Genomic DNA, 56,897 nt, shown 5'->3' on the forward strand with positions numbered 1-56,897 from the left:
TTGAGACAAATATCATTGACACCATTTTACATGTAAGGACATTAATTCATGGGGGAGACATACAACCCAACAAGATAGAGTAAGTGAGTGGCATGGATGAGTGGGAAAGCAAGTATCTGTCAGCTTGGCCTTTCTATCCTATGTCATTTCCCTCAAAACCTATTTTCAGATCCTTAATTCCCACCAAGGTCATGGAGTAGCAGCTAATAGACATTTCAAACTTGTTTATCTTTACACTGACATTGTCAAGTAAATTGTTCTCTTGGTTCTAGATCATTCTATTTTTCATTTTATAAAGGCTCTTAAAATGTTGCATTTGTACATTCTTCTCCTGGTTGTACTTACTTCACTCTGCATCTGTTCATACAAGTCTTTCCATGTCTCTTGGAAATCATCTATTTCCTCATTTCTTGCAGCACAATAATACTCTGACATTCATACACCACAATTCGTTCAGCCATTTCTCAAATGATGGGCATCCTTTTAACTTGTAGGCTTTTTGCCACTACAAAAAGAGCTATTATAAATATTTTTGTACATAAAGGACCCTTTCTTCTTTCTCTGATACCATTGTTACCTTATATTCAGTGTTCTGCCAACTGTTTGACAGATACCTAAAATAATTGCTTTTTTATAATAAAATCAAAGTTTTCGAATGTAAGGTCATCCTCTGCAGGATTCCTGAGAGCATCTTTGGTGTAGCTCTGGTAGCAGACAGGATAGCAGGGATGAGATATATATCAACTCCTCCTGTTTCCCAAGCACTTAGCACACTGCCCGCCATATATCAGGAACTTAATAAATGTTTACTGACTGACCGAATCTCATTTTAAAATAAAAAATATTTCCCCAGATAACTTTCTCTTCTAACACTAATCTCATTGATTTTGTTTGAACAAAAACTCCAATTTTACATAACTAAAATTGTCTGTTGTATCTCTGATAATAGCTTTTATTTGATCAAGAATGTTTTCCTTTTCTATAACTGTGAAAGATATTGTCTTCTCTGCTTCTAATTTGTTGATCATGTATTCTTTTGGAGGTCATTATTATATATAGCATTATAACCTATTCCTACAATTTACAGGAAACTAAGGCCCAGACATGTTACCTGACCTACCCAAGGTCACATAGCTAGTAAATGCCAGAGCCAGGTTTCAAACCCAGGTTTTCTGACTCTAACTTGCTTGTTTTCCTCATTATACCACACTATATGTTATGATCTGTTATTCTTATCCCTCAACCCTCATATCTAATTTTCCCCAGGTGCTCAGGATCCTGCTGCTACCCTCACCCATCCCACTGATCATGGAGAAAAGTGTGATCATCAAAATTACTTGGTACTGGTTAAGAAATAGAGGGGTAGATCAGTGGAATAGGTAAGGTACACAATACACAACAGTCAATGACTGTAGTAATCTACTGTTTGATAAGTCCAAAGACCCCCATTTCTGGGATAAGAACTCACAATTTGACAAAAAACTGTTAGGAAAACTGGAAAATAGTATGGGAGAAACTGGGCATAAATCAACACCATATACCAGAATAAAGTCCAAATGGGTACATGATTTAAATATAAAGGCTGACACCATAAGCAAATTAGGGAAGCAAGGCATAGTGTATCTGTCAGCTTTATGGAGAACAGAGGAATTTATAATCAAACAAGAGACAGAGAACATTATGAAATGCAGAATGGATATTTTGATTACATTAAATTAAAAAGATTTTGCACAAACAAAGCCAATGCAACCAAGATTGGGGGGAAGCAGGAAACTGGGAAAGAATATTTACAACCAATGTCTCTGATAAAGGCCTCATTTCTGAAATATATAGAGTCAAACTTATAAGAATACAAGTCATTCCCCAATTGATAAATGGTCAAAAGATATGAATAGACAATTTTCAGAGGAAGAAATTAAAGCTATCTATAGTCATATGAAAAAATTTTCTAAATCACTATTGATTAGAGAAAACAACTCTGAGGTTATACATCACACCTATCAGATTGGCTAACATGATAAAACAGGAAAACGATAAATTTTGGAGAAAATGTTGAAAAATTGGTACACTAATTCTTTCCTGGTGGAGTTATGAACTGATTCAACCATTCTGGACAGCAATTTGGAACTATGCCCAAAGGGCTATAAAAATGTGCATGCCCTTTGACCCAGCAATACCACTTCCAGGGATGTATCCCAAAGAGATCATAAATATGGGGAAAGGACCCACATGTACAAAAATATTGATAGCAGCTTTCTTGTGGTGTCCAAAACCTGGAAAGTGAGGGGATGCGCATCAGCTGGGGAATGGCTGAACAAGCTGTGGCATATGAATGTAATGGAATGTTGTTGTGTCAATTGACTCAGTCAAAGATCCTTTTATGGAGAGGGTTGACTCAGCTGATGTCCCATAACTGGAAAAACCTGACCCACTCAAAGATCCTTGTCTAGAGAGCCTTGATCCAGCCAATGGTCCATGGCGACCTAGATAATGTCCCTTCTATGGAGGAGCCTGACCCAGCTAATGTACCTTGGCTAGAGGCGCCTGACCTTTTTTGTGGGAGAGTCTGATCCAGCTAAGGTACCTTGTGTGGATGGCTGTGTCACAGAAAATTTCCTTTGTCTGGAAGAGCCTGAGCCAGAGAATGTCCTTTGTACGGAAGGGCCTGACCGAACTAGCATACCTTGCCTGGAGGGACCTGACCTAGTTAATGTCCCCTGTGTGGAAGGGCCCAACCAAGTTAATGTTCCTGGTATGGGGGAACCTGATTTAGCTAATGTGCTTTGGTTAGAGGTACCTGAGTTAGGTAATGTCGCCTTTGTGGAAGGGCCTAAACTAGTCAATGTCCCTGCTATGGAGGAGTCTGACTTAGCTGATGTCCCTTGCATGGAGAGTCCTGACTCAGTCAAAGTCTCCTGTCCATAGAGGCCTGATCTAGCTGATGTCTCTTGGCCAGAGGCTCCTGACTCAGAGTGTGTCTCTTGGGTGGAATGGCCTGACCCAGCCAAAGTCTCTTGTCCAGAGAGGCCTGATCCAGCTGATGTCTCTTGGCTAGAGGATCCTGGCCCATCTAATGTCCCTTGCATGGAGGGGCCTGACCCAGACAAAGTCCTTTGGCTAGAGGGACCTGACCTAGGTAATGTACCTTGGCTGGAGGGACCTGACCTAGGTACTGTCCCTTGTTTGGACAGCCCTGACCCAGCTATTTTCCCTTGGCTAGAGGGGCCTGATCTAGGTAATGTCCCTTGTGTGGAAGGACTTGACCCAGTTAATGTTCCTAGTATGGGGGAACCTGTCCTAGCTAATGTACCTTGGCTGGAGGGGCTTGACTTAGGTAATGTCCCTTGTGTGGATGGCCCTGACCCAGCTATTTTCCCTTGGCTAGAGGGGCCTGATCTAGCTAATGACTTTTCTATGTAGGGGTCTGGCCCAGTTGATGTCCTTTGTATAGAAGGGCCTGACCCAATTAGTGTCCCTTGCTTATAAGGAACTGACTCAGCCAATGCCATTTTTCTGGAGTGACCTGACTCAGCCCAAGACCTCTGTCCAATGAGGCCTGACCTAACTAATACCCTTTGCATATAAGAGGCTGATGCTGCCAAAGCCTCTTGCCTTCATGGACTGGGTGGTACTGGTCATCTTCCAAGGTCAGGCTGTGTTTATAGCAGTTTTTCCATGCTGGGTCATATTAGACATCTTTATGCTGGTATGATGGTGAGTAAATTCATCTGTTTCAGAGTCATCCAGAACAATAAGCTCAAAATTTTCATTGTTGAGATAAGGATTGTGTTGCCAGGTTATCTTGGGATTGCTTCAAGCTTGTTTACTGGCCCACTGACCATCATGACTTAAAAGTCCCTTGCCCAGCAAACCCCTACTCCCTATAAGACTTCTATCATTGAAAAGCCTTGTGCCAAGCAAGCCACCACTCCCAAGCAGTTTGCCTTTCTCTTTGCCTGGTGGGAAAGAAATACAGCAAAAGTTTCAGAGACACCAAATTCACAGAACCTCAGAAAACTCCCAGTGGCAGACCCTGGTCACAGCACAGAGATTTAAGCTGACCTCAAGAGCCTCAAGAACGAGGCTCTGAAAACTGTCGAGAATCCAAACCGGATTTATAAGACCACTGATTTCCACTGGTTCCACCCACAGTAACCAAGATACTTGCAATTCCCACCTGCCTCCCATTTCCTATATGCATTTTCTCCTCCTGTTCCCCTGACAATTTGGTCCAGGTCTGTAATTTCATCACCTTGGAGAGTTCCTTTTGCAGAAATTACCTTCACTAGTGCAGATAGACAACTCATCTATAATAACTTAGAGAGTTGGCTTGGACACTGAGAGGTTAGGGGATTTACCCGTGTGTCCACAACTAATATAATGTCAGGGGCCTCAAACCTTGGTCTTTGGGATTCCAAGTCTAGGGACTCTCTATACACTGTGCCAGATTCCCTATCAGACTGTCAGAGTGATAGCAGCTTAACCTTTCTGTGCCTCAGTACATCATCTGTAGAGTAAAGATAATGATTTTACCTACCTCATAGGGCTGTAGTGAGGATCAAAGGAACTAGCACATGGAAAGCACTTTCTAAACCATAAAGACCCATATAAATGCTGGCTAGTAAGAGTAGAAGGAGCAGGAGTAGGAGAAGTAGAAGTAGGAGGAGTAGGAGAAGTAGAAGTAGGAGGAGTAGGAGAAATAGAAGTAGGAGGAGTAGAAGCAAGAGGAGGAGGAGGAGGAAGAGGAGCAGGAAGAGGAGGAGGAGGAGGAGAGTACAAGTAGTAGGAAGAGAAGGAGGAAATGTTCACTGAAAATAGAATGTGAGAGCTAGAAGGGACCTTAGAACATAAAGTGTCTGGACTAGATGGGAATTTGGGATGTCAGAGGTAAAGCAAAGGTCCTAGAATATAGAACCCAAGGACTCAGCACAATTTAACTTTGGTGAAGGTAATCTGGGTCTTCTCAAAAGTCAGGTTGGAAATGGAACCCCTTTACCCAGAAAGGAAAGGGCTGAAAGAATTAGCAGCAATTGGAGACAGACACAGTGAAGTCACATGCTTCCAAAGTAGCAATAAGAGCTAACTGTTATGTAGTACTTTAAGGTTTGCAAAGTACTTTGCATCTGTTCTATCACTGGGGAGTAAAAAGAAGCTCAGAATGAGAGGAATAGAGAAGGAAAGGCAAAAACCACAGGAGGAAAGCAAGGTGTTACCCATCTGCTGGTACTTCTGGGAGAGGAGAAAGAATCAGGCAAGGAAAGGCTGAAATGCTGAGATATTGCTGCTAACAAAGACAATTTGGTTTCCTTTATAGCTCGTAGTCAAGAGTTGACTAAGGTTTTTCCAGTCTAAGATTTTTCTACTAAACAATGAGGAAGAAGCTGAGAGTCTGAAAGTGATGACTGTCACAAATCAGCAAGTCAACCTTGCCAAATGGCGGGATTGCCCTCTTCTGGAGTCTATGATGCTGAGCTCTCAGGAGGCACAGAGTCACTTACTTGATCCTGAACGGGAACTCGCCAAAAGAGTGTGACACATACTGAGCAGAGGGCAGGAAACAATGAAGGACCACAATATCTCGACCATCTTCATTCTGCCTTGAGAGAGCATCCATCCTATCAGTGGATGACCCGCTACGATATCGATCCACCTACACCCAGCACTGAAGGGTCAGAAAGAGTTTTACCAGCCATTATTTCACTTGATCCTATGGATTCAAAGAACCTCCGTCGAAATTGCTCTGACGTTTACCACCATAGTGACCTCAGGGGAGCCACTTAACTTCTCTGGGCCTCAATTTCTTTGTCTGTAAAAGGAAGAAGATTAAACAGCTATTGAGGTCTTTTCCAGCTCCAACTCTGGACCTATGATCCCATGCTCTCCCATTATCCTCCTGTGAGGGAAAGAACTATTATTCCCATTTCACAGGTGATAAAATTGAGTACCAAGTAGAGTTTCTCTATAGCTCCTAAAAACCCTAGAACTAAATACGATATAATGTGCATCTAGCTTTGCCAAGGGCAATGTTAAAGCATTTATAGCTTTCCCTACCCTTTGATTCTCATCTATGAAGTGGCGTTAATAATATCATTGATTACTTGCAAACCATTTCAGAAAATTAGGGGAGGTTGGATAGGGTTTAAGATGTGGGGGAGCAGGGGGAATGGGAAGAGAAATCTGATCATTCCTCGATGCTACCCATTTCTGTCCCCTGTGTGGGCTGCTCAGCTGTAGACAGCAGGAGAATAAAGCACACTGAGAACCATAGTGAAAACAAAAAATAATAAAAAATAATAAAAATCATAACAATAATATCATTGACCTCAATCCATCTATCAAAAGCATTTCTTCACTGCTTACTCTGTGCCAGACACTGAATCAAGCACTGAGAATCAAATGTCCCTGCCTTCAAGGACATTCTATCAGGGAGACCACTAGGGCACTGAACTCTATAGAGGCAGGAAACCAGGAGAGGCTTCATGAACAGTAAAGATGATGGTCCCAAACAGAGGGGCAGTGTGAGGTACAATATGTAAGGTCCTTGGTGAAGGCCCTTAAACATAATCCATTCCAACCCCCTTATTTTAGAGACAAGCAGGCTGAGGCTCAAATAAGGGGAGAGGACGCAAAGAAGGTCCCGACCTTCCCAACCCATATTTCATGTGACCCCTTTTTTCCCTTCAAACGGCCCCCATTCTAATCCAGCTCTTTCTCACTTCTCTGGACCATTTCAATGGCCCCCTCATTGGTCTTTCTGCCTCAAGTCTCTCTCCTCTCCATTCCCTCCTCCATGAAACTACCAAAGTGATTTTTCTAAGCCATAGTTCTGGTCACATTACTTCCCTACTCAACAAAGTCTATTGGCTCCCCATGACCTCTAGAATCAAAAATAAACTCTTCTGTTTGTCATTGAAAGCCCTCCACAACCTGGTCCCAACCCAGCTTTCTGCCCTAATTATATATTTCTGTCCTATATGGCCTCTATGTCAAAATGGCCTCCTTACTGTTCTTTAGACAAGACATTCAATCTCCTCCTTCCGTGCCTTTGAACAGATTGATCCCCATGCCTGGAGCGTGCCGCTTCCTCTCCTAAATCTCTTAGAATTCCTGATTTTCTTCAAAATTTGACTCACACACCACCTTCTATGTGAAGTTTTCCTCATCTCGCAGTTGCTAGTATTCTCCTTCCCCCACCCCACACAAATTATGTTTAATTTATTTAGAGGCAGCTGGGGGCACAGAGAATGGAGCACTGTGCCTGGAGTCAGGAACGAAGGAAGGAAGGAAAGAAAGAAAGAAAGAAAGAAAGAAAGAAAGAAAGAAAGAAAGAAAGAAAGAAAGAAAGAAAGAAAGAGGAAGGAAGGAAGGAAGGAAGGAAGGAAGGAAGGAATGAAGAAAGAAGAAAAAAGAAAGAAAGGAAGGAAGGAAGAAAGAAAGGAGGGAAGGAAGGAGGGAAGGAAGGAAGGGAGAAAGGGAGGGAAGGGAGGAAGGAAGGAAGGGAAGAAGGAAGGAAGGAAGCAAGGAAGGAAGGAAGGGGAGAAGAAGGAAGGAAGGGAAGAAGGGAGAGGGCTGGAGAGGGAGACACAGAGAGAGAGGGAGACACAGAGAGAGAGAGAGAAATCCCTGTTACAAACATGAAAAATCAAACAAAACACATTCTGGCACTGGCCATATCCAAAGTACTTACATGCATATACATGCATGCATACATACATACTTGTACATACATTCCTACAAGCATGCACACACACACAGTGTTATGAAAGTTTTAGTGCAGTTTTAACCTAGTTTGAAATCACAAAGACTTTTGGACATGCTCTTGGAATGTCCTAATCTTCGCTCTGATCCCATCAGTTCTCTGTCTAGAAGGGGAACATGTTTCATCATGAGTTATATGAAGTCAAAGCCAATCTGACCCAATAACAAGTCTGGCTCAGAGAAGCTGGGAGCACTCCTCGATCTAAGAATGCCTGGTTTACAAGCATCCCAGACAGACGGTCCATATATAACCCACCAGGAACATTCCATTCTATTGTCAATTCTCCATCACTAGAGAGAGTCCAGTAGAGATTGGATGACCACTCCCCAGAGATGAGGCTGAGGGGCTTCCTGATCAGGTATGGGTTGAAACAGATGACCCCTTCCAGAGATGAGAACCTATATACCTCCATGATTCAAGACTCTGAGGTCGCAAAGCCACTTCTTATTCAAAGTGGATAATCACCCCTATGGTTGTGGTTGGAGGAGAGAAGAGGAAGACGGAGAGGGCTGGAGAGGGTCCCAGGGACCAGCCTAAGAGGGATGGGAGACATGAGGGGATAAATGGAAATCTGCACCATCCATCACACCCTAGTCTGCACTAGTGTACTTGGCCCTGAGCTCAGCTCCTTCACACCTTCCCCTCTACTGCAAATGCACACAAAAAGATAACCAGCTCAGGGCCCTTCGATTGCCATCCCCTGTCCCTTTGCTGCCTTAACCCTCAGTTTCCTCAGTTCATTCAGTCTTTTCGTCTGTCTCAGCATTGTGGAATGGTGGGGAAAGCATTAGCACTGGAGTCGGAAGACCCAGATTCAAATCCCACCTCTGAGACTTACTACCTCCATGACCTTGGACAGGTCACTTACCCTCCCTGGGCCTCAGTTTCCTCATCTATAAAATGAGAAGATCGGATTAGATGATCTCTCAAGTCCCTTCCACCTCTAGATCTATAATCCCATGATCACTTTCATTGGCCCCCTCAGTCTCTGTCCTTTTCAGTCTGCTTCCCTCCCACCTGTTGGGGTAATGTAGAGTAGAAAGACTGTAAATTGAGGTGATTGAAGTAGGTGGCCTCTAAGGTGCCTTCTGCTCTTGATCTAAAACCCCATGAGAAAGCTACAAAGAGCAATAGAGTAGGTTGGAGTCATAATAGACTTGAGTTCAAATTCAGCCTCAGATACATCTTTGCTATGTGACCCTAGGCAAGTCATTTAACTTCTGTTTACTTCAGTTTTCTAAACTATAAAATGGAGATAGTAACAACGTCTGCCTTGCAGGATTGTTGTCAGGATTAAATGAGATCGTATTTGTAAAGCACTCAGCACAGTGCCTGGCACGTAGTAAGGGCTATATAAATGTTCCTTCCCTTTCCTTCCCCTATGATCTCTTTGCTCCCAAATACCTTAATTGCCTTTACTCCCTTAGTCCCTTCAGTCTTCTGAGCCTCTCAGTCTATCATTTCTCCTTCTTCAGTTCTAAAACCCCCTAAGTCTTTTATCTCCCTTGAAGACAATCATTCTCTGTATCTTCTCAGCCCAACCAGTCCTTTCATCCCCAAGAATTCCTCTGCCCCAGATACTGCCCCAATTCTCTTGGTGACTGAGACAATGACTGGGGGTGGGGAGAGAATGAAGAGGGGCCATGCCAAGCACCATAGGAAAAAAAGTTTCCATGGAAATAATGTCAGCCATGGTAGTTAAATTTCCAGACAAAAGGTAGTTGAACCCAGGATATTGTCACCACACTTGATGTTTCAATAGGATCACCTTCTATTAGTGTCCTTGACAAACACACAGCACTTCAGGTAAAATGTGGAGTTGGTGAGTTGGCCAGGAAGCCCAAGGACTTTCATATTTGAGGGATCTCCTCTTTCTTAATCCTGTAGCTTGATTTGGGGCAGAATTCCCCTTTCTCAGGAGGCAGATACCACCTGCCTTCCAAGTCAACAAGAAGTTTGCATTATTACAAATAACTTAGAGCTGGAAGGAACCCTAAAGGCCATCTAATTCAACAGCTTCATTTTGTAGAAGAGGAAACAATCCCAGGGAGCCTAAGTTACTTATCCAAGGCCACCCAGTAGTGGTGGATCAAGGATTCAAATTCAGGTCATAAGATTATAAGAAAATAGATTTAGAGAATCTAGAGAGTGGACGATATCTTAAAGATCACCAATTCAACTCCCCGCTTTTACAGATGAGGAAACTGAAGCCCAAAGAAGTAAAGTGACTTACCCAAGGTTATTCGAGTAGAAAATGATTGGGACTTGAACCCAGACTTTCCATCTTCAAATTCAGTGCTTTTCTGGTTATAACATGCTGAAAGCTGATCCAGAACAAACTATGATTCTATGACTTTTTTCTTCACCCACTGTCTTCTAAAGCAACTTGTAAAAAATTGGAGCCTTGTGGGATAAAGGCCACCTTGGGCAACTCACCTGGGATAGGACTCAAGGTTGACCAGCACACACAGTTTGCATATAATTATGGGGTTGGCAGCCAGGAAGGGGCCCTTATATAAGTCTGTACTCAGTGAACTGGAGGAATGAGGAACATTGTTTGATCGGAGGGAAGTTGTCATTGACCCTTTAGGCTGATAAATCCAGGTGAGGCACTTCCTGGTGAATGTGGTAGGGCATGAGGGACAGAGCAAAGAAAAGAGCTTGGTCTCTCTTTGTCTTTGGAGCACAGGGGAGTCACAAGACTTAGTGACATTACATAACATATATATATGTATATACATATATATATATATTATATATATATACATATATATATATATATAAACATTCCTATTGAAATTCTCACAATTTCAGAGAGTTTGTGAATATTCCTATAGGACATGTCCTGACAATCCATGTGATGGGAGGTAAACACGGAGCCACCTTGAACTTCTGAACTGAGGCATTGTCCATGGAGTTGAGTCTTCATTCTAGCACTTTCCAAAAGTGACCTAAGCATGGAAGCCACCAAAAAGGGACAGGCTCAACAACATGGGAAATGCTCCAGTCCAGCAGATAATGGGGGATTCCCCTGATTACTCCTCCTCATTACATCTGAATATTCCTGAAAAAAAGTTACAACATTCATGAAGAAATTCTCATTCAATTGAATTTAACACTTAAGTCATGGCTACACACCAAGCACTTTGCTAATGGAAATATAAATACATATACTGGGGACATAAATGCAAAAATGGATTAGTTTCTGCCTTCAGGGAGCTTAAATTCTTGTTGGGGAATACTTATGTACACAAATGAATATATACAAAGTAATAGGAAGTAATTTCAAGAGATTCAAGAAGAGGTCAGGGAGGACTTGTGTAAGAGTTGGAAGCTGAGCTGTGTTTAGAAAGAAGATGGGGATTCTAGGAGACAGACGTGAAATAAGATTGCATTCCAGACCCAGAGACAACTGCTTAACTATAAAAAGGCATGCGCAGGAGGTGAAATGTTGTGTATGAGGAAAAGAATTATTAGTTCCAGGTAATTCTCAATATTCATGATGGGACTCTAAATGCAATGGGGAAGTTTTTTTTTAATTTTTTAACGGTGGTATTCAATATTCCTGAAAGGGAATCTCAATATTCTCAATAGTGAGGGGCTAAGGAGTCAGACATCATGGGCAGGGCAGGGATATTCAGAGGAGGGGCTGTGGAGAGAGCCAGGAGGAGTTGAGGGTGTGTATAGGAGTGTGGAGGGAAAAAAGGGCCTTGGAGATTTTCTGTGGGGATAGAAACATTGACTCTGAGAGGCAAGGACGAAGGTGGGGAAAAGAGTCCAGGCCAAGTCTGGCCTGGAAATAGCAACAACTCATATCTCTCTAGCTCTTTAAAGTTTACAGAACCTTTTCTTCATAACAACCACCTTGTAAGGTAAATATAAGTGTTTTTATCCCCACTTTACAAATGAGGAAACTGAAGACCTGAGAAGTTAAATGACTTACCCATAATCACAAAGCTAACAAGTATCTGGGGCAGTATTTGAACCCAGGATCTCCAGACTGCAAGTTCAGAGCACTATCCATTATGCCACCTTGTCTGAGGAAGGCTTGTAAACCTACTCATCACTGTCTCTTCTGTCTCTGAAATTCTGTAATTCTAGGATGCTTCAATAGTTGACAAAGAACCAAAAAAGTCCTTAGGACATCAGTCAGATCTATAAGGGACCTTAGAACATATTACCTACAATGTCAAAGCCAGGAAAGACCTTAGATGTTAGAGTTGGAAGGGACCTTAGCACATGGAATATTAAAACTTAGAAGGACTTTACAACATAGAATGTCAGGGCTGGGAGGTACCTTGGAATGTAGAATGTTAGAAGTGGAAGGAGTGTAAGAATACAGATTATCAGAACTGAGTGGGACCTTGGAACATAGAAAGTGAGAGTGGAAGGGACCTTACAACCCAGCATGCCAGAGCTAGGAAGGACCACTGAATATGGAATTATAGCTAGAAGGGACCATTGGGATGATAATTCTATTCAAACCCTCTCATTGTACAGAGAAGAAAACTGAGCATCAGGGGGAGTAACAGTCCAAGTCACTTCATCCCCTTGGGACTCTGTTTTCCTATTAGGTAAATATTAATCACATGCCTACAAAGATGTGAAAACTCAGGAACAAAATAAAAAACTGTAGGGAAGGAAAACAAATTTCCCAAGGAATTGGGGAAATTTCGGGGTTTTGTTCCCCAAAGAATAAAAAAACACAAACACATACACACATATGTCAACAACTCTGCTCCCTTTTCCTCTGACTGTGCCTAGCTCTAGCCATATCAAACAGGATTGATTCAGGAGCAGCCCCAGTTAGACATTACACCTTTATGTCTTAGCTGACAGAGATATTTTATATCTAGTACAGGTGCTAAAAAGAAATGTGAGTGTTACAGACATTTCTGTTTTTCCTAAATCAAACTCGATTTCTGAAAGGCTTTAAAATGTCCAGCGGATTTCCCTCCCTGCTCTCTTACCTCTCAGAGACATGGGATTAATGAGTCATTCCCCTTTCGGTGCTTTGTCCCTGGCCAATTACATCATCTTGAGCAAGTCACCTCCCTTCAGGGAACTTCCATTTAATCTCTTCAATAACCATCTGATTAGGCTACAGTGAGGAAAGCCTTAAATGCCACAGAAAGGTGAGTTATCGTTTTTTAGCTCGGGGGGGGGGGGGACAGATTTCATAGGAGTCACTTCATCTTCTGCCTCAGGGGCTATTTTTGGCTGCCTTCCCAAGAATAATTGTTTAGGTGAGTTTGGAGTCCCAGAGAGAGAGGCTGAGCCTTTTTCACAGTTCGGTCAATAGGAGGAGGAAAACAAATAACCCTCTGGACTAAGCCGGGCTTCATATCCATGAGACCACATGTCCTGAAGTGATCAGAACCTGGCATGGAAGAAGGAGGAAATAGAAGAAGCAGATTCAGGTCCTTCTCCATTCCCATAAAGAAAGCTGGACGTGGGTCTGTAAACTGTGGATCTTCAGGGTACCATTTTCCGGGAATATTTTCAGAGACCCCCTACAAGATGAGTCAACCTCCATCCCAGAGTAGGTTGGAAAATCCCCAAGAGGCTACTCTCTTTTGGCTGAAATTCTAAGCCCCAACAATTTAGCTCATCTCTACCCTTCTCCTTCCCAAACATAGCTACCCTCATCTCACCCCCACCCCCTGCCCTATATATTACAACCTTTTCCTTTATTTACAGAATGAAGCTTCCATGCTGGCACAACTGGTGTCCTGATGGTCCCACACACCTTCTACCATTTTCAGTCACTGGCCTGGTCATTATGAGACCTCGGTTCTCACTTACTATGTGACATTTAGCACATAGACTTATGAATTATCTATGTAGAGCTGGAAGGAGTGAAGCTGAGATATCATTGAGTCTAATCTCCTCATTTTATAGAAGAGCAAACTAGGGCCCAGAGACAGAGACTCTTCCAAAGCCGCTCAGAAAGAAGTGGCAGAACCAGGCCAGGACTTGAACCCAGGTCCTTTCACTCTCTCTGTAATATCCTACAGACTCCTCTTTGGGCTTCAGTTTCCACATCTATAAAATGAGGGGTTATATGATGTTTAAAGACCTTTCAGCTTTGAAGTTCTGTGTTTTGTATTTTACGTACCTCTCCTTGAGTTGGCATAATACACTTCCTCTTCCCCAGGCCAGACCTTCCCCAGTGTAAATACTGACCAAGTAGCCCCTTTAGAGATTCAAGAGATTATAAGAAGTAGGAAATCCTTTACATCAGAATCTGATTGGTGTAATAAAAACAGTTCTAGCCCAGAAGTCTAAGACTTGGCCTCTGGTTATGACTAAGCCATAAATCCTGGAACAAGCTATTTTTAGGCCTCTAAAATGAAGGCATTCAACTCAATGCTCTTTAAGAGTAGGTTCTATTGGCCTACAAGAAGGTGTTAGTTGAAATAGATTTGATATTAACATTATAGAGGCTGACCAACCTCCCTACAATGAATAAACTTTCTTTCAAACTTCTGACACCTAAACATTTTGTCTTTATGGCAGGTTGGTTAGGGCACCCCCATGTGTTACTCATAGAGTGAAGGAAGCAAGTGTGCCATAGTAGAAAGCACTGAATAGGGTGTCAAAAGCCTTGGGTCTGAGTCCCAACTGTACTAGTTACTAACTATGTGACCTTGGGGAAGTCATTTTAATTTTCATTGTCTCAGTTTCCCAATCTCTAAATGAGAGGGTGGGGTCAGGTGGCTTCTAAGGTCCATTCTCCTCCTGATATTCAGTGATTCTGAGAGTTCTAAAGAACCACATGCAGCCCCAATGCATGACTTGGCCACACCTGTTTGGGACTATCAAGATGGTGACTGTGACATTGAAACATCCAGAAAGAAGTCAAAACATGTAATTAATCATCCAGATGTTTTCAAATCCCATTGGGTATCTGATAGAGTGAAAGCAATTGTCTGCTGCTTGTATTTTCTGTTCCTGTTTGAAGCAACATGTCATTGATGAAGAAAAGAAAACAAATCTTCAAAACTTTTATGCAAGGGTAGGTATGCAAGGCTGGTTGTTTTCAGTCATGTATGACTCTTCATGACCCCATCTGGGGGTTTCTTGGCAAAGGTACTGGAATGGTTTGCCATTTTCTTCTCCAGCTCATTTTACAGATGAGGAACTGAGGTAAACATGGTTAAGTGACTTGCCCAGAGTCACACAGCTAGTAAGTGTCTGAGTCCAGATTCGAGCTCATAAAGATGAGTCTTCCTGACTTCAGGCCCTGTGCTCTATCCTCTGTACCACCTACCTGCCCAAGGAGTGGGCAGAGCTACACAATTCACCACTTAGCATAGTAGAAAGTGTTCTGGACTCAGAATCAGGAGAACTAGGTTCAAATCCTGGCTTTGATACAAGTTATTTCACCTTGTGGCCCCCAGCTTCCTCATCCATAAAATCAGGATAATAATCCTCTGCCTCAAAGAATTGCAGAGAGGAAAGGTGCTTTGTAAACCTTAAAGCAGTATATAAATTTAATTTTATTTATTTTTCTTTTTAAAAATTTTTATTTTATTCTGAACTTAAAAAATAAAACAAATATTTCCATAACATAACAGAATAGGAAAAAAGGACGATTGCACATGAAACTGCAGATCTATTATGTACAATTTGCTATTCCTTTTAAAAACACAATGAAGTTATCATGTGACTTTTTTCCATTTTTTTCCCTCCCACCCCCCACCCTAGAGATAGCTGCCACTAGACATAAATATGTATGTATGTAAAACCACTCAATACATACTTTCTATTTATCAGTTCCTTCTCTGGATACAGATAGCATCTTTCTTCATATGTTCTTTATAGTTAATTTGGGTATTTTTAATAGTAAAAATAACTTATTCGCTCAAAGTTGGCCTGGAAACAATATTGCTGTTACTGTATACAGTGTTCTCTTGGTTCTGCTGATTTTGTTCTTCATTATTTATGCAAGTCTATGCATGTTTTTCTAAGATCATCAAGTTCATCCTTTCTTATAACACAGTAGTGTTCTATCACAATCATATACCACAATTTGTTCAAGCCATTTCCCCAATTGATAGGCATCCTTGCAATTTCTACTTCTTTGCCACTACAAAGAGAGCTGCTATAAATATTTTAGAACATCTAAGTTCTTTTCTATTTTCCCTAATTATCTTGAGAAACAGACCTAGTAGTGGTATTGCTAGGTCAAAGGGTACAGGCAGTTAAATAACATTTTGGGCATAATTCCAGATTGCTCTCCAAAATGACTGGATTGGTTCACAGTTCCACCATCAACAGTGAATCAGTGTCCCAATTTTTCCTCATCTCCTCCAACATTTGTCGCTTTCCCCTTCAATCATTTTAGCCAATCTGATATGTGTAAAATAATATCTCAAAGTCATTTTAATTTGTATTTCTCTAATCAATAATGATTTGGAGAATTTTATATGATTATAAATTATTTTGATTTCTTCATTGGAAAACTGCCTGTTTATATCCTTTGACCATATGTCAATTGGAGAATGACTTGTAATGACTTCTATAAGAATATAGATTTGACAAAGTTCTTTATATATTTCAGATTAGACTTTTATCTGAGATTCTGTCTATAAAATTTTTCCCCAGTTTTCTGCTTTTCTTATGATCTTGGCTACATTTGTTTTGTTTGCATAAAAATTTTTTAATGTAATCAAAATTATCCATTTTGTGCCTCACACTGCTCTCTTGTTTATTCATAAATTGTTTACCTGTTCATAAGTCTGATAAGTAATATGTTCCATGTTCTTCAAATTTTCTTGTAATATCTCTCTTTATATCTAGGTCATGTATCTATTTTGAACTTATCCTGGTAAATGGTTTAGATATTGGTCTATGCCTAGTTCCTGCCAGACTGCTTTCTAGTTTTCCCACAATTTTTACCAAATAATGAATTCTTATCCCCCAAACTTAAATCTTTACCCTTGCCAAATACAAGGTTACTATATTTATTTGCTGTTGTAAATGGTATCTCTAGTCTGTTCCACTGATCTACCTCTCTATTTCTTAGCCAATGTCGATAATTTTGATAATTACATCCTTATAATATAGTTTAAAATTGGGTACTGCTAAACTGCCTTCCTTTACCTTTTTTTCCTTTGATACTCTTTTTGTTCTTCCAAATGAATTTTGTTATTGTTTTATTCTAATTCAGTAAAATTATATTTTGGTAGCTTAATTGGGATGTCATTGAATGTATAAATTAGTTTAGGTAAAATTGTCATTTTAATATATTGGCCCTGACTACTTATTAACAATTAATATTTCTCCAATTATGTAAATCTGATTTTATATGTGTAAAAAGCCTTTTTTTATAATTTTGTTCATATATTTCCTGTGAAGGTTTTGGTAGGTCACTTCCAGATATTTTATGCTGTCTAGAGTTATTTTAAATGGAGTATCCCTTAAGTATCATTTCTTGCAGGGTTTCGTTTGTGATACGTAGAAATGCTGATGGTTTATGTGGATTTACTTTTTATCTTGCTACATTGCTAAAAATTATTAATTGTTTCAAATAACTTTTTAGTTGAGTCTTTGGGATTTTCCAAGTATATCATCATATCTCCTGCAAAAAGAGATAGTTTTATTACCTCATTCCTTATTCTGATTCCTTCTATTTCTTTTTCTTTTCTTATTGCTATTGCTAGGATTTCGAATACAATATTGAATAATATTGGTGACAGTGGGCACCCTTGTTTCCCGCCTGATCTTATTGAGAAAGCTTCTAGCTTATCCCTATTACAAATAATGTTTGCTGATGGTTTTAAGTAAACATTTTTATCAATTTAAGGAAAAATCCATTTATGCCCATACTTTTAAGTGTTTTTAATAGAAATGAGTGTCGTATTTTATCAAAAGCTTTTTCTATATCTACTGATATAATCACATAATTTTTTTCTTTTATTATTGAAATAATCAATTATGTTAATAGTTTTCCTTATGTTTAACCATCCGTGCATTCCGGGTATAAATCCTGCTTGGTCACAATGTATAAGCTTTGTAATATATTGTTGTAATCTTTTGCTTAGCATTTTATTTAGGATTTTCGCATCCGTATTCATTAACAGAATTGGTCTATAATTTTGTTTCTCTGGTTTGACTCTTCCTGGTTTAGATGTCAGTGTCATATTTGTTTCATAAAAAGAATTTGGTAGGATCCCTTCTTTGTCTATTATTCCAAATAATTTATTATATATTGAAATTAATCAATCTTTAAATGTTTGATAAAATTCTCTTGTAAATCTGTCTGGTCCTAGTGCTTTTTTTAGGAAGCTCGTTTATGTCTTGTTTAATTTCTTTTTCTAAAATAAGTCTATTTAGATATTCTATTTCCTCCTCTGCTAAACTAAGCTATTTATATTTTTGTAAATATTCTTCCATTTCACTTAAATTGTTAAATTGGCATGTAATTGAGCAAAATAACTCCTTATAATTGTTTTAATTTCCTCTTTGTTAGTGGCATATTCAACCTTTACAATTTTAATACTATTGATTTTGTTTTCTTCTCTCCTTGTTTAATTAAATTAACCAATGATTTTTTCATAAAACCAACTCCTAGTTTTATTTATTGATTTAATTTTTTACAATCAATGTTATTAATCTCACCTTTAAATTTTTAGAATTTCCAATTTAGTGTTTAATTGGGAATTTTTAGTTCATTCTTTTTCTAGTTTTTTTTTAATTGCATACCTAATTCATTAGTCTGCTCTTTCCCTATTTTAACTGATGTAAGCATTTAGAGACATACATTTTCCTCTGATTATTGCTTTTGCTATATCCCATGGGTTTTGATATATTGTTTCATTATTGTCATTTTCTTTAATGAAATTACTAATTGTTTCTATGATTTGTTCTTTAACCCATTCATTAAGATTACCTTGTTTAATCTCCAACTAGTTTGCAATCTGTTTCTGTGGTCCCTTATTAAATATAATTTTATTGCATTATGAGCTGGAAATGATACTTTTAATATTTCTGCTTTTAACTCCAAAATTTTTATGTCCTAATATATGGTCAATTTTTATATGTTTTATATTATTATTACTGGTGATTCAAGGGGTAGCCCCCACATCCTGACCAGGGGCCAAAGTACAGGTTAACACTAATGGCCAGAGAACAAACACCCAATTGCTGATTGTAGAGATGGGCCCCATGGACACAACAGGTGACCCTTCCCCCTCCAAAAAAAATGGGCAGAAATGGTTAATGAGGCACAGTGTGTTGGAGTGCCAAGCCAGAGTAAAGAACAAAAAGCTCTCAGATTTCAGTTGTACCAACTGCCCAGGGGCCTTGCTCAACCTCACACTGTGGCTTTTGTGTTAACCTAATCCCTGAGGTACTGTGTGTGTGTGTGTGCGCGCGCATGCGCATGCACGTGTATGTGGTATGTGAGGACACCAGTGACGACTAACAGTGAGCTACAAGCAGCCTTACAATAGAACCAGGGTATACAACTGGGTAATATCAGATACTAGTGGACTCCAAGAGACCAGTTAGTTTTTCACAGAGAAAAAACAAGATGGCAGTCAGAACCAGGAAGGACCCAGAGAGATCAATCTAGTCAAATTCTCTCATTTTACTAAAGCCCAGAGAGGGAAGGGACTGTCCCAAAATTGCACAGCAAGTATTTATCAAAACAGGGACTCAAATCTAAGTTTCCTGACTCCTCAATTTATTATCATCATTATTATTATTATTAGCTATAACTGGCATCACATTCTAGGCTTTGAATTCAGGGCTTGGGGTATTTTATAGGCTTATAAGGCATAGAGTTGGAAGGCAACTTGGAACTCTAGGATCATAAATGTAGAGCTGGAATGAACCCCAGAGGGCATCTTGTCTTTCCTGTTGGAGGGGCTCACCAAAGGTCACACAAGTAGTAAGAAGCATGGGTTCCAATGTGGAGGGAATACTCACAACAGTAAGGTCAAAGATCCACTGGAATTGTAATATTGGAGGACTTACATCTAGAAGGGATTTCAAAGATCATCAACCTCTTTCTTTTACAAAGGGGGAAACTGAGTCCAGACAGGTGAAATCACATGGTAAGTATTAGAGCTGGGATTTGAACCCCAGGTCTTCTATTGTCTAATCCAGTGCTGTTTCTACTACATCACACTGCCTCTTGTTCTAAGAGACCCAGGAAATTTTGGAATAGAAGCAACTTGAACTTCTATATTGTCAATGTTCGCAGCACAGGGGTCTTGCAGCTACTACAGGCTGGTTCTGAGACCACACTCTCCCAACTTCATATCCAGGATGACTGGAAACTGGGAATTCTAGCTCTCCAGGAAACTGGTATCATGCCATGAGACAGCATGGGGTTGTAGAAAGAGCACTGGTAGCGCCATTATGGAAACTCATCCCCATCTGAAGTGCAGAGAAAGGGGAATCTTTTATTGAAAGAGTGACACGAACAACAAGCAATGTTCCAAACATCCTCCTCTCCGCAGCCCTTGGTCACATCCCTCTGGCTTGTCTTGGTCTCAGTTCAGCAAACTGGGAAATTCCATTGCTTTGGAGCAAACCATGGGTGCAGAGCCCCCTAAGTCTATTTCAGCCAAGTCAGCTTTTGGTGACAGGTGTCTTGGGGAGAAGGATGGACTCAGGCACCATCTTCATGAGATAATAGTGAAGGAGAATATGGTCCTGCCTTCTTCAGAGCTGTGATGGTGGTACTATGGAGTACCCACTTGTAGATGGAGAGAGAGGACTTAGAGCTCCATGCCTTTGCCTTCTTGAACTCATGCACTCAACACAAGGAGGTCCTAAGGGAACAAAGTGCAGATGTTCGGGCCACAGCTGTCCCTTGAGAAAGAGAACTTTGCAGCTAGTGAGAACTTGATAGGGAAAATGAAAAAAGGAGGGATTCTACAAGGTGTCCCCTACATCTATCCCCAAGGTGTGTGCCATTGGCCAACCTTGGAAGGAAGATTGCCTTAAAATGAAGCCCTACTGGAGTAACCAAAGGCAGAGGCTTCAGTACTCACAACCTTTGGATAGGATCCAAGGTAGACAAGACTCATATCAAGTTCCTCAAGCAGACCAGTGCTCCATGACCAGAACACATTATCTTCTCATCCCCACTTATTGAAGGCTCAGGTGAGCTTCTGTCTTCTCTGAGTTTTCCCTGATAGCTCTGTTCCCCACATCTGAAAGTATTCTCCATCTCTCCAGATTTTCCTAAAACACTTTGAATCTCCCCTCCAACCCCATTACACTCTATTTTTATTAAGCCTATTGATATGTGTGCTGTATCCACCTTAAATCCTTTGAGGGCAGGAGCTGGGTTGTTTTTCATCTTTGTATTCCCAGCACTGAACAGAGTGCTAAATAAGTGCTGAATTGATTTGAAATGGAATTCTATTCCGGAAGAACCAGTGCCGCAGAACAAATTTCTGGTGTAGGTTTCAAAAGTCAGCAAGTCTACACTGATTCCATCTAGTTCTCTGTCCCAGTCATGTTTCCTAAAACCCCCTTTTGACTCATTCCCAGACCCTGCTCCAGTGCCCCAAGTCTCTTGACTACAAATATACTTTCATCTTCCAGCAACGGACATGTGGAAAGGCTTGCTGGACCGGATTGGCAGTGGAGGCAGAGAATCAGCTCAGGCATAGTAGAAATCTCATTCGACTTAGAAAATGATGTGACCCTGGATAAATCACTTATCCTCTCTGTGCTTCAATTTCCTCATCTGTAAGATGAAGATAATGAGCCATACCTTGCCTCATTCACAGGGCTATGGTGATGATCAGATGAAATGTGGGCAATAGTACTTTGTAACCAGGAAAGGCTATGGAAATGAGCTATTATGATGACAGAAATCAAACCACAAAGGACTCCTATGGCCTGATTGCTTTGGGCACTGGATCTTATCTCTTGGTAAATGGGCTGGGTAGAAAAGGGCATAGATGAATGGATGGGAGGGAAAACCAACAGGAAAATAAAGACACTGCCAGACTAGAGAAAGTAGACCCATCATGCCAAATACCCTCACCTCCAAGACATCAATATCGGCATTGCTGAAGTCGATGTTCAATATTTTGGGGAGCGGAACTCCAGAGCCTAGCACAGCTGTGAAGAGAAGCAGGCAGGTATGATCAGTGTAGCACAAGGGAGGGCAGCTACCTCATGTGGAAGCCTTCTATCCACTCCATATGAAGGCAAGCCAGGTTTCAAACATGAAGCATTTTGTACAAGACTTTCCTTACTGGTGAAACACTGATGACTCAGTGCTTCATGCTTCCATGAGGGCAAGATACAAGAGATTTGGAGAGGAGAGACCCATTTGATTTATTCAAGAGAGACACACTTTGTTCTAGACTTTCTTTACGGAAAGACCAACACAGAAAGAAAAAAGATGTTGGGAAGCAGCAGACATGTAAAGGAGCCTCAACATGTCCCTGATTTCTGGCTTGCCTTCCTAGAGACATGAGGGAATTTTTCCTTGGGTGAAATCAGGGCCCATCTCAGTAAAATGAGATTTCAGCTCACTTTCATCTAAAGAATTCATTTACTCATTTGTATTTTCTGATATTTTCTAAGATGGAGGAATTTTCTGATTTTTATTTTCTATTTGCTGGGATAAATGGCTTACTCAGTCTTCACTATTTGTGGTTGTCTTCTGTACATTTAGCTTTTGGTGAGAAGGAGTCAATCCTGCAGATGTACACTCTCCATTTAAAGGAAAGCCTACCACCTAGAAAAACAGTGCCCCTAGATCAGTGGTGTTTAGTGGGGCAGGGAGATGTTATCCTAGTCTCAGAGAACAGAGTGGCCAGCCTTATGGCCCCTTCTCCTACTCCAATCCAGGGAAGCATCAAAGTCTCTTTTTGAGAGGGATGGGCAAGATTCTAGAGATATTCATCCATACCTCTCCACAATCTGTACTTAGACAACCCATGTGGAAATACACAACTTAAACGGGCAACGCAAACCCTACATGTAGGGGTTCCATACAATCTTGAAGGTATTTAGTTGTTCACATATTTTCTTCTTCACTAGAATCTAAATTCCTTGGAAGCAAAGATTCTTTCTGTCTTTGTTGTGTCCCTAGTACATGTGCCTAGCACATTGTATGTACCTGATGAACACCTGTCAACCAGCTGACTTATTGCAGACAGAACTGGCCCATATTGTAGCAGGTACAATGAAAATTCCTATCTTTGCATTGTCTGAGAGACTGACTGTGACAGAGAGTAGTGAGGTTCATTCTGAGGTGCCCAGAGGGAGTACAGAACTTTCCATAGAAGGTGAAGAGAGACAAAAATTGACACTAGAAGGGAGGGGTCTTGGATTTTAGCCCCACCTCTGCTACCAGTTTCCTGTGTGACCTTAGCCAACTCACTTCCCCCACTCTAAGACTCAGTTTCTTCCTCTGAAAAATAATGTGGTTGGGCTAGAGAGGCTCTAAGGTCCTTCCCAACTCTAATATTCTGGGGTCTAAGTTACCTTCTAGCTCTCATGTTCTATATTCAATGTTTTCAAATTCTTTGATTTTTTAAAAAATATCAGAGCCACCCCAGAGGCAGACAACTCAATAAGTCCTGGGGGTATAATAGTCCATTTGAGCAATACTCAAAATAATGACCCCGAGTCTTTAAAGGTTTCCATTTTGTTTTGTGGACTCTCCTTAAAAAGGAAGAAGTATGCCATACATTTTAAGAAAATTTGCATCTAAAATTGTTAAAGTAAAGAAAATACCTCTTAAAAGGCAAAAGGTGATCTTCAGTTATTTGGAAAATCCAATTACATGGATCAGAGGACCTCGATAATGCCAGAAAAAATGAGGTATTATGCTATTACAGGAATGACATTATAGTATATTCAATAACTACCTCAATTTGAACTCAATTGATTTGAAATTAGCTCCTGTGCTCATAAGTGTGAAATTAGAGTGCATGAAACACATGACAATCTCTCTACAAGGAATTGGTAGCTGTCATTACCATTCATCGCCGGCATGAAAGCAAGGTCAAAAATCTTGCCAACCAGCACTTCCATCAAGCCAACCTATCAGGGAGAAGAAAGTGATTTTAAAAAGCTTAAAAATGAGAGCAATCTCTTAGCTGTAACCCAGGGACCTTCCCCAACTCCCCTTAAAAAATATGTTCTTTAAGGCCTGGATCTTAAATTGATTATGAGAAGCAGTCAATCAATAAGCATTAGTATGCACCTACTATATGTCAGGCACAAAATGACATGCGAGGCAGTATAGCATAATGATTAGAGGGTTGCCCTTGGAACCCGGAGGACCTGAGTTCAAAACCCATCTCTGATAAATGCTGCCTTCAAGACCCTAGATGATTTAACTTCTTAGTGTCCAGGCAACTCTCTAAAGCTCAAAGTTGCTCATCTGCATTTTTAGAGGGAGTTTCCTCACAGGGGGTCAGCCCCCTTTACCAATTAAATCACAGGTCTGCTCTAAAGAAAAAAAAAGGAAAAATATGCCAGGTCCTCTGCTGGGTGTTAGGGATATAGATACAGAAGCAACATAGTGCCCTACCCTCAAGGAGTTTATGGACCTCTAGATAGACCATTCAGCCCAACATTCTCATTTTACAGGTGGAGGAAATAGAGGCCCAGAGAGGAAAACTCACTTGTCCAAGGTTTTATGTCATAAATAGGCAACAGAAACCAAATCTCAAACCCAATGAATCCACTGCCAGTAGTCTTTCAGCTCCATCAGATAGAACTACCCTATAAGCAATCTCAGTAACACTATTTGGGGGTCCAAGAGACCTTCTCAGAAGTCACTATGTATAAGGGCTACAGTAGCCCATTTTTTAATTCAAGAGGTGACATTCTCAGTGTTATAATTAGTGAGATCTTCAAGTACATCAAGCACTGTAGGCAAATAATTGATTTTCAGGCAGTGCCCAATCGTTGAACATCAGTCCTGAAGGTTGTTAAAGACTAATTATTTTATGGGTTCTAATCTGCAGGGGAAAATGCCAAAGGTGATGGAGGCTGAGGGCTGTACCCAGTAAGAGACGAGAGTTCTTGTTGGCCCCCTCCTTGGTGAAAGGCAGGGTGATGAAGTGAAAGAAGCCTTGGGCTAGGGGTCAAGACCTGGGTTTGAGCTTTAGCTTTGTCCCTTTGGCCTTAGGCAAGTCATTTCCCTTCTCTGGGCCTCAGTTTCCCTACCTGTTAAACAAGGTGCCAGGATTAGATGATCTCTAAGATCCCTCCATGCTCTGACCCTTTATGTTCTAAATCCTTTCCAGCTTTGACATCCTGTGATGTCGTTGCAAAAGCTTCCCTTTTCCTTCTCCCAGCACTTGTCACTTACATCAAAATTGCCCACATTTGAAGTTTTCAAGGTGAGTGCTGTCCTAAGAAAAAAAAAGCATCCAATTAAGGTAATAAATGTTTATCAGCAGTGGTGAGTTGGTTATAAAATATGATCAGAAGAGTTATTCTCTGAACCAGCACCTCTCCTCCCAGCTGTGAGCCTTACCCATAATGGGGCCAGGAAAGCAGACAGACTCAATGAGTTGCTTACCTGTCCAGCTTGGCATCGATCATAAGCTTATCACCTTCCACAGAAAAGAAAGCCAGGAGATCAGTATCCTGAAAACAGAAAGTGTTTGAAAGGTATGTGACGGACAGAAGCAGCCCACAACCTCATGTCAACAGAAATTTAGCTTCTTAAAAAATGCCTTGACATAATCGGAAAAGGGTGTAGCTGGGAGCCCTGGGGATAACACTTGGTTCTATTACTAATTAACTGTGTGACGTTGGCAAATCATTTCATTTCTCTAGATCTCCATTTTATCTCATATCAATGTTGAAAGTAATACCTGGACTGGAGTATTCACAAAGACTGCTGTGAGGATCCATTGAGATAGGTCTGTAACACCTTTGTATATGGTAAAGCTTTATAGAAATGTCAAGGGCTATCGTTGTTGTAATTGTAATTATGAGTTATCTCAATGCTAATAAGAACAAGGTCATGGACACTATCTCTCCATGAAAGACTTATTTCCTGACAAGACGGTCACTCCTTGTGTCTCTCTGAGGAGTGGTTTGTCACTTCCTATAACAGGCATCTAGCTATAGGTAGAGGGACCTCCATCAATTCCGGGGTTATTTTCATTCACTTCTAATAAGAGGTTGTCATCCCCATCTTGTTCCCAACTCCAGCCACCCACTAGTCACAAAGAGGACAGAAAGGAGCTTGGATGAGTCACAGCAAACCTATATCCACTACTGGAGAAAGAGATTAACATTTGATTGATAGAGAATGAATCACATCAGTTCAGAGTTGGAAAAGACCTCAGACATTTCTTCATGAAGTGGGAATCCCATCTACAACATGACAGAGAAGTGGTCACCCAATCTCTGCTTGAAAACCTTCAATGACAGTAAGCTCACTACTACTGGAGTCAGTTCATTCCATTATTGGACCACTGTTAGAAATATCTTCCTCATATTGAATCAAAATCTGCCTCCTCCTGACTTCCAACTATTGTTCCTAATTCTCTCCTCTGAGGCCAAGCAGAAAGGTAAATACTCTTTGCCATGACAACCCTTGGGATTTTTGAAAATAGGTTAAAAGGATCATTAATCAGAGAAGGATGGACTAAATGACCCCAAAGATACCTTCCAATGCTGAGGTTCAACGATTCTGTGAACATATGTGTCCCTAAGTGTTTCCTTCTCCAGACTAAACATCCCTCATTTCCTTTGAATAATTTTGTCTGTGAATCACTGGCTTACGTTTTGGGAAACGATGTTTCCTACCCATAATCAGAAGGACAAGAAATAATGCTTTATCATTGTCACTGATTGAAAGCCTATAATGGGGACATTAGAAATAACTGTTCTTCTCCACCATCAAAGATGGAAGCCGCTCATCCTTAGTACACATAGAGAGGGGTCCTAATCCCCCAGAGAAACTTTAAAGATATTCTATCCAATCATTAAGTTTTTAGGAGTCAGGCCACAGTGACATTCTTTTTCTAAGAACTTACCACATCAAGAAGACAGATAGTAGTTTCCACATCATTTGGTTGGGACACCATGATTTCTGCAGTGGCAAAGACCTTCACTAAAGCTTCATCTTTTTGTAAAGAGACATCAGGAGGATTGGGGACCTGGATTCTTATGGTCAATGGTCGTGACTCAGGATACTGCTGGAAAACCTGGAGAACCACAGACAATGAAAAAGCGAGACCATTTGACTCTGGAGCCTTCATCAGGAAATCATGCAGGAAAATGAAGGACAATCAACTTTCCTGGAATTAGCAAGGGTTTCCTACAGCCTTCTATGGGAGTCTGATGCTCAGACACAGAATTCTTCGGCAAATTTATAAAATGAGGGGGTTGGACTGGATCATCTTTCAAATCTCCTCTAGATCTTTGGCCCAAGGTCCCTTCCAACATTCTGAAGTCCCTTCTGGTTCTGATGTTCTATGCCCTTTGTTCTAAGAACCCTTCCAACTCTGAGACTGATAAAATGAGTCTGACTTCTGAGGTCTCTTCTATCTCCGAAAGTCTATGGGATGGTGATCCCATACCTACTACATAAAGTGAGATAAACCTGCAGCTTACCTAGCTCAGGTCCCACTGCCTTTGACAGAATCTCTAATTATTATATTTCCTTTGAGAAGAAAGACTCCTAATTATTTTGCTAAATCCCATTTTGATCCTCTGCTGTCAGAGTCAGAAGTCCTGTGATGAAGTCTCACCCTCACCATTCACTAGTCATGCTATCTTAGGTAGCTAATTTCTTATTGCCCCAGTGTCCTCCCCTTTAAAATGGAGTAATAGTACTTAGGCTGCCTCCTTCATGAAGTTGTTATGAGCACCAAATAAGGTCATGTATATAAAGGACTATGTAGCTTAAAACCCTTTATTACTATGAGCTATTGTCTGTGCTGTTATTATCATGTCTTGGAACTCAATCACTGTCTCACTCTTGCCTCTCTCCCTTAGGACTTGGTCTCAGAGACTCTACCTAATACCCCATGAAAAGCCTCACCACCACCACAATGCACCTGAGGAAGGAAAGGAGAACACTCCAGATTGCTGGGCATCTATTCTTCCAATCCAAACCTTTACTAGCTATGTTACCTTGAACAAGTCACTAAAGTCTTTTAGCTTTTTAAATTGAAAATAGTAACTCTTGATCTGCCTTCCTCCTAGAGAAGTTGTGAAGTTGACCTTCTTAAAATCGATGAGGATCCCACAGGGATTCAGAACAGAGCAGAACCCTAGGGACCAACCCCCAGATCACACCAGCCTCACTCACCTTAGGGATCAGGGCCCCCAGAGTGGACGTGGTTAGAGGAGGGAGCTCAGGAAACTGTAAAGGGAAATTAAGAAGATTTCAGTGAATCTCCCTACAACAGAAGTTGCAAATGAATCCCTAGGGATTCAGATATTCTCTATCAAGGCAAAAAAAATTCAGTCTCAGGAAAAAAGTTAAACTGCTTTTCACATAGATTACCATTCAAGAGGTCTGGATTTACAAAGCCAGCCCTAGAAAGGCTAGTTTCAGGCTTTTGCTACACTATACTTACAATTCCATTTACTTTCACCAGATGGTGCCTATTTTATACATACTGGGTGCAGCAGATAAAGTGCCAATCCTGGAATCAGGAAGCTCTGAGTTCAAATCTAGCCTCAGACACTTACCAGCTTTGTGACTCTGGGCAAGTCGCTTAACCCTGCTTGCTTCAGTTTCTCTATTTGCAAAATGAGCTAGAGAAGAAAATGGCAAACCACTCCAGTATCTCTACCAAGAAAAACCCAAATGGGGTCATGAAGAGTCAGACAACACTGAAACAACTGAACAATTTCATCCCAAGAATGGATAACAGGAGCAGCACACAGAGAAAATAACCATGGTGCTTTTCCCATCATGTATGCAGATATGTGTACATATAATAGGTATGTATTATTTGTTATGTATACACATGCATGTATACATTGTGTGCATGCATACACATGTACCTCTGTGTAGTGCGAGCATATATTATGTATACCGTGTACGCATATATGCATGTATTGAATACATATACATACATGTATATTTCAATAGTTCAAAACAGCTATTATTTCATCTATGTCCAGACTTCCTCCACCAAAGAAGATCATAGTCTATTAGTAGTCATCATAAATTGTGGCATTAATAATAATAATCCCTTTGTGGTCAACTTTATGAAGACGCACTAAGTTGGTTCTCAAATGGCAGGTGCACAGCCAGTCTCAAGGCCCACACTCAGGCCCAACCATCTTGGCCTGACAGAGCTTTCCATCCATTGGCACAGTCATAAAGAACACAGGATCACCCCCTTACTACAACGAGGTATCAGCAGAACTTTAGTAAGGGTTAAAAATAATACTCTGTTAAAAAACAGCACTGACATTGACTAATTAAGTGACATTTGCCTAATACTTCCAAGCTACAGGGGCCAAACAGTCCAAACAAATGGTAGGTTGGCCAAGTTTTTCACACATCAAATGATGTAACAATATAATAAACAACTTGCGTGTAGAAGAAAGGAATGTACACAGTGGGAAGAGCATTGGAGTTTGAATTAAGAAACCTGAAATTGAATCCTGGCTCTGACTCTTGCTAACTGGACAGCCCAGTGTAATTTACTTTCTCTCCCTGGACCTATGTCCATAAAATAAGAACCATATATGCCTAACTATAAAATAAAGGGCTTGGATTAGATCAGGGCTTCATAACCTTCTCTGTGTCCTGGAACTCTTGGGCATTCTGGTGAAGCCTATATAGTCCTCTCAAAATTATTATTTTAGGGGCAGCTAGGTGGTGCAATGAGTAGCGCACCGGCCCTGGAGTCAGGAGGACCTGAGTTCAAATCTGGCCTCAGACACTTGACACACTTACTATCTGTGTGACTTTGGGCAAGTCACTTAACCCCAATTGCCCTGCCTTCTCTCCTCTAAAAAAATTTAAAATAATTATTTTAAATGCTTTAAACAAAGTATATAGAATTATAAAGGAAAACAAATACATTGAAATACAGTTATCACAATATTTTTAAACATCTACAGACCCCATTAAGAACTCCTTGTAGAGGATCCCTGTGGTACCATGCCCTTCCAAATTCTATAATCTATATAGATATTTGCCTCTGTGCCTGGCCTGTCCCAAGCTCAACTAGGAGATGTTCCTGACTAAATGGGTCCATGTGGGACTACTTACCATGCCATCAGTGATGTCTATATCCAGTGCCCCTTGCTTCTGCAGGAGAGCCAACACCGAGCCCAGGAAGTTGGCAGAAATTGCAAGTTGGGAATTGGTTGAGTCACCCATGGGTGGCAAGTCTGGCATCTGGGGCCTTGGCCTGGTGGCTGGTCGGCCCAATGGATAGTCAATAAGACCTCCTCCAGCCTCTCCAACAAGACTCTGTCAGGAATAGGGGAGAAAGCTTTGATGATGAAGGAGAGACTATAGAAGCTACATAACTTTCTCAATGGATCTCATCAGTTAACAAGTATTTACTAGGCACTTACTAAATACCAGTGATGCAGTGTTGACATTCACTCCCCTTCCCTAAGAGATCTTGGAAAGCTGATAACTACTAAGCATAGCCGCTGCAGAAGCCACACACACACAGACACAAAAAGACACACCAAGGAAAGAGCTTACAAAGCACAGCAGAATGAAGAAGGCACAAATGGACTGTTGTGATGGGAAGAGAAGCAATGGTAGTCACACAGCTGAAAAGAGTTTTCTTCATCGGGTTATTTTCCCCTCCTAGATAAGTCAGTGGAGGCAGCTAATTGTGCAGTGGATAGAGCACTAGACCTGGAGTCAAGAAGATCTGAATTCAAATCCAGGCTCAGCCACTTGCTAGCTCTACAAACACCTAACTTGTTTACCTCTGTTTTCTCATTTATAAAAGAGGGATAATAATAGCACCTACTTCCCCGAGCTGTCGTAAGGATCAAATTGCATATTTTGTAAAGTGCTTTGCAAACATTAAAGTGTTACATAAATGCTAGCTATTAGTATTAGCTTATAAAACTCCCATCATATTATTAGCTGTTCATTCTTCATTTTGAAGAGGGTGATGTCTTGACTTGTGAGTGAGTTGGATTTAAATGAGGCAGAGTTTCACAAGGTGGTCAGCCTCACTCTCACAGAATCATGGAAGTCAGGTGGCAGGACAAAAATCAAGATGACTGGCGATGGCCCTGAGGAAGCAGTGGATGGCCTTGGAGTAATAGTGATATCAACCTATAGGCTCCTTATCCTCTAATCATCGTTGACCTGTACAGCCTAATGCTGGTGATTATTGCTAGCCGTTTGTCTCTGGACACTTGAAGCAAGTTATTGTTGAGAAGGGGTGGTGGGTTCCACAAATGGAGTCCTTTCAGAACACATACAAACAAGAGAATATACAGGGCACACACAGTGCTGGAGGAGGGGTCTCTCCCTGTCAGGTAAGTTAGTGTGATAGAAAATACTGGATTTGGAATCCAAGAGTCCTAGACATTTAGAACTAGAAGAAATCTTGCTCACAGTCACACAGGACCTGTGTTCAAATCCCATTCTGACACTTACTAGCTATAGGACAATGAACAAGTCACTCTCCCTCTCCAGGTCTCAGTTTCCTCCTCTGAAAAATGAGGGAGTGTAAGGGCAAGCAAAGTGGGATTTTTTGCTGTTTTTTTCTTTTGGAGTGCTTCTCAGCACTAAGGCAATCAAGTGCGTTTTATTGGGTCTTGTCTTTGTCTGTAGGAAGGCCCACACCCTTTTGCTAATTATACCAAGAGAGGTGTGAAGCCCTGGAGAGATGTGAAGCTCACGGGCCCTGAAAAAGGGTATATATACTCTGAGGGTAGCTGTTAAGCTAGAACTCTCAGAACTGCAGGAGGAGAGGTTTTTCTTGGGGGCTCATTCATTCCTGTGACTTGACCAGACAAGACTCTGGGTAGCCATTAAGAAGCCCGCCCCCCGGCTTTGAACCCAGATGTTGGTGCTTCTCTCTCTGATAATTATGTATGTATTGCTGGACAGACAGTCAGAAGCCCTGTCTGCTGATTTGCGTTATTTGCTCTGTTCACACAATTTCTGATTATAATTTCTGTTTATGTTTTTTGAAGTTCAGGGTGCTGACTTTTTCCCCTGAACTAAGTGAATGATATATGTATGTTTAATTAAAGTGAGATTGTAAATGCCTTAAAGTTGCTTTCCTTAGAAAAGCAGATCGAAGAACCTGTGCTTGCGACCTGTGTGCTGGTGTTGTTGGCCTTACACCTCCACAGTAGCTGCAAGTAACATTGTTGTTACAAGGAGCTGTACTTTTAAATCTTTCAAATCCCTCCCAACTTTCAATACTATAAGCTTATGAGCCTGCTATTTGGATCTTGGATTCCAGACTGGTATCTCATTTCTGTATTTCTCAAGAGAAAAGGGATCCTGCCTATGTCTATCTGTAGAGTCAGCAGGAGGGAACTGTGGTGCTAAATTCAGATTAGGAAGAGGACCAGGAATTATTGATATCACCTGATTTCAGGTTAAACTGATCCATCTCTGAATCTGAGTGAAAAGAGTGGATTTGGGTCAAGAGAACAGGGTTCTATTAGATACCCAATAGGAGCACTTATTGGTTGTTTATTCTTGGACAAGCCACTTATTTAGCCTCTCAGAGGCCCAGTTTCCCAATCTGTAAATTAGGATGATAAAATCTGCACCACCTAGCTGACAGAGTTTTGAAGAAAATGCTTTGAAAATCTTAAAATGCTACATAAATGCGAATTGTTGCCTGGGAGTATAGCTCCAAAGCATCCTCCTGCATTAGGAAAGTGAGAATCCATCTCCATGCCCAAAGATACTGTCTTTATGACAGGCCATTCTAAAGGAACCTATTGATGGCTCCTCTGGAAAAGATTCCTGAGCCCAGGAAGGGACCTCAGTGACTCCAGCTTAAAGGAAAAGGTTCTTACCACCTTCCAACTCAACTTCAATGAAATGGCTAGACTTACATTTAGGTCCAGCTCCAGGAATTCACCAGTCACCAATGGAAGACTTGAAAAGGTATATTGAACACTTCCCAATATGCCAAGTGGTATCAAAGCTGCAGGGAAACAGGTCAGAGATCAGAAAAAAGGTAGATATGCTTCTACCCACATCAGTTTATCCATTCATTCATTCAACAAATATTTATTAAGATTATATGGGGAGAGGAAGGGTAGAAAATTTGGAACTCAAAAGCTTGTGGAACTGAATGTTGTAAAATAGAAATAAATAAATTTAAAAGGAAAAAAAGAAAATACAGGGGTGGGGATTAAATATAAATAAATAATTTTAAAAGAACCTACTGTGTACAGAGCATTGTGTTAAGTACTAGGAGAGATACAAATGAGGTCATGTGGAAAAAGGACTTTGAGGTAAGATACCATTCCTGCCCTCATGTAACACACAGTCTAGTATGGAAATAAGACATCACCATAGTTTACTGTGATACATAATATTAAGCAAATATAAGAGAGCTACAAAATCAAATGTTATTTGTGCTGTAAGGGAAAAGATCCTCACCAATTCAAGGATGAGAGTCAGGGAAGGCTTCCTGGAAGAGGTAGCATTTGACTTGGTAAAGAGGAGGAGAGAGGACATACCAGGACCAGGAAACAGGTCAAGCAGAGATACAGAGATGGGAGAAGGAACAGTTCAGAGTATGAAGAATAGCAAATTGTCCAGTGTGTCTAGAGCAATGAGCTTGCAGAAGGGAAGAGTGTGAAGTAAGATTGAAAGGGAAGGTAGCACCATATTGTAGAGGCCTTTGAAAGCCAGACAGAGATTTTTCAACTTGACTAAGTAGGCAAGAGGAAGCCAGATTCCTCCCTGCAGTCTGGGCAGACAAACAGCCTCCCCCAGCCAACTTGGACTTCCCTAGCAGGACAGGCTTTGGGGCAGAGTGTTTGAGGAACTCAGGTAATAGGGCATATGATCACAGATTTAAATATGACTCCCAAGGGACCCCAGAGGCCATCAGGTTCAACTCTCTCATTTTAAAGATGGGGAAACTGAGGTCTAGAGAGATTGTCTTGCCTAAGGTTACATAGTACAGGAGAGGGGCAGCATTCAAATCCAAGTGCCCTGATTCTAAATCCAATGCTCTTTTTACTGTATCATATACCTCCCCTCCTGTTCCCTTCCCTCACCCTACCCCTCAAAAATGCACATTAGCAAAACTCCTCAGAGTAGTGATCTCAGGGACCTAGGTATGAAGGACAAGATAGGGAAGGTTGATTCACAACAGAAGTTCCTTCTGATAATCATAAAATAAAACCAATGGCTCCTTCAGTCTCTAGATGTACTTGGAGCTTCCTTCCTGCTCAGGGTTATGCATAAGAACCCCTTGATTTCCTATATCAACCTTCCAACCTAGGAAGGTTAGACTGCCAACCCACCAGGTTCCCCACTCCTCCTGCAATGTAAAAAATGGAAGGAATTTCCTCCTAGAAATGGAAGAACCTTATAGAAGCCCAGTCAAAGGTCCCACACTGATGACAAGGGCTGGCCCTCAGGATGCTCATGCCTGTTTGGAATGCAGAAGACTTCAGCCCTCCAGTTGTCTTATGTAGAATCACAGCATTTCAGAAATAGAAAACACCTAAGAGAGCATGTAGCCCAACCCAAACCTGAGCAGAAAAAATCCCAGCAAGCATCCATCCAACCTCATTTAAAGATTTCAAGTGATGGGGAACTCATCACCTCTCAAGAGAGCCCATTCTTCTTCTGCTAAGTTCTAATTATTAGGAAGTTTTTTCCCTTATATTGACCCAAAATCTGCTCCTCTCTGCTTCTTCTGCCATTTGTTCCTAGTTCTTCCCTCTGAGGCCAAGCAGAGCAAACCTTAATCCCTTTTCTACATGTTTTCTCCAGTCTAAACCTCTCCAATTCTTTCAGTCAATCCTCTTTTAGTATGGTTTTCCAACTTCTCACCATTCTGGTCACCCTCTTCTGGATGGCCCTGAACTTATCAATACCTTTCTTAAAACATGTTACCCACAACAGAACACAATACTACAAATGTGGTCTGACCAGAATCAAGGACCATGAAGCCATCTCTTCCCTCATTTCCTGAGTTTCCCCCTCAAGAATGATTTGGGGAAGAAGCATAGAACTTTCATTCACAGATCTCATAGAAAGAGTCCTGCCTTTCCATGGAGCTCAGATATGGAAGCCTAGAAGGAAAGGGCTTGGAAGGACTGAGAAGGGCAGGATCCTGAGGCAGGAGAAAACATGAGAGAATAAAAAGAACTTACAATCCACGAGACCCAGTTGGTCATTGACAAGGCCCAGAGCGACATCCACAATTGGACAGAGCTGAAAGGAGATACAGCAGCAATGTCACAAAGAGGCATACCAAAACTGAGCCTTCAGGGGTCCTCGAGGGCTACAAAGGTCTACAAGACCCTCGGATCTTCTAGTCTCAGAACAGGTGGGGGAATTTTTGTGAAGCATCTGAGGACATTCACTTTACAAATTCCTTCTGGAGAGGAATGATCTCCTTCAGGAGGTTGGTCTGGTCAGAAGAAAGCCTAGTCACGAGGCTAAGGATTCAAGAAGATGGGCCTTGATGCTTGGGTCTTAATAGAGTTTACTCTCTCACCATGGGCCTCTTTATGTGTTTCCATCATCCCTCTTCCCAGTGGGAAGAGAAGTGATTGTTGCCCCTTCAAACGAAAGTGGTTCCAATAAAATGAATGCTATTCTCTTCTTCCCCTTCCCACAGAAAGCTAAGAAGCTGATTTAAGAAAATTGCAGAGCATTTATTGCTTGAATTCTTCCAGGAAGAGGAATCTCACTACCTCCCAAAATAGCCAGTTCCACTATTGGACAGCTCAAGGACCAAAAACAAAGAACACAGCACCCTTGGAGTTTCTCCCCACTCACCAGGTCTGGAAGAACGTTGGCCAGGACTCTGTTCACTAAGTTATCCACAAGATTAGGGAGCAAGCTGGAAAAGCCAGAAGGAAAAGTGAGTGAGTAGAAGTTGGTCAATATTAACACACCCTGGATTTGCACCAGGGAGAGAAGAATCTTTTCTCCTCCTAGTGGGATATAAGCTTCTAGAAGGCAGAGATTGCCTCATTTTTCTCTGTCGAATACTCAACCCATAAACAAGCACATGGCAAATAGTAGGCTCTTAATAAATGTTTATCACATGATTAGCATGCCATCAGTGAGTTGGCACATGGTGTGGTTTAGCATTTCTTGTCATGTCAAGAGTATCCCAGCATAATATAGTGCGAAAAGTGATAATCCTGAAAATCTTGGAATCAGAAGAGACCCAGGTTCATATTCCACAACAAACACTGACTGGTCATATGACCGTATGCAAGTAAATTATCCTCTCTGAACTTCAGGTTCCTCATCTGTAAAATGGATATGATGGCACATGTAGCAGCTACCTCACTAGCTTATTGTAAGAAACAAATGAAATACCATATATAGAGCACTTTATAAACCATAAAAGCACCATATAAATTATGGTATGTTCAACTCTCTCAGATGGCTGTGGGGAAAAAAGCAAGGAGCAAAACCAAGGGAATAATACAACATAGGAACTACAACAACGCAAATGAAAAGACCACTCAAAGGAAATTAACTTCTGAGTAACAGGGAAACAGTGAAGGTCCTGGAAAAGAGATAATGCCACACATTTATTCCCTCATGGCAGAGAGGTGGGAAACTACTGGGAAGGGATATTTTATACCCTGTCAGACAAGGTTGAAGAGTATGACGTAGAGATGGAAGACATCAATAAAACTTTCCAAAAAACAAATCCTTATTTCAAAAAAAAAAAGCTAGAAAGACAGTGGTGTTCCCTGGCATTTCCTTACACTTATTCTTCACAGAGAATGACAAGAACAATATCTCACATCTCTATGGTGCTGTATAGTAAGCAAAATGTTTGCCTTCCAGCTTGACAATGCAAGCATGAGCCCCACGTTACAGATAAAGATGCTGAGGTTGAAAGAAATGGGGTCATGACTGCACAGCTAGTGAATTGGGGAGTTGGGAAGACAATCCAGGTCACCTTCCTCCAAATTAAGGATCTTCTTGCTATCCTCTACCCAAATCAGAGGATTGGTGATCAGCCATTTGAGGAACTGCCTCCGACACTGATTGGAACCCACCTATAATGTAGCAGATAATCCTAGGGTATCATCTGTAGCCATACAGTCTAAATTATTTAAACTTAAGCCAGAGTGGCACATCTAGCAAGCATCAGGGGCAGGGTTAGAACCCAGGTCTTCCTCCCTGTAAGTCCAACACTCTCACCACAGCCCCATGCTTCCTCTACATCACACTATCTCTCACTAGAACCATTATGGAGCAGTTAAACATTCTGTTCCTCAGGATAGATCTCCTGTCATCCATCTCCCATGTGAGTCATCTGTCACAATAGAGATCAGTGAGAGAAGTGGGAACAGCTTATTGCAGACCATTTCTGCTAGACAGAAAATAGATCAATGTGTCTATCCAACGGTCAGGGTCTTTTTTACATAAAGGGAAATATATAATGAAGGGAGATGCCCAGACCCAGCTGTCACTCACCCCCGAAGGAGTTTGACCTTGATGCCTCCCAAGAGGGTATCACATCTCTCGACGACCAGCCGCGGATAGCCTGTGCGGTCCATGGTCAGCCGGACTTTGGCAGTGATATTCACTTCTACAGCAATGTCCAGGAAACCAATGAGACTGGAAAGAAGAAGAGGGAGACGGTCATCTGCCCAAGGGCATGGACCATGCCCAGGATCCCACAGCTAGACAGAGCTGACACACATGACAAGACCTTAGGCCAGGATACTGCAGCTTCGTTGCTAATCCACGTGAATGACCCTGATGCCCAGCCCCACAGTGAAGGAGGCTCACCTCTTGCCATTGATGGCCACTCGAGTGTACAAGCTCAGGTAAACTCCCACACCGGGCAGGAGCCTCAGAGACACACGGGGGAGCGTTAGTTCCACAATTCTCAACCTGCACATCAGGAAGAGCAGACATAAAAGCACAAGAAGTATAGGGAGCAAGAAATTTGTTGGGCTGAAAAGCATGCCCCAAAATGGAGAGCGGGGCACCTTACAAAAGGAGGGAAGGAGCTAAGAAGGAATTCAGTCCTCACAGACCGGGAAAGGGGTCATAGATCTTAGAGCTGGAAGGGAAACAATCAAATCTAATCCCTTCAGTTTATGGAAGAGAAAAGTGAAGCTCAGAAAAGTTAGGTGACTTTCCCAGGGTCATACAATTCATGAGTGTCTGAAGCAAGGTTCAAATAGCAGGCACTAATAAGTGTTCATTGACTGACTGACTGCTTCCAAACCCAATACTCCAGCCCCTCGGCCACCTAACAACAAGATCATGAACCCCCTATCTCTAGTCTCAATCCAAATCACAGCAAACATGATAGGGCTGGTTCATAGACTATTTCTAGTCTTGAATCCTAAGCCTGAACTACATGGCAATGGGGCAAGTCACTGAGTGTACATACTGGGGTTGCCAAGGATTCTCTGGCTAGTACTTATTCAAGCACTGGGTGCACAAATCTTACTTGTATATGATCTTTATTGTTGAGACCTCCGTGGGTAACCTTGACAGTGAACACCTTCCCCTGCATAACTTACTTTTCAGACCTACCACCCACTAAAGATCAGCACATGACTACAACTGAGAGGTCATGTGTTAATCATGCAATTACTTGTGATTTTACAATAAAACCTTTAACCAGTTGGGCTTTCAAGGTCACTTCAGCCCCCAGTGACTCTCTGAGAAGGAACACAGCCAACTGTGTGATAATAATAAAAATAAAAGCAATGATAATTCCCTTTTCCATATCATCTTAAGACTTACTTGGTTTCCTCACTTAACAATTCTGCGAAGCAGGGAGCGCCACTAGTATTATCTTCATTTCATAGATGAAGAAACCAAAGCTCAGAGAAATTAATTCACTTGCCCAAAATCACACAGCTAGTAAGCGTCAGGGTCAAGACTCAAACCCTGATCTCCTAACTCTAAGACAAGGGATCTTCGCATTTCATTTTCTCCCAGTCATTAACATAATGGGACCCAAGAGGGAAATCCTCCTGAAAATTCCCTCCTGAGGGAGGAATGGTTTAAGATAGGATTGTCATAGGTCTTTGGAGTATTTCTTGGATTTCCTTCCTAAGCACGCTCTGACATTTGGAAAGACCAGTGCCTTTGCCACATGCTTCACATTCATAGGAGTCACAGTATCATCATACCATAGGGCCATAGATTTAAAACTGGTAAGAACTGCAGAGAACATATAGTCCAAGGATTCTTGACTTTTTCTTGGGTCAGACACTCCCTTTGACCATCTAGTGAAGCCTATGGGCCCCTTCTCAGAATAGTGGCTTTTAAATGCATAAGCCAAAGTGCATAGAATTACAAAGGAAAACAATGATATCGAAATAAAGTTATCATGTTTTTTAAAGTTCACAGTCCTCAGATTAAGAACTCTTGATGTTAGTTCAACCCCCTAGTTTTACAGATAAGGAAACAGAGATTTAGAGAAGTCAAATGATTTGGCCAAGGTCACACAAATGATGCAGGGAAAGGACTTGAACCCAGGATCTCCTAAAATCTGAGGCTTTAGAGCTGACAGGAGACTTTAGAAATCAAGAATTCTAATACTCACTGGGAGCTAGGTGGCACAGCATATAGTGTGTAGAGGCTGGAGTCAGGAAGACTCCTCTTTGTGAGTTCAAATCTGGCCTCAGATACTTCCTATCTGTGTGACCCTGGGCAAGTCACTTGACTCTGTTTGCCTCAGTTTCCTTATCTGTAAAATGAGCTGGAGCAGGAAATGGCAAACCACTCCAATATCTTTGCAAAAAAAAACCCCAAATGGGGTCAACAATAACCCTCTCCCTTTACAGAGAAGAGAAATGAGGCATAGAGAAGAATCTAAAGGCCCGCAGAAAATAAGTAATGTGGCTAGCATTTGACTCCAAGTTCTCTGATTCCAAATGCAGTACTCTTTTCTGTCTCCATCAGACTCTATGATGAATATGCAGTACATGAGATTCAAAGTTTTCCTTACCCTGTGATTCCCTGGACAGTGCTGAGGATGCCACCTTCACCAAGGACACCAAGGACTCCTCCTCCTCCAAGAAGGCCTCCATCTCCCAGAAGACCACCACCACCAAGCAAGCCCCCTTGTCCAGACAGGATGCCATCTGTTGCCAGCATCCCTCCCGTGCCCAGCAGCCCTCCTGGGCCCAATGCCCCAGTGGCCACACCAGGAGGGATCTCTCCAGGGAGCAGTTCACGACGCTGATTTCTAGCAATTGGAACTTCAACAGATCTATAATTACGACCACCACGGCCTCTAGTGCCTCCATATGCATTATTGACATTTCGAAGATCCCTGGTGGTCCCATCTGTTTCTAATATTTCACCATATCTGTATTTGCCACCAAGATTAGCAGTATTTTCATTGGGATCAATGATGCCATATTTGTAATTCCCTCCAAGTTGCTTTCCATTGGTGTATTTTGGGCGGGGTTCCCGAACATGGAAGTCATTATAGGAAACACCACCAGCACCTCGAGGAATTTCAGCTCGTCTGTAGTCATCATAACGGTGTCGGCCACCACCCAACAGCCCACCACTGCCACCTCCACCTAATAGCCCACCACCACTCCCACCACCTAATAGCCCACCACCACTCCCACCACCTAATAGCCCACCACCCCTCCCACCACCTAATAGCCCACCACCACTACCACCACCTAATAGCCCACCACCACTACCACCACCTAATAGCCCACCACCACCACCACCCAACAACCCACCACCGCTGCCACCCAACAGCCCTCCACCACTGCTACCACCACCACCCAGCAGATTTCCTCCAACTCCACCTAATAAATCATCATTGTTCCTACCACCCCCACCACCAAGCAGGCCTCCCAGCAGTCCTCCTCCACCGCCTCCACCTCCTCCTCCACCAAGAAGGCCCCCCAGCAGAGGGCCCCCACCATCACCACGAGCTTTACCAAGGGGAACCTCTCTCAGGGCTGATTGTAGAGCATCTCCTTGCTCCAGGGTACCAGAAATGGCTGAAAATAATTCAAAGAAACTCAGTGAATCAGTGTATCCTTCATTCACAGGAACATAAGATTAATGAATTTTAGAGGAAGAAGGGATCTCAGAGATCACTGGGCTCAAACCTCTTCTTTAATAGGGATAAAGATGGGGAGGGTTGAACCTGTGATTTTGTTGATCCAGGCAACTCCCTGATAAGGAAATTCCCTCTGCTGATGCAGGTAGGCAGCTTCTTTGCAGCTTATCATCTTAGTCAGTGGCATACAGCACTAAGAGGTTAAGTGACTTGCCCAGGGTTACACAGCCAGTATCTGTCAGGGGCAAGGCTTGCACCAGGGTCTTCCTGGCTCCAAATCTAGCTCTCTATCCATCGTGCCATAACGTCCCGCCTGCGTTCCAGAAATGGAAAGATATTTACCTTAGGTGATGCAACTAGCAAAGTAGCAGCTAGTGGATAGAATGCTGGGCCTGGGGTGAGGAAGACTGGGGCTCCTATCCAGCCTAAAGCACTTACTGGATGTGGACTCTGAGCCAGTCACTTAATCTCAGTGTCCTCATCTATAAAATGAACATTATAATAACACCCACTTCCCAGGGTTGTTTTGGGAATCGAATGGGATAATAATTATAAAGCACTTAGCACAGTACCGGGCACATATTAAATGCTATATAAATGCTGGTTGTGGTTGTGGTTGTGGTTGTGGTTGTGGTTGAGAAGAGTCAGGATTTGGACCCATCTTCTGATTCCAAATCCAGGGTTTGGTTTTGCTTTTTCTTGCTACAACAGGCCTCCTCTTCTTCTTCCACCTAAGACCCCTTAAACACTTAATTTTATGATAGATTTTTTTGCCTTGGCAGAGTAAAATCCCTATTATCCAGAATTCCCTTTACTGGGGGCCTTGATTAGCCACAACGTTTTTTGCTATACCCAATGTAAAAATGAGAGGTGATGAGAAAACAAGCCAGTAACTCCTGGGAGTGTCTTGGGCTCAATCCACCATCAGCCCCATTTCATAGAGTTGCAAGAAAAACATCAGGGACTGATTGAGAAGCACTGAGTTCTGGGTCTACCTCTGTCACTTCCTGGTTTTGTTGTCTTGTTGTTTGTTTTTTTCTAGACTAGACCTGTGATTTTATTGTTAGAGACGACTCTCAGCAGATAAACTCCCTGTCCCAGTATAGACTGGCACCTGAGCCTGGGGCATTGAGCCGGGTCAAATATGGAAGGCGCATCACGGTTAAGAGCTGACAACCCATCAAGTCTTTTTATTTTCTTCCACAATCACCAAAGGATCCTTTATTGACCAGAGTAGGATCACTATTTATATACATACACACACACATACACACACACACACACACAAACACACACACACTGTGTGTGCGTGCGTGTTTGTGTGTGTGTGTGTGTGTGTGTGTGTGTGAAGAAACAAAGTTTGATGGCATGTCATACAGGAATCCCTTAACCCACCATCCCAGAACCCTGCTCTCTCCCACAAAAAAAAAGCCCACCAAGTTCCATGAATATGGAAAGGGAGGGGCTCATCACTCCCTCTAACCACACTTCCTTCAGGACAGAGGAAGGAAAAGGGGTTCCCATTGCCAATCCTACCCCCCATAAATCAATAGGGATTCTTTAAAAGAAAAAAAAACGAAACCAAGGGCCAGGTCTTCAAGGCCAGGTCTCTATTCCCTATTCTGTGCTGCTTCTCTTACTTTCTAGGTTTTTTTTTTTAATTTGGGAAATATGTTTACTCCCTCTGGGCCTCAGTTTTATCCTCTGTAAAAATGGAGGCGATGGCCCCTGCTCTGCTTCCATCCCAGAGCTCACATAAGCATCTGGTGAGCTGATGGGTGTCAGAAAACTGTGTCCATATGGGCACAATTAGCAAGGAAGGGAACAAGCATTTATGAAGTGCCTACTATGTCTCAGGCAGCTAGGTAGTATGGTAGATAGAGTGTCAGGCCTGGAATCAAGAAAATTCATCTTCCTGAGTTCAAATCTGGCCTCAGATAGTTACTAGCTGTGTGACCATGGGCAAGTCACTTAACCCTGTTTGCCTCAGTTTCCTCATCTGTAAAATGAGCTGAAGCAGGAAACAGCAAACCACTCCAGTATCTCTGCCAAGAAAATCCCAAATGCAGCTGCAAACGGTCAGACACTTCTGAAATAACTAAACAATGATATCGTGCCACACACTGTGCTAAGCACTTTATAAACATTAGTAGTAGTAGTAGTAGTAGTAGTAGTAGTAGTAGTAGTAGTAATATAAGATTATTATCATGCTCCAACCTATCTAGAAATAATTTTTGTTCAACTGGATAATCCTAAGGCCACAGGACCCTCTGTTAACATCAAAGATTCAGCTGTAGTCACTAGACTCCACTGGCTAAGGCAGAGGAGTTGCCTTATATACGATAGAAAAATGTTCAGTAACATAGATTGGAACCAAAAGGGTTCTAGAAGTAACTCCCACACTCACTCTCCACCAGTGGACTACTCTTACCTCAACTATTCCAGGTAAAATCACAGAAAGGATCAAATACTCCAAAGTCCCTCATTTTACAGATAAGTAAACTGAGGCAACAGAGCAGCTAGGTGGTTCAGCGGATAGGTGCTGGGCCTGGAGCCTGACTTCAAATCCAGCCTCAGATGCTCACTAGCTGCGTAACCCTGGGCAAGTCACTTCACCTCTGCTTGCCTTAATCCACTGGAGAAGGAAATGGCAAACTGCCCCAGGATCTTTGCCAAGAATACTTCAAGAATAGTATTGGTGTGCAATGGTCTGTAGGGTCACAAAGAGTCAGACATGACTGAAGAGTTGAGCCAAAAAAAACCCTGAGGCAAAGAGAGAGGTTAAGGTGACTTGCCCAAGATGACACAGATAATATGTAGCAGAAATGAGATCTGAAATGAAGATCTGACCCCAAATCCTGAACTCTTTTCACTACATCACATTCTGGCAGAGCCAGAATAGACCTTAGAGACCATTTATTCCAAATCACCCAGCCCCCCCCCCCCCCCCCGCCCCGGCTTCTGCAAAGAAGGAAACTAAAGCCCAGGGAGGGAAGTCATGAGTCAAGGGCAGGGCAGGATTAGAACACAGCTCTCCTGACTCCAGTTCTTTCCACTGCACTGCCCACCCTCTGACAGTCTTTTTATTTATTCCCAAACTCCTCTCTTACAGCACAGTGCTTAGCCCAGTACCTGGCACACAGTAGGCACTTAATAAATGTTGATTGACATTGACATGAGCTCCTCAAGGGATCCACCTACCATTAGTAAGGACTTCTTTGCTCACTCTGAGGACTGTATTTGTTTCTGACTGAGTGCCAGTGAACACCATGGAGCTGCACAGAGCTGCCAGGCACCACGTCTTCAGCATCTCGCCTGTGTTTCCCTAAAAAGAAAGCTTCTCATTAATCATTAATGGTAATGAAATGGAATTTGATAAGCATTCATTAAGCACCTACTGTAGACAAAGAGTTGTCCTTTGGCTTGAGGGGAACGTGCAAAGTTTAGATATTATCATCTCTGCCCTCAAGGAACTCCCAATCTTATAAGGGGAGAAGATGTAAACTGGGGCAGCTAAGTGGAGTGGCAGATAGAGGGCCAGGCCTGGAGTCAGGAAGATCTGAGTTCAAATCCAGCCTCAGACAATTACTAGCTTTGTGACCCTAAGCAAGTCACTCAACCTTATTTGTCTCTGTTTCCTCACCTGTAAAATGAGCTGGAGAATGAAATGGCAGACCACTCCAGTTTGTTTGCCAGGGAAACCCCAAATGGGGTCACAGACAGTCAGACATGACTGAAAGTGACTGAAACAACTGAACGACAGCAAAAGGTGCCAACAGGTAATAGAAATACTGCATATATTGTAGGCTAATTGTATCAGAGCCACGAAAACACAACTCTATATGAGCTATGAAGGGAAACATCATTATTGAAAAGAGGGACCAGGGAAGGCCTCCTGGAGGAGCAGACATTTGATTAGAGCTTTAAAGATGGATGGAAATTTAACAGGTGAAGAAAAGGAAGGCTATTCCGGGTCTAGGAAACCATCTGAGCAGAGGAATGAAGGTTAAAAAATTACAAAACATTTTGGGACAGGGGTGGGGAGAGAACAACACGGTCTAATTTATCTGTAACGTAGGGAATACAGAGGGGACTGATATAAGATAAGGCTGGAAAGGTAGGGTGGTACCAGAGGCAACTAGGTGGCACAATGGATAGGGTTCTAGACTTGGACTCGGGAAGACCTGAGTTGAAATCCTGCCTTGGATGCTTACTAGCTGGGTGACCCCAGGCAAGTCACAACCTTGCCTACCTGTTTTCTCATCTATAAAATAGGAATAGTATTATACCTACCTCCCAGAGTTGTGAAGATCAAATATGATAATATCTGTACTTTGCACTATTTGTGTGCTTGCTATTATTACCAGATTGTAAAGAGCTTTGAATATCCAGTAAAGGATTATGAGCTTTACTCAATAAGAAACAAGGACCTATTAAAGTTTTTGTAGCAAGGGGCAGTGGATAGAGTACTAAACATAGAGTCAGAAAGATCTGGGTTGAATTACACCTCAGACACTGTGATTTTCAAGGCGTACTATGATACTGTAAAGGTGGGTGTGATGGCTTGTGTAGGATGCATCAGAAATGGGAGAGGTGCACAGAGGATGCCTTGCAGGATGCATTGGAGGTGGGAGAGGGGCACAGAGGTGCCTGTGCAAGATGCATCAGAGATGGGAGAGGACAGAGACCATGACACCAATTAGGAGACTATTGCAATAATCTAGGCATGGAGCATGAGAGTTTCTATTTGAGTGGTAGCAATGGGAGAAAAGGTGGAAGGTAAAGAAAGAAAAAGGCAAAGGCTCTGCCAGGGTAAGATGTGGTCACAAGCCCCATGAGGAAGTTATAGTGAACACGAGAGTTATGTTGAAGGCTTCTGGTTTAGATACTTGTAAACAAAGATCTCTGTGGTCCTCTCCAGCTTTGAAATTTGACCGAATCATAGGGTAACAGACTTATGTCTGGAAGGGCCCTTAGGGGATCATCAAGTCCACTTCCCTCATTCTATAGAGGTAGAAATTGAAACCCAGAGAGAAGTGACTTACCCAAGGGCACACACTTAATATGGACCAGAGACAGGATTTAAACCCAGGTCCTCTGCCTCCAAATCTGGCACTTGCCTTTCCACCAAGGTGCCTCTGTCAGTCTCCAAATCTGTGATCTCAACACACTCGGAGAGACAACTTGTCATCCTAGCTTGGCCCAAGACTGAACAGAGAGCCATCCCCAAGGAGTCTGAGGCATCACTTTACCTGTCCAGGCACTGGGTTAAGCAGGGTCTGGTTGTGCCTCCTCTCCAGGTGTTTTCAGTCCAGGGAGGTCCTGTCCCCTGGACTTCTGGATGTGAGTGCCTTGAAGCAAGACTGGCCCTTTTATAGCATGTGGGCACTAGTAGGGGGGATAAGGGGAAATCTGGTAATTGAGAGAGGTCAGAATTAGGATTTCCTCAGTAGGAAAAGAAAAACAAAAACAAAAAAATCCCCAGAACTCCCAACTACAGTGTTTTGTGGTTTGTGACTAAGTCCGATGGAAACGATTAACCACAACCTTGGATTCCTCAGAGGATAATCCATAGACCTGTATTTAATCAGCCCAAGCTGTTATCAGGCATTCCTGAGGATGACGGACTGCCCCTGAGACTGGCAGCTGACTCACCCATGTTGCTGGCTGATCCAGCCCCTTTCCTGTTCAACAGAGAGATGGTAGTCCCCCTTACCAGAAGAATCCAATTAGGACCCTCACCACAGTTCTATGTAGCTCTGGTCAAGGCTGGGAAAAACATGCAGAATGGCCGTGAAGGTGTGGGAGGCAGGGCCCAGCAGTGCAAAGTGCACTGATTGGTTGTCAGGAGAGCTGGGTTCAAATCCAGGGCCTGGCATTTATTACCTCGGTAACCCTGCACAAGTCACTTCTATGAGGCTATTGTCTTTATCTGCAAAATAGTAATAATGCCATTTGTAATACCTACTCCCACAAAGTCGTTGTGAGAAAAGCATTTTGTGAGCTTTAACATTTCTATTGAAATGTGATACTATTTTTAAGGAAACATCATTTGAGTAGTGCCAGCCCTACATTAACGAGGAAGGTAGTCTAGCTAACATCACAGGTGCTCATGTACTATGGGGAACGTGAGGGCCACTCACCCATCGCAAAACATCCTCCCTCTGATTGGCAAAATGTCTGAAATGTAGAAATGTATTTCTTCAGGCCAAGAAATGTCTCTTTTAATTAAATTAAATGAATTAAGTAACTACACTGAACAATTTGATTCAAGAAACTGCTATTAAACTATAAGCAATTTGAGAGAGCAAGGAATAGTTTACCTTTCAGATTTATGGAGAAGGGAAGAATTCATGACCCGAGAAGAGAGGGAGAGCGTTACAAAATGCAAAAAGAAAAGGATAATTTTGATTATGTTAAATTGAAAAGTTTTTGTACAAGCAAAGCCAATGCAACAAAGATTAGGAAGGAAGCAAAAAACTGGGAAAGAATCTTTACAACCAGTGTCTCTGATAAAGGCCTCATATCTAAAGGGAACTAAACCAAATTTATAGGAATACAAGTCATTCCCCAAATGAAAAATGGTCAAAGACTATGAACAGGCAGTTTTCAGAGGAAGAAATTAGAGATATCTATAGTCATATGAAAAAAAATGCTCTAAATCACTATTGATTAGAGAAATGCAAATCAAAACAACGCTTAGGTACCACATCTCTCCTGTCAGATTGGCTAACATGACAAAACAGGAAAATGATAAATGCTGGAAAGGATATGGGAAAATTGGAACGTTGTTACATTGTTGGTGGAGTTCATCTGATCCAGCCATTCTGGAGAGCAATTTGGAACTACGCCCAAAGGGCTATATAAATGTGCATATCCTTTGACCCAGCAATACCACTTCTAGGGCTATATCCCAAAGAGATCACACAAGTGGGAAAAGGACCCGTATGTACAAAAATATTCATAGGAGCTGTTTTTGTGGTGGCAAAGAATTGGAAATCAAGGAGATGCCCATCAATTGGGGAATGGCTAAACAAATTGTGGTACATGAATGTAATGGAATACTATTGTGCTATGAGAAATGAGTAGCAGATAGACTTCAGAAAAACCTGGAAAGACTTATATGAACTGATGCTGTGTGAGGGGAGCAGAACCAGGAGATCATTATACATGATTACAGACACACAGTATCTGTAAGGACTAACTGATAGACTTGACTCCTCTCATTGGTGCAAGGTTCAAAGACAGCCCCAAAGACTCATGATGGAAAAAGCTATGCACATCCAGAGAAAGAATTATGGAATCTAAAGGCAGATTGAGGCAAATTATTTGCTCTGCTTTTTCCTTCTTTTTTGTTTTCATTTCTCCTTTTTCATGATTCATTCCATTGGTTATAATTCTTCTTTACAACTGGACTATTATGTAAATAAGTTCAATGTGAAGGTATATGTAGAACCTACGTTAGATTACATGCTGTCTTGGTGGGAGAGGGAGGAGGAAAAGAAGGGAGAGAAAATTTGGAACCCAAAAACTTGTGGAACTAAGTGTTGTAAACTAAAATTAAAAAATTAATTTATTTTTTAAAAATTTTTTAAACTGCTATTAAGCAACCAGTACGTAATACTGGGCTCAGCCTTGGGTTTCCATCAATGAAAAATGACAAAGTCCTTGCCCTCAAGAAGCTTACAACCTAATAACAGAGGGGATGGAAAACATACAAAAATAGGTATAAAACAAAGGAGACAGGGATGGGCAAAGAGAGATCCAGACAGTGTTCTATAAAAATAATCATAGTTAACATGTACATAGCATTTTCTGTGTTCCAGGCCCTGAGCTAAGTGCTTTACAATTCTTAGTTCATTTGATCCTCACAGTAACCCTGGGAGGTAAAGGCTATTATTACCCTCATTTTACACATGAGGAAACTGAGGCAGATGTGGTTAAGAAGTCTGAGGCAGACCCAGGATCACACAGGTGGTAAGTATCTGAGGTCTATCTTGCTGCCTATGGCTCAGTACTCTATCCACCATGCCGCTGAGTTGCCTCTAGCTGTCTAGGGACATCAGAACTCAGATCGATGAGCCTTTTGACTCCAGAGGGCTGATGATGAAACATTCCTCTCCTCTTGATAGAGAGGTGGTGGATTACAGGTATGGAATAAGGCATGGCCTTTCACACATGTGCAACATATTAGTTTGTTTTGCTTAACTGTACTCCTTTGGTTAAATATGGTTCTCCTGGGGAATGGAAGTGGCATTTGGAAAATGAGAATGTCATTTTTTATAAGCATCAGTAAAGCAGTCAGGGTTTGAGGTTGGGGGAGGGGCATGGTTTGGTTGGTTTTTTTTTACTGCTTTTGTGGTAGCGAAGACCTGGAAATATCAATAAACAAATTGTGGTACATGGATATAATGGAATATTACTTTGTTATAAAAAATGACAAATATGGGGAGTTCAGAGAAGCATGGGAAGGTCTAAATAAACTGCTGAAGAATGAAATTAGCAGAACCAGGAAAGTGATATATACATCATGACTATAACAATGTGAACAGAGAAAACTAAAATAATATATGGAATTGAACACTGTGTAATTATGATGATCTAGTCTTGCCCAGAAAAGAGTTGAGGAAATGAACCTCACCGACTTTTCTGAGGCAACTGGGTGACTTTGTGGATAGAGAACTGGGCCTGGAGTCAGGAGGACCTGAGCTCAAATCGTGTCTTAGACACTTACCAGCTAAATGACTTCTGACAAGTCACTAAGCCTCTGTTTGCCTCAGTTTACTCAATTGTAAAAAGAAGATAATAACAGCACCTTCCTCACAGGGCTGTTATAAAGATCAAATGTCATATCTGAAAAGTACATAACATAGTACCTAGCATATAGTAGGGTGTATGGCATGTTCAGGACTAGCACATCTAGTGTGAGGGCTTGCTGAGCCCTTTTGAGGGCTGCTTATCCACCTTTGGTGCCCATCTGATTCACCCAACTCTCACCTGTGGCTCCCAGAAGATATAGCATGAACAGCAGCCACACCACAGTAAACTGTCCCAGCAGGCGGGCTAAACCAGGTTGAGGGTAACTGGCAGGCTTCAAACCCATCAGTGAGTTAGAAGGATATCTGCTCCAAGCATGTGAAGACTTTCCCCAGTGGAATGGGTGAATAAAAACAATTTGTTCCAATGGCCATGAAGATGGTTGAAGCAGATGCTGTAGAATGCTTAGAGCTTGGTCAGACATCGAAAATGCCAGGGTTAAGGGGGATGGGAGGGGAGTGGGGTGACAGATGGGAAGGCTGACTGGGGAATGGGGCAACCAGAATATACGCCATCTTGGAGTGGGGGGAAGGTAGGAATGGGGAAAAAATTTGTAATTCAAACTTTTGTGAAAATCAATGCTGAAAACTAAATATATTAAATAAATTTTCAAATAAATAAATAAATAAATAAATGGATAAATGAATAAATAAATAGATAGATAGATAAATAGATAAATTAATAAATAAATAAATAGATGAATAAATGAATAAAAGAAAAGAAAATGCCAGGGTCATCCACTGCATCCTGGACCATCACCATAAGTTATCTTGACTTTTGTCCTGCCATTGGACTTTGGTAACACAAGAAAGTTTGGTGCAACTCTGCCTCACTTAAATCCAATTCACAAGCAAGTTAAAACATCACCTGTGATGTCATCGGCCCTCCTCGAAAACGAAGGACAAACAACAACAGCTCATAGAAGGTGCTCAGTAGATGTTCGTCCTAATTTTTGTTCTCTCTTTATTGCAAATGTGGGAGACAATAGATATCCAACATCACACTCATTGTCATGCATCTTTGACATGTTGGCTATATTTAGTAAAGTGTTTCCCCCCACCTTTTTCTTTTTAATCTTTGTTATAAGGGATGGCTTGCTGATTGGGTACAGGAAAGGGTAAGAAATGAAGTTGATAAAAACTAAATGACAACAATAAAAGTAAGAAAAAGGACTGTTTAGTGACCTAGCAAAACTGGATGAGGGAGAAATTGCTTTCACTTGGGGGAATCAGGGAAGGCGTCATAGAGAAGGCTGCACCTAATCTGGTCCTTGAAAGAATAGAAGGACTTTTGCTGGTAGTGATGAAGGGGAAGTTCACCCCAGGGGCAGGGGCAGCTTACATAAATAATACGTGGAACTGGATAGAAGGTCTGTGAGAACCTGCCGAGGCAAGAGAAGGAAGGGCAAGATGAAGAAACACCTTCTGGTCTAGTTCAGTCGGGAGGTAGAAAGAGTGAAAGGAAATGGTATGAATTAAGTTTGAGAATGTAACTTAGAGCCAGATTACAGAGGGCTATAAATTCCAGGTTAAGAAGTTCACAATTTGTCCTACTGCAAGGGGAGACAGAGATGAATAAGACGTAGTCTTGTCATCAGGGGATTATTTCTGAGCTAGTAGGTGGGATAAGATAGGAACACAATTAAGTATATTACAACATAGCATGTGTTAAATGCCAGAGGGGAGATACAAATACAATGCTGAGGGAGAGACTAAAGAAGGTTTCCTAGAAAAGGTAGCATTTGAAGAGTATACAATTTCAACAGGTGGAGATAAGGGTTTGGTGTCGGGAATTCTGGGCATAGGAAACAGTATGAGCAGAAGCATGGAGACTGTAAGGCAAGGGATGTGTTTGAGGAATAGTAAATGGATGGGTTTGAGTCAGCTGGAGTGGTTTGCCATTTCCTTCTCTAGCTCATTTTACAGATGAGGAAACTGAGGCAATCTGAGTTGAGTGACTTGCCCAGGGTCACACAGCTGAGTAAGTGTCCAAGGCCTTGGGGAAGATTGAGTCCTCCTGACTCCAGGCTTGGCCCTCTAGCTACTACACCACCTAGCTGCCCCACCAGACAGGAAGCAATTAACAAATAAGGCTGGAGACACAGGGTAAAGCTAGAATGTGGAGGGCTTTTTGAAAGTTACTTTGGTACTATTGAAGCTTTTGAAAAGAGGAAGGTGAAATGATCGGAACTATGAATTAAGAAGATTAGCCTGGCAGCACCTAGCCGATTGTAGACAGGAGAGGGCGGAAGCAGGAATTCCAGTTGATAGGCTATCAAAATATTCTAAGTGAGAAGTAATGGGGGCCTGAGCTAGGGTGGTAGAATTGAGAGTAGGAAGGAGGGTATAGATACAACATGGAGATATAATTAACAGAATGTGGCAATGAATTGGACATGGGGAGTGAGGGAGAGGAAGGAATCAGAAATAACTCAGCCTGAAAGACTGAAAGGATAGAAATGTCCTTGAAAGAGAAGGCAGATGAGCTGGAACCAAGAGACTGGTCAGTGTCAGATGCCTCTGGGAGAGTGGCACATCTGGCTTTTTGGTGCTTTAAACCTTTGTATGAATTATTGACTCCACTCCATTTCCTCACCGTAAAAGGGAGACAAACGTTCCTTACTTTTCTCATTTCCCAGTTAGGTGGCACAATAGAGGGAGTATTCCCGGGAGTCAGGAATACCTGAGTTCAAAATCCTACTTCAAACACTTACTAGCTCTATGACCCTGGGCAAGTCACTTGACCCTTATCTCCCTCAGTTTCCTCATCTGTCAAAGAAGGATAATAATGCACACCTACCTTGTTAAAATTGTGTCTTGTTCTGGTCCCCTTGACCTCTTCTCGTCAGTATAGTAAGTTTAAAAGCAGCCAGCATAAAAGGGCAAGAGCAGGAAATAAGATTATAAGGGGGAACCTAGAAGTCACAAACTGATCAAAGGAGCATAATTTACAAACTGTATCCTTCCTGGTAATATGTGATGAATCAGCAGAAGTCATCTGGATGCTTCTGTCAGGGTTCTAGTCCTGTGATATGTAAATTTCAGACAAATTCTAGACCTCTACAGCTCTAGACCAGCAGAACATCAAAAGGTACTGATGACAACTGATTGAAGTTTAATTGATAAGTTTGAGGTGATTTGGATATGTCAATGAACTAACCCCAAGGTGGCACAGATAGGTGTTGGTCTTTTTTTTTTAATCCTATAAAAATGAGATCTCAAACAGACTCTCCCATCTCCATCAGGGCCATGCTGTCTAGTGTTTCCAATCCTAAGTCACGGTTATATGAATAATACCCTCTGGCACTTCCCCTTCCCATTCCCCTCTCCATGTTGCTTGCCTCTCTTCACCATCCCATTCTTCTATCCTGCTGTCTGGCTCTGTACCATTTTTTGTGTTTGTCTCTGTACCCTCTGTGCTTATTACAGTGTGATTGCTGTCCCATTTCCCACTGCCAGTTATGGTCTTTTCTAGTAAGTACCCGAAGGACTAAGTATGTCTGCCCCTATTTCATAATTCCATAAATTAATTACCCATTAATCTATCTGTCAGGGTGGTTGTGAGGTTCAAATGAAATAATATTTCTAAGCATTTTGTAAACCTTAACGTGCTATAACTTTTATTTTTACATGTAATGTCTATAAGAGAAACACAGCCCAACTTTTGGGTAACAAATACAGCTGAATTCCTCTTAATACTGAGTCTCTTAACACTAAAGCCAGCTCTGTGTCAGTTTTGGGGTAAGTCAATCTTAATATCTACTGGCACTATTTGGGACAAGAATAACATACCTCAGGCAGAATTTCCCAAAATTGAATTAAGGACAATTCAGCTCAGCAAAACTGTTTCCATGCTTATGTGACAGAAATCAGGCTAGGCTCCACCGTAAAGTAAATGCAAACTCTGGGGATCTACCGCACCACCAGAATCAAAATCCTGGGGTATCAAAGCTGGAAGCAACCTTACAACATAGGATGTAGCATGTCAAAGATGTCTCCTAATCAATGTGCTCAAAGAATATAAATAGTTTTCAGAAGAAGAAAAGCAAACAATCAATGACCATATGAAAGATCACTCTAAATCGTTAATAACAAAAGAAATGCGTATTATACAGTTCTGAAGTTTGACCTCATACCCATCAAATCAACAAAGCTCATAAAAAAGTCAACAGTTAATTTGAAAGGGCTGTGGAAAATCAGGTACTTTTGACACACTGTCGGTGATCTATTGGTACAACTGTTCTGGAAATTAATTTGGAATTATGTGGAAAAAGTCACTGAATTGTTCATACTCTTGAACTAATGATCTCCCTACTGGGCATGTCCCTCAATTAGGTCAATGATAGAAAGAAAGGTCCCATATATAACGAAATACTCAAAGCAGTGCTCTAGGGAGTAGTGAAAAACTGTGGGGAAAAAAATTGGGCATCTAATACATGGTGAGTGACTGAACAAATTGGGGTACATGCAACTAACTGAATACAACTGAGCTTTAAGAAATGATGAATATGAAGAATTCAGAGAAACAGGGAAAATTGTATGAAATGACACAGAGCAAAGAAAGCGGAACAGTACACATGATGTCTGCCATTATATAAAATGGTAACACAAAAAAGGAAACTCTGATGAAATGAAATGGATGAAATTAATCCCACAGAAGTGATAAGGAAATATAGCATCCTCCTCTCAGTAAAGAGGTGGGGACAAGGGATGTGGAAGGCAGCAGTATACAGTATCAAACGCTGTTGCTGCATCGATCATCTTGTATTTCTAAATACTTGTCTTTGTATAACAAAGAGTTAAATGGGAAAGGATGTTAAAGAGAAACTCTTGTAGTGGAAAAGCAAAGAACAATGATAAAACTTTTTAAAAGAACAATATCAGTCAGAAGAAATCTTTGAACATTAGAATGACTAGGTTGGAAGAAACCTTAGAAAACGTCTGGTCCGAAGTTTTTAATTTACAGATGAGGAAAGTGAAACTCAGAGAGAAGTGACACACAGCAAATCAAATCAAGAACTTAAATCATTTCCCACCCTCTGTCCCTGTCTCTCTCCTCATTCAGGGTCACACTTACTTGCTAAATGACATCCTAAGTCATTCTCCCACTTTTGACAATAATATCACAGCAGAGCCTAGCCATTTAATTTTGTTGTTGTTGTTCTGAACTTAACAAACACCAAATAAAATGAACATTTTCATATACATAGTAAAACAGAAAAAAGGATTGCAAATGAAACTGTGAATCTCTACTTGTACAGCTTTCTTTTTAAGTATAGAACAAATTCCACACGTAACTTTCAAAGCTATCCTGCTTGTCGTGGATTCCTTCTGGCCTTCCTTCTGTTCTCTTTAGTCTAAATATTTTTCTTAATTGGTTCCTTCCCTCTGGCCACACTTACCCCCTTTGGGGGTCCAGCATCTTTTCCTGAACTGTCCAGCCCCTTACCCCAGTATAACCTCTGAAGGCCCACAACTCTTAATTTCAGATTCCGTAGACACACTCTGTTTTGTCATCATCAGTCAAGCTAAAACATGGCCACACTACACAGGCAAGCTGAAGGGATAGAAAGAACATTGCCTCTATGTTAGGAGACCTGTGTTCTGGTCCTGGCCCAGCTAGTTACTGGCTGTCATATGTCATCTTTCTGGACTTCAGCTTGCCCTCCTCTGAAAGGGAGACAAAAATACTTAGATTTATCTTGTGAAGACTTATCACCAGGAAGCTCACCCCTAAGTGATGAATGTTTTTGCAGCAGGACCTTATGAAACAAAGAAAATTATGGAATGGTCTTCAGTCCTGGATGACCCTATTCTCCTTTTGCAGGGATGGTGGGAGAATCATGGGAAAGGGAACACAGGACTCAAATGATCACATAGTTCTTATGATGTCTATAAATATCAACTTAACTATTAATCCTCTAAAGTTGAAATCATTATCCAATGGCCCAGTGGGCACACTAATAGAAGAATGGAATTATAGCAATCTTAACATTTTCCTTGTAAATGAAAACAGAAAAAAAAGGAGAAAGAGACAGACAGACAATAGATTGATAGAGAGAGAGATAAATATCCAATTCAACATTTATCAAGTGCTTACTATGTGCCTAGCACTGTGTATCTATATGTATATATAGATACATGCATGTATGTGTATATATATATACACACATATATGTATATATAAATCATTACATACCCTAAATCGATTCTCATCAGTCCTCGGATTCATGGTCATTGTATTAATCATAGTTATAACGGATTTCTAAGTAGTTTGTTTTCACATGGCTTAGGGAGTCATTTCCAAATCAGCCTTTATAATATTGATTTCTCAGAGATTAAAATCAATACTAAATTGCAAGAAAGAATGGAAATGATCAAAGGATATTGCATACTATTAAAGCAACTCCAATCCGACTTATTCAAACAAGCTAGTAGCACGCAAACATGGCAAATAAATAAAAGAACAGGCAGTGACACAGTTTATCGTCCTTTCCAAAGGAGTTGTAACTTTTGTAAAGCAGCCACCAAAAGAACCAAGAAATCCTCTTCTAGTCAGTAAACACCCAATCTCCTTACCAGGTGGAAAAAAACATGCCAAGCAAGAGCAAGATCGGTTTAAAATATAAACTGTTAAAATTTGGTAAAATGTTATGGAAGAAGACAATGGAAGATTCAGAACAGAATTGCTCTGTAAAATGAGAAGGAATGGAGGGAAAAACAAGTTAACAGAAAGTGTTAAGCATTTCATCTCAAGATTAATATAACTGTTCTCTCAGTTGATGGAAGTAGAGCCATCAGTTTCAATGCCAACATCACAACGTCATATGTACTACATGAGTAAAAGAAATGGCAGGGGCAGCTAGGTGGGGCAGTGAGTAGAACACCAGCCCTGGAGTCAGGAGGACCTAAGTTCAAATCTAGCCTCAGACGCTTGACACATTTACTAGCTGTGTGACCTTGGGCAAGTCACTTAACCCCAATTGCCCTGCCCAAAAAAAAAAAAAAATAAATGGCAATAAAGAAGATAGAAACACATAGAGTGTCTGGACCAGACCAAATGTATTGGCAACCAAAAATGGGCTCCTTAGCACTTAGTCAACAAGTGCCCTTGACTAGTTTGGCTTTTTCCCCTGAACTGAATGCTGTTTGTATCCTGGA

General features: G+C 41.5%; 1 protein-coding gene across 1 annotated transcript; it reads right to left on the minus strand.

Annotated features, from left to right (window-relative positions):
- Window positions 1–20,523: 20,523 nt before the first annotated feature.
- On the minus strand, window positions 20,524–44,230 carry BPIFB4 (BPI fold containing family B member 4). Its single transcript, XM_036752630.1, has 16 exons — window positions 44,122–44,230; window positions 40,796–40,858; window positions 39,838–40,342; window positions 37,653–37,757; window positions 37,335–37,478; window positions 35,667–35,730; window positions 35,036–35,096; window positions 32,750–32,841; window positions 29,961–30,164; window positions 28,035–28,088; window positions 26,755–26,925; window positions 25,284–25,351; window positions 25,071–25,113; window positions 23,728–23,791; window positions 21,777–21,853; window positions 20,524–20,547 (listed from the first exon to the last, which is right to left on the minus strand). The coding sequence occupies exons 1-16, from the start codon at window positions 44,228–44,230 to the stop codon at window positions 20,524–20,526; spliced, it is 1,848 nt and encodes a 615-aa protein (XP_036608525.1).
- Between the last annotated feature and the right edge of the window lie 12,667 nt (window positions 44,231–56,897).

Source organism: Trichosurus vulpecula, chromosome 3 (genome assembly GCF_011100635.1).
Source record: "Trichosurus vulpecula isolate mTriVul1 chromosome 3, mTriVul1.pri, whole genome shotgun sequence".
Taxonomy (NCBI): domain Eukaryota; kingdom Metazoa; phylum Chordata; class Mammalia; order Diprotodontia; family Phalangeridae; genus Trichosurus; species Trichosurus vulpecula.

Bases quoted from the DNA above. Each gene is read 5' to 3' on its own strand.
- BPIFB4 (XM_036752630.1), bottom strand. From the start codon at position 44,230: ATGCTGAAGACGTGGTGCCTGGCAGCTCTGTGCAGCTCCATGGTGTTC. The intron at 40,343-40,795 runs GTAAAGCTCGTG...AAATTCCTCGAG, and splicing joins CCTGAGAGAGGTTCCCCTTG to GTGCTGGTGGTGTTTCCTAT. The intron at 21,854-23,727 runs GTAATGACAGCT...TTCTCTTCACAG, and splicing joins TTTCATGCCGGCGATGAATG to CTGTGCTAGGCTCTGGAGTT.